Here is a 72,089-nt window from a genome sequence, read left to right as displayed (position 1 = left end):
TTGTGCTTTTTTTAGTTGCTTATAAACATATTAATGGCAAAGGTGTAAATTCACTCTATAAAGCACAAACAGGGCTACCATAATATGTGAGCCACGTGTATGTACATGTTTTCATTTTTGAGAGAATAATGTTTATGCATGGTTATTGAAAAAACTAAAAACTAAAATTTCTGAAATAAGGCCACAAAATATAGTGATATATATAATAGTAAATATGTGTCAATAAGACTTTTGACTAATGGATGTCCTCGCCTAGACTTCAAAATTATGTGAAAATAGTCTTGCTTTATCGTTCACATAAAACCATACATTGATTTAAATTGATGTAAAACAGGTTTTGCTTGGAAAGCCAATATGCGAGGGGGGCGTGAACGAGGAGTGGTTTACACCTTAGAATACAATGTCCCACCCACTCTGAATTAATGACTCTGCATAATTAGGCATTCATTCAGGTGTGAAACTGACTGAGCCACAATGCAAGGACAAAAGATATATTTAGAAGAAGACTTATATTAACCCCCTGAGGTCGGCTGTCGCGCCGGCGCGATAGGCTCGTTTTTTTCCGTATGAGTGCAAAAAAAAAATAAAATAAAAATATTAATTTTTATCTTATATGCTTGTGTTATACATCAATCGATCCTGTTTAGTGTGTATTGTTTTTGTGTATGCTCATAATAAAAACAAAGTGTTGTGCTTTTTGCCAAATAAAGAAAAATAAACATGATGCGAGTTCTGCCTACTCTCCATCAGTGAAGTCAATTCTGAAACGCATCCGAAAATGAACTGTAACTCAGCGAATACTCAGTCAAACAGGCATACAGTCACACAGGCATGAAGCTTGAATTTTCTTCTTTTAAATGAAGTAATTTTTATAAAAAACAAATATTCACAGTTTATGTAATATGTATGCAAAGAGAGAGATGTCAGTCGTTCTCATCTCAGCTAATTAAGTTTTAATGTGCTCCGCCCACGGAGAGCGCGCGCTATTCAAACGCAAATGTGAGGCGATCCAAACAAACCTGTGAAACGCCCACATCAGCTGGATAACACACACCGCGAGTTCACTTTCAGACTTATGTACTTTACGATGCTGTGAGGAATACTACTATCTTGATAATAATCCTGCAAAAATTTACCTCAGAAGTTCTGGAAGTATCATTTCGAGGAGCAAACGGATCCCGCTGAGGAATTAGGTCAGTTCTGTTTGCTTTGTTCTAATCTGAACGAACGAACGCACAGATGCGCGCTGTTGTGGAGCTACTACAGCTGGCAAAAATACTGTTTTAATATGAATTGCGTTTCTGTGTATGAATGAATGAACGAACGAACGAACGCACAGATGCTACTACAGCTGGCAAAAATACTATTTAAATATGAATTGCGTTTCTGTGTATGAATGAATGAATGAACGAACGAACGCACAGATGCGCGCTGTTGTGGAGCTACTACAGCTGGCAAAAATACTGTTTAAATATGAATTGCGTTTCTGTGTATGAATGAATGAATGAACGAACGAACGCACAGATGCGCGCTGTTGTGGAGCTACTACAGCTGGCAAAAATACTGTTTTAATATGAATCGCGTTTCTGTGTATGAATGAATGAACGAACGAACGCACAGATGCGCGCTGTTGTGGAGCTACTACAGCTGGCAAAAATACTGTTTTAATATGAATCGCGAATACAAAGAAAGATTACACTGGAAATATTGTTACAATTTTAAATGTTGTTGTAATTGTATAACGTTAATTGTATAAAAAAAAAAAAAAAAAAAAAAAAAAATATATATATATATATATATATATATATATATATAGGCCTATATATATATATATATAAGGATAGATGTAAACAACATCTTAAAAGGCCTTCTCTTTAAATAATTTTATTATGCTTTATTAGTGACACATTTGGGAAGAGAATATATTCCAAATCTGAAAATACAGTATGAGAACAATTAACTGCACAACTACTAGAAATGTTTACCTTGGATATTGTACAATTTGCAAGCAAAATTTGTGGAAAAAAACAACAAACCAGTTATATATTGTCCTTGCATTTTTGTGGCTCATTCACACACCTGAATGAAAGGCTCATTACGTATGCAGCCTCATTATGCGGGCCCCATTGACTCCACAGGTGTGAATCACGCCCACCCGCATATGGCCTTTCCAAACAAAAAGTGTTTTACAAGATTTAAATCAATGTATTGTGTTATGTGAATGATTAGGCAGGATGATTTTCACATAATTTTGAAGAAAAAATTCTAGGCAACGTCATCCATTAGTCAAAAGTCTTATTTACATATATTTAGAATGTGTTTTATGGCCTTATTTCAGAAACTTTAGTTTTTTGTTTTTGAAAAAAAAAAACATGCATAAACATTATTCTATCAAAAATACAAACATGTACATGCAAGTTGTTCACATATTATGGTAGCCCTGTTTGTGCTAAATAGAGTGAATTTACACCTTTGCCATTAATATGTTTATAAGCAACTGAAAAAAGCACAAATGTCAGGGCATGTCAGAACATCTCAAGGACCCCAAAAACCCCTCAGACCCCAGAGGGTTAACCATTTAAGATTTTGCTTACATCTATCTTGTAAATATGTTTTGCTATTTTATTAAAAAGGTTACAATTACAACAATAATTACAATTTCAACAATATCTCAAGTTTACTCTTTCTTTGTAAAAAAAAAATGATTATAGGCCTACATGTTTTCATGAAATATTAGGGCATATTGTTAATTTGACGTTTAATACGTTGCTTATACAAATAGCCTACATTTTATTTCAACATATTTCAGTCGATTTTTACTCATCTCAGTATAGCAATACAGTTTGCTAAAACATCATCATTCATTCACACACGCGATTTAAATTTAAACTGTCTTTGCCAGCTGTGGTAAACAGCGCGCATCTCTGCCGTTTATTCATTCATAAACAGAAACCCACGTGAAGAAATTCACGTGAGAAGGAAAAAACTTACTAGTATTCCTCAGCTCGCTCCTCGATATACCCGCACTTCTGAGGGACATTTTCCATTATTAATATTCCTCACAGCGCCGCAAGACGGTGTAAACAAGTAATGATCTGAATAAACTTGTGTGTTTTCTCGAGCTGATACGGGGGGCGTTCACAGGATTGCGCTTGGATTGCCTCAGCCATTTGCATTTGAATAGCGTGCGCTCTCTGTGGGTGGAGTCACATTACAATCAGCTGTAATTAGCTCGACTGGAATCGCTCTCTTTTAATACAGATTTCACAAGATGAGAATATTTGTTTTTTATATAAATTACTTCATTTAAAAGAAGAGAATTCAAGCTTCATGCCTGTGTGTCTGTATGTCTGTTTGACTGAGTATTCGCTGAGTTATTGTTCATTTTCCGACGCGTTTCAGAATGGACTACACTGGCAGAGAGAAGGCAGAACTCGCCTCGTGTTTATTTTTCTTTATTTGGCAAAAAGCACAACACTTTGTTTTTATTGTGAGTATACACAAAAATAATACACATTTAACAGAATCGATTGATGTATGAAACTTGTTTTGTAAAATCAAAGTCAAAAGAATATTTCGGGTCTCAATTCAACTCATAAGGAAAAAAGCGAGCAGATCACGCCGGCGTGATCTCTGAGGGTTAAAAACAAACAAAAATGCTGTCGTCACCGGCGCGCAATGACCTATGGGGTAGGATAGGCCGCTAAGGATCCTTTTATGTATCCTTCCTTTCATGGGGAAACGAAGGGTGCATTTGGCGTCGCTTTTGAATCAGGGTAGCCTTCATCGCGCCGCGATGACGCAACCGGCCTTCGAATACGGCCTTCGAAGGATGCAGCCTTCACATTGGGACACAGCTATTGTCTCTGATTACCCTGCCTGCCTTATCGACCACGTCTCTGTCTAGTGTATTGGATTTGCTTGCTGAGATTTGTTGGAAACTTTTACTCCTTCATCGAAGCAAGACCAGGAGACTTGAGATGGATCTTATAAGCAGAAGAGATTTATTCTTCCGAGTCTGTAGTTCATCAAGTCTAATCTAAATACAGTATTCATCGTAGTGATACACATTCAAAGAGGGGAGGGATTACATAGAGGCAGAGACTCTGAATAAAGCATGTTTAGAAAACACACCCTAGACTGAGGGTGTGGCCAATCGGCTCCAGTTCCGAGAGCCATTCAAGACAAAAGGGTGAGAGTCTCACCTACCGAGAGGTGGAGACATTCTAAATCGGCCATTCCCAAACTGTGGTCCGTAAAGGTACTGCAGGTGGTCCGTGGAATGGCAAAATAAAATATAAAATAATATTTTTTTTACCTTCATTTTACCAGGAAATTCCCATAAAAAAATAAAGAGTAAAAAGAATATGTAGGCCTACATTGATATAAAATTGTAATTATATTGTCAAGTTATTGTGATTACCAAAATGACTAAAATAGGCTAGTGGCGCTCGGACGTGACGTTCAAGTTTAGTGCCGTTAGAAGAACCACAACATGGATCGGTGGATAGCAACAGGTTCTCTGAAGAGAAAATAAGGCAGAGGTTACCAATAATGAAGATATTGACAGTGAGTCTGAGGCATCTACGAGCCAGATTCTTCATAAAAAGAAAAGGAGGGTGAAGAGAAAATACTACGAAAGCTACTTAGCATTAGGTTTCAGCTACACCGTCCCCAAAGACGAGCCGTTGCCCATTTGCGTTTAAATGTTTAAATTGCGTTTAAATGCCCAATAAATGTTTATAGGTCAGAGGCAAATATGTTCTCATTATCACATCACACGCAGAGCCTTTATATGCAGTTTATATGAAACGAAATGTTTATAAATGGAATGAATAAGGCCTGTTATTATTTTAATTTCTAGTTAGTTTCTTGATCTCGCGTTTCTGGTTTGCAGATGTGCTGTTAAGTGGACAAACTCAAGCCTACTTTTTGAGGACTTGTAAAACTCTGAAGATTAATAATCCCCTAAAATCGCCAAAGGTTTTGAAATGTTGACAATATCCAAGTGTTGTTATTACTGTATAGATTTCATACTCCCCATTGCTATGGAAATAAGTCTGTTGTTCAAATTAACCTGATTATGCCCTCGGGCGCTTGAGTAACGTTAAATAAATAAATGAAATATGTGGCAGCTGTTGTGTGCAGTAAACTTTCTTTAAACAAGCCTGTTGTACTGATGTGATGACCAGTTATAGTTTTAGTGCTAGTAAGCCTATTTAGAGGTGCAGATTAATTCAGGTAGGACTGTGTGTAGACATATTTTATTATGTGTATTATGAGGTGGTCCGCAATAATTCTTGATTACAAATAGTGGTCCACACACACAAAAAGTTTGAAAACCCCTGCTCTAAACAAAGCGTGTAAATTAGTTATGCAAGTTTAGACTGCCTGAGAATTTGAGAGAGAGAATCAACATAACAGTCATTGCTAATCCAATCAGCCTAACCATTCAACGTCTGGGTCAGGGGCTCCGAGAGCCATTAAAGACTTACAATAGAGAAAAACAGGACTGGCAGAAACTGTTGATACCATTATCCTAACCTAACCTTAAAATGCTAACTTCAATGTACTCAACTTTTATTGTTGCAACCTAAATTAAACATTTAAACATCTAAATTTGTAATACAACATTCTAATAACTCTCACAAAATACAAATTCAGAAACTTGTGATCATTACAGGCACATATAACTTATTCTGTGTTGTGTCCTTGATTTACATGAGTGTCATAGTTCTTCTCAAAACCATAACTGTTGACACATACGACGCAGGGTATAAAATGTCGTATAAACTACATGATTACACAGAAAACCATGTAGCATAAGAGTGGAAGTCTTGAAAGTCCATGGCGCCTGAATAGCTGTGAAGTCTGTTTCCTGTAGAGTCCATTTCCCACGTAGAGTCGCTCTGATGACTCGTCCCTCATGAGGCTTGTTCATGGAAATCTGAGGTGATGCTTTACACCAGGATGCCGCTTGTGAAGACATCATGGCATACACACATACCTGTAACACAAGAAAACAAAGAAACGGCCGACCAGCAGTATTCATGCATAGACTTCATTCTTCCATAAGTCTGTTGATCGTATAGTGGTTTTACGTCTAACATTATCAAAGTAAACTTCTGGTGACCATATAGTTTTTTACATATAACTATATTACAGTAAACATTGTGATCGTATAGTGTTTTTTCTTAACCTAGTCTTAATTGATTCAACACCTATGGACCAGTGAGGTGGGGATAAACTACTGAGGGGGAATCCTATGAGGAAATCTTCACCACATGGATGACCCCCGAGGCCTGTTGCACTTCGGTTCTTCCATGGGCTCCGCACTGGTCTGTGTGTCCTATTCTGTCCCTGTGTTGTGTGCACACTGTACAGTGTGAGAAAATTGACACATTTCCATTCTCCAGTGAAACATCAGTCATAGTAGACATCATAATAGAGGATGGGTGTCTGACTGGAATATTCTGTGGTATAACATTTAAGGCTGTGAATTTACTTAACCAGGGTCCCCCAAAGGAAGGCTGAGACAGTCACTTTCCTTTTGTTCTATTGAACAAAAATCAGTCTTTCATCTTTGTTGTTGTTTCTGGGGAAATTAAGCACTCACAGCCCAAATGGTTAACACCTTATCAAGTTGCCCCACGAATTTAACGAGGAGGGGAGGGGCTGCTTCAGAGTAGCAAGCAGGCTGAGCAGAAGCTGAGTAACTTTGTTAACTTCTTTAAAGTTATTTTTGTTTTTCCTACACTCATTCATCCAATGCCCAGGTTTACCACAGTAATTACAGCTGCCCTCTCTCTTAGGACATTTGCGTTTCTGTTGATTCTCTGTGTTGACCTTAAAGTCAGCTGGATCGATTGCTCCTGTCTGCCTCGCTGCCTGCTGTGAGTGTGTTTGTGTGCTTCGGTGCGGTAAGCTCCATCTTAGCCTTATATTTCTTTGTTTTGAACCATCATTTTACTACCATTTCTAGTTGTTTATACTACTACATTTTACCCAACATCTCAGATTAACCTGACATCGCTAACTTTTGTTATTAGTACTACTAGCACAAAACACTAGTAATTCGCTAGCCTGTTAACGCGCCACCCGTGCGCTCAGCTATTTTTATTTATTTATTTTTCTCTCGCGCGTCCGCGCCTTTGATTTCATAAAAAGCTCAGGTGAGTAAGAATCACTCAACAAACACGGTGAGTATTGTCTTGTCCTGTTATTGTCACTTGCACTTCATGTCACATGTTTAGTATAGCCTTCTCTGTCGACAATATAGGATTTATATGTGATAAATGTAAGGAGACAGTTAGGTTGACAGAGAAGATTTCAGAATTAGAAACACGCATCCAAACTTTAATTGAGGATAGTAAGAGTGCTAGTGCTTTAGATGTTTTGGATGCGCATAGAATAGTGAACACTTTACATGGCGTGGTTCCGGCTGAAGTAGAGCCCGTGCAGCCGGGCAAATGGGTGACAGTGAGGGATCGCTCTAGTCGCGGATCTAAAAACCACTCTTCCGTTCCGATTACCATAACAAATCGATTTGCCCCGCTCAGTGAAACACCCACTGAGAATGATTGTGCCCTAGTTATTGGCGATTCTATTACACGGAACGTGAAAATAGAGACACCAACCACCATAGTCACATGTTTGCTGGAAGCCAGAGCGCCTGACATCAAAGCAAATTTAAAAGTGCTGGCTAATGCTAATCGTAAATTCTCTAAGATCATTATTCATGTCGGCACTAATGATGTTCGACTCCGCCAGTCGGAGATCACCAAAATTAATATTAAAGAGGTGTGAACTTGCAAGTACGATGTCAAGGACTGTAATTTGCTCTGGCCCCCTTCCTATTCGCAGGAGTGATGAGATAGTTAGTAGATTGTGTTCGCTTAACGGTTGGCTGTCTCGGTGGTGTCCGCTTAATAATATAGAATTCATAGACAATTGGAAAAGTTTTTGGGGCAAACCAGACCTGTTGAAAAGAGATGGTATTCATCCCTCCTGGGATGGTGCTGCTCTTCTCTCTAGTAATATGGCTCATAGTCTTAGAGCTCAAACATGACAATCTGGGGCTCAGGTCAGGAAGCAGACAGACTGGCTAAACCGACCGTCTGCTAGCGGCCTCGCGTCACCAAGGTCAGATAAATCCCATCACATAGAGCCTCTTTCACCTAGCTATCATCATATAGAGACTGTGTCTGTTCCCCGAATTTGGAAATCCAAAAAACGTTTAAACCCAACTAAGGTTAAAAATTTAATTGATGTTCAACAAATAAAAAACAGCTATAATACAGATGAGCAAATGCTAAAGCTTGGGTTGCAGAATATTCGATCGCTTACTTCAAAAGCACTCGTTGTTAACGATATGATTTCAGATAATAACCTAGATGTGCTGTGTTTGACAGAAACCTGGCTAAAACCAAACGATTACATTACTTTAAATGAATCAACCCCGCAAGATTACTGTTATAAACATGAGCCTCATCTTAAATGCAAAGGGGGTGGTGTTGCTGTAATTTATAGTAATAGTTTCAAAACCACTAAGAAATCAAGTTTTAAATATAATTCTTTTGAAGCATTGGTGCTTAATGTAAAAATATATAGTGTAAACGATAAATCACGTTTGAGATTTGAGCTGGCTACTGTATACAGGCCACCAGGGCACCATACAGACTTTATCAAAGAATTTGCGGACTTTCTATCAGAATTAATATTGACTGCAGATAAAGTACTAATTGTTGGTGATTTTAATATACACATCGATAATGAAAAAGATGCATTGGGATTGGCATTTAAAGACATTGTAAACTCAATTGGAGTTAGACAACACGTGTCAGGACCTACTCATCGTCGTAATCATACTCTAGATCTAATATTATCACACGGAATAGATGTTGATGCCGTTGAAATTCTGCAGCAGAGCGATGACATCTCAGATCATTACCTAGTCTCGTGTAATTTGCATTTAGCCAAGGCTGCAAAGCCGACTCCGTGTTTCAAATATGTGAGACCTATCACTTCTGCTACTAAAGATTGCTTTATTAATAATCTTCCTAATCAGTTTCATCATCTCAGCATCTCAGATAGCTTAGAAGAACTAGATATTACAACAGAAACGTTTAACTCTCTCTTTTCCAGCACTTTAGACACAGTTGCTCCGTTGCGCTTAACCCTCTGGGGACCAGGCTGTTTTTGGGGTCCTTGAGATGTTCTGACATGCCTTGACATTTGTCCTTTTTTCAGTTATTTATAAAGACGTTAATGGCAAAGGTGTAAATTCACTCTATATAGCACAAACAGGGCTACCATAATATGTGAGCAACGTGTATGTAGATGTTTGTATTTTTAAGAGAATAATGTTTATGCGTGGTTATTGGAAAAAATTAAAATGAAAGTTGCCGAATTAAGACCACAAAACACATATTAAATATGTGTCCACAAGACTTTTGACCAATGGATGTTGTCCCTTTGAGTTCTAGCTTCAAAATTATGTTAAAATAGTCTTGCTTTATCGTTCACAAAAAAATACATTGATTTAAATGGTGTAAAACAGGTTTTGCTTGGAAAGCCAATATGCGAGGGGGAGGAGTAGTTTACACATTAGATTTCAATGTCCCACCCACTCTGCATAATGACTCTGCATAATTAGCCATTCATTCAGGTGTGACACTGACTGAGCAACAATACAAGGACAAAATATGTATTTAGAAGTAGACTTATATTGACCATTTAAGATTTCGCTTACATCTCTATTGTAAATATGTTTTGCTATTTTATTAAAAATGTTACAATTACAAGAATAATTACAATTTCAACAATATTTCAAGTGTACTCTTTCTTTGTAAAAAAGAAAAAGAAAAAAGATTATAGGCCTACATTTTATCATATGTATTCATTAGTTTGAATATAGACAATTGCTAAAAAAAAGCTTATTTGATGTGGCAGTATATTCTACAGTAGCCTAAAAACTGTACCCAAATCTAGTCAACAAGTGACTGACTGTAACGTTGTTTTTATGAAATATTAGGGCATATACATGCTAATTTGCAGTTTAATACGTTGCTTATACAAATACATTTTATTTCATTTTATTTCAACATATTCCAGTCGATTTTTACTCATCTCAGTAGGCTATAGCAAAGCAGTTTATTCTTTCACACACAGACGCGCGATTCATATTTAGGCTAAACAGTCTTTAAAAATATGTCCCCTTCATTCATCTCACAGAAAGGCGAGTCATATTATAGAAATGTGATTCATCTTTTTGCGGTTTACATAGGCCTACACTAACGTTATCAGACATCCCAACCTGCACAAAGTCATTTCCGGGAGTCAAGAAATCTCCAACGGGGGGGGGGGTATTCGGTTCGAGAAATCTCCAACGGGGGGGGGGGGGGATTCGGTTCTAATTAGTTCGGTTCGAGAAATCTCCAACGGGGGGGGGGGGGGGTCTGATTAATTCGGCTCGAAAGTAGAGATAAAATCCCGAGGCACACACGCACACTAGCGCACACACGCAAGGTCTCTCGCTCCCTCTCTCTGCCGTGCGCGCGCTACGCTTGCGCGCTCTTGCTTCCGGGAGATTTTAACTGATTTGGGGGCATCAGGGAGCCGCTATCAATATGCGGGAGACTCCCGAGACTTGGGATGTCTGCGTTATTCCATAACGTTATTTCACACGTGAGAAAAGAAAACAGCCTACCTCTTTCCTCAGCGGAATCTGCTCCTCATATCAGGATATATTGCTCCTCATATCAGCAACATCTTTTCTCCATAAGGTAGGGTAAATTATGCCTCACTCGATCGCGACGCGCTTTGTTTACAGCTGATGTGGGCGTTTCACAGGTGTGAAATGGTTCTCAGAATTTGCGTTTGAATAGCATGCGCTCTCCGGGGAGTGGTCACATTACTGTGGATTAGCTTGTAATGAGCTCGACTGGAGTCGCTCTCTTTTTATACAGGTTACAGAAGCTGAGAATATTTGTTTTTTATATAAATGACTTCATTTAAAAGATGCAATCTCAAGCTTTATGCCCGTGGGTCTGTTTGCCTGTTTGACTGAATTTTCGCGGAGTTATAGATCATTTTCGAACGCGTTTCAAATGGGAGTTTACTGACAGAGAGAAGGCAGAAATCGCATCATGTTAAAGTTTCTTTATTTGTCAAAAAGCAAAACACTTTATTTTTATTATGAGTATACAGAAAAAAAATAGAAACTGAACAGGATCGATTGATGTATTACACGAAAATGAAAGATTAAAATTAACAGAGCATTTAGTGTTTATTTTCATTGCAAAAAAAAAAAAACGAGCAAAACGCGTGGGCGTTTTATCATCCGATCGTGGTTGTATCTCTCTATTAGTGTTACTCGATCTTAGTGCTGCATTTGACACCATCGACCACAACGTTCTTTTAAATAGATTAGAACATTATGTTGGCATTACGGGAAATGCACTAGCATGGTTTAAATCATACTTATCTGACCGTTATCAGTTTGTAGCAGTAAATGATGAGATGTCTCATCGATCACAAGTTCAGTATGGCGTACCACAAGGCTCAGTACTAGGACCGCTGCTGTTCACTCTGTACATGCTACCCTCACACACACACACACACACACACACACACACACACACACACACACACACACACACACACACACACACACACACACACACACTCTCTGTACATGCTACCCTTAGGAGATATCATTAGGAAACATGGCATTAGCTTTCACTGTTATGCCGATGATACTCAGCTCTATATTTCTTCAAAACCTAACGAAACTTATCAATTCACAAAATTAACGGAATGCATAGCGGATATAAAAAATTGGATGACTTGTAATTTCCTACTTCTAAATTCTGAATAAACAGAGTTTCTAATTATTGGACAAAAAACTTCCTCACGTAATAACCTAGAATACTGTCTAACACTTGATGGCTGCTCTGTTAAGTCTTCGTCGTCGGTTAGGAACCTGGGTGTGCTCTTTGATACCAATCTTTCATTTGAAAGTCACGTGTCTAGTATCTGTAAAACTGCATTTTTCCATCTTAAAAATATATCTAAATTACGCCATATGCTCTCATTGACAAATGCGGAACAATTAGTTCATGCGTTCATGACCTCAAGGCTAGATTATTGTAATGCTCTACTGGGTGGTTGCCCTGCACGCTTAATAAACAAACTACAGCTGGTTCAAAACGCAGCAGCTCGAGTTCTTACCAGAACCAGGAAGTATGACCATATTAGCCCAGTTCTGTCAAAACTGCATTGGCTCCCTATTGAACATCGCATCAATTTTAAAATATTGCTGATTACTTACAAAGCACTGAATGGTTTAGCTCCGCAGTACTTGAGCGAGCTCTTAACGCATTATAGTCCGTCACGTCTATTACGATCTCAAAATTCCGGCCAGTTATTAATACCTAGAATATCTAAATCGACTGCTGGCGGTAGATCCTTTTCCTATTTAGCACCAAAACTCTGGAACAGTCTTCCTAACATTGTCCGGGAAGCAGACACACTCTGTCAGTTCAAAGCCAGATTAAAGACACATCTCTTTGACCTAGCTTTCACATAATACATTATAGACTTCTATAATTTAATGTTAGGCTGCATATAGTAGGTCAGCCGGAACCGGGAACACTTCCCAGAAATCCTGATGTACTCATTACATCATGAGAAGAATGGCATCTACGCTAATTTTAGTGTCTGTGTTTATCCCGAGGTTTTCCTGCAGCCTGCCGGATCCAGGCCGTATCCAGATCTGACGAAGGACCTTCGCCTGGACCGATGACAACGCAGTGCTGAAGTGCCAACTAGTCTCTCCCTATGGAGGATCCCACTACCACTCTACAGATAAGGCGTTGTCGGGAAAATTCGTCTCGCGGTCCTACCCCAAAGCAACAAATAAAATAAAATTCCTTATCAAAATTTATAAGGAAAGACAAGTATTTTGTTTAGGCTTGGCTTGTAGGGAATTCCAAACCTGCGTATATTCAAACGCACATAACTATAGAACCCATTCTAAATGCGCTTGTGAACGCCATCAGCGTTTCTCACAGGTTCGCATTTAAAGTCTGTGTAGAGAGAATGGTGTCGTCTTAGCGGCCCCTAATTTAATAACAAATGATCATTGCGACGGAACCAAATCAATTAAAACTAACTTTAGATGGAAATAACTTAACTCTGCTGTAAAGCCGAAACAATCTCTGTTACCTTAAATTATACGCTTATCTCTGTAAAGCTGCTTTGAGACAATCTACATTGTTAAAAGCGCTATATAAATGAAGATGACTTGACTTGACTTAAAGGATGCTGCTGCAATTTTTACTCTTGCCTTGACATTAGAGTCTCTTTCCCAAGTAGCTAACCTGTCTAGGTTACTTCTGAGAGTTCAGTTAGACCATGTAATATCTAGCAATGGCAAGGCTGATCTGTACCCAGCTATAAGACCATCTGCCCAAATACGGATTAGAGCTCCTTTATCATCTAGCACACTTTCAGAATCCTCCACTATTCCACTGTAAGTTACAGCTGACTGACAAAATCTTTCAGTGTATTCACTTATAGTCTCTTCTTTCTGCTGCACACAGTTAGTGATTCTAGACCAGTCTATTTTTGGTCCAACAATGTTCTTTAACACTCTCAGAACTCCCTCTCTCAATTCATCTTTTCTGGCATTTTGAAACTCAGAATTTTTTACAGCACTTTCAAAATCATTGAATTCTGACTCAGTCAAGATCTGTGATACTAGCTGGGTGACTTCAGCTAGAGAAAACTCTCTCCTAAACTCAGAAAAATGTATTTGCACTGATGGCAAACTCTCAGCCAGTCTCTCTATATCTTTAGGACCTAAAGATGTTTTGCCTGCTTGTAGCTGCAGTATGGGGGTTGCAGATGGAACTGTCTCAACACCTTTTCCCTCAGGCTTTTGTCTAGCTCCACACACTTCAACTGCATTTACATCTGCATTGACATTGTTCTCTATACTATAGAAAAAATGTTAAGTCAGGATGTTTCATCTGACTGTTGGTTTTCTGAGTCACATTTGGTTGAGGCCTTGTTATGGCCCACCTTTTTCTTGAGACAGGACACTTGAGTGTGCAATTGTTTGTTCTGTTCTTTTAACTTAGCAATACACTGAGCTTGTTCTTGTGCAATGGATAAGCTAAATTCTCTGTGACAACAGATAATGGCTTTCACATTGTTCTTGTGAATACTTGCCCCTAGTATCTTTTTACAATCTTCAATTGACCATACTTTGTCTGCATCAATACCAATTTTCTTTTTTTTTTTATTTATTTTTTTTTATTATACATAAGGTAAACACATAGCACAACAACAGGACACAAAAACAACAATAAAACAGCAGTAATAACATCAATGAAAAAAAAACAACAACAACAAAAAAAAAACAGCAACGACAAATAATGATAGTAATATGTAGAAGTATTAAATAGTATTTAAATAGTAATAGCATGTATAATAATAATGATAATAATATTTTATGGTGACAGTAACAGTAATATCAGCGATAACAATGACAGTAATAATACAATAATGATACTACGGATGGTGATAAGTTGTGTTAATGGCAATTGTAATATTAATAATAATAATAATAATATATAACATTGATAATAGTGATAATAACAATAACAGTATTGGTACTCATACTAACACAAAAAAAAAAAAAAAGTGATGATATTGATGAGATCAATAATAACAATAATAATAATAACAACAACATTTATATCAATGATAAAAGCAACAGTGATAACAGTAATAATAGTAATACTAAATATGGCGATGATGATATTTTGTATTGAAAGTACAATTGCAATAGTTATATCAATAATAATATAATAACAACAATAGTAATAATAATAATAACAACAATAGTAATAATAAAAAATAAAATTAAAAAAAGTATAATAATAATAATGCTAAAGATGGCGATTATGATAACACTTTGCGTTGACGGCGACAGTGATATCAATAATAGGCTAATTATTGTATTAATAATGATAATAATAATAATAATAATAATAATAACAACAATAATAACAATAATAATAACAATACACACACGTGTGACACACACCCACCACATACCACACCTCTCCTAGTTTCTGTGTCATTGTGCATGTTTTTCCCCCCTCTTTTTTTTTTTTTTTTTTTTTTTTTTTTTTTTTTCTTTTTTTCCTCTTTTTTTTTCCCCTTACCAATTTTCTTGGTCAAATCCAATTTGACCGACTCGGTCACTATGGAGTCCATGCGTTCTCCTAACAATGACTTGAACTTACTGTCTGTCCATAAAGGTGTAGCTAGTCCAGCTTTCTCAGTAGTTGGAATCAGCCTAGCATTCCTTCTAACCATTTTGTGAGTTTCTTTGTTACCACACAAACAAACTCAAAAACTTATCTGTTCAACAGATGGTACACTTGTAAACTTTCCAATTTACCAACACTTCACACTTAACTTCCCTGCCGACAAGAACAGAGGATAAACAGAAATAACTAACACGTAAAGCTAATCCTTCTCTGCCTAAAGCAAAGGATTCAAAATATTAGCACATGCTGCTAACCGTCCCTGATAAAGCAGAGGATAAATCTTCACTAACTTTATAGAGGATAAACCTTCTCTAGCAAGAGGATAAAACAATATTAACATGTAATGCTAATCTTCCCTGCCTGGCAGAGGATATCTTTCATCTCTAAATGCAATATTTTTAGAGGATATCTTTAGTTACCAAACTCTACAGCTGTTTGTTTGAAAACAAATTTGTACTGGTCTGCATCGGTTCTTTGAATAGAGTGAAAACTCACCAAATCTTTTTTGGTTGTCTTGAAGTTTCAAGATTCAGTTTGGAACTCCGTCAGAAAAGTTAATTCTTTGTTTCTTGAAGTTTCAAGTTTCCGTCTGGAAAAGTTCATTCTTTGTTGAGTTTCAGTTTCTCCATCCAGGTCACGGCACCAAATTGTTGGAAACTTTTATTCCTTCATCGAAGCAAGACCAGGAGACTTGAGATGGATCTTATAAGCAGAAGAGATTTATTCTTCCGAGTCTGTAGTTCAAGTCTAATCTAAATACAGTATTCATGGTAGTTATACACATTCAAAGAGGGGAGGGATTACATAGAGGCGGAGACTCTGAATAAAGCATGTTTAGAAAACACACCCTAGACTGAGGGTGTGGCCAATCGGCTCCAGTTCCAAGAGCCATTCAAGACAAAAGGGTGAGAGTCTCACCTACCGAGAGGTGTAGACACTCTAAACAAAGTGTGTAAATTAGGTATGCAAGTTTAGACTGCCTGCCCCAGACTGAGAGAATCAACATAACAGTCATTGCTAATCCAATCAGCCTAACCATTCAACGTCTGGGTCAGGGGCTTCGAGAGCCATTAAAGACTTACAATAGAGAAAAACAGGACAGAAATTTGTAATACAACAGATTTATTAAACTTCCAGCATTTGGATTCTATTTTGCCTCCATGTCGAGTCCCTCACAATAGTTTATGCTAAAATGCTAAAAGGGGGAAATTAATTCACCCTGGTGATCTAAATGCTGTTTGCCCTTCTTTGTTTTATGACTACAAACAGATAATTTTATTTCCTGCTCACGCTCGCCCATTTAATGGCTGTGTATAGCGTCCAGCATACAATTTTACTAAAAGACACAAAGTATCACAATATGAACCTATGCGACAGGCCTAGGGTTGCCAACCATTCCGTATAATACGGAATCGTCCCGTATTTGACACATAAAAGTCTTGTTCCGTATTGAACTGATCCGGAACGTACTTTGTTCCGTATTTTTGAGAATCAATTCAGTGCAAATCCATGACAGACACATAGCTTCTAATATATGTCAGACTATGAACGAAGACATTTGTAGGCTATGATAAGAAAAAAAACAGACGGTGCAGTAAATTTCTCCCCCTGTTTGTCTATGATCAGCGTAGCGTTTTTAACATCTTGGAACATCATCAGAGAATGCCCTTTTAATTGGTCGTTTCAGTCATTGTGAGTCACGTATCGTAGCAACGATGACAACAAGTGACAACAGCGGGAAATGTAAAAACGACTACCTCCGAGCAGCCGGCGAAAAAGAAAAGAGCACAAAAATATACGGTGTTGTATTGCTTGAATGCAGTATTTGAGTGCAATATTTTATATTTTCTTTATTAGCTGTTTTTTTATGTATTGTTTTGCACTGGAAAGAAAGTTAACTATAATGGAAGTATAATTATATAAAGATATTTGCACTACACTTCCTTAAAATGTTGTCTAATTAAATTAAAAATATTATTTTTTGCACTGGAAAGAACATTCTAGAAGTCTAATTCTATTTAATAAGTTTGCCCTAGACAGGCCTGCATGCCGTATATTTGTGTTCTGAGGTATACGATATCAAATTTAATGTATTATTTAACAAAAATCTTGACCTTACCTGATGGTCTGTGTTAAACTAAGCGTTCATGAGTAGGGTTGGGAATCTTAAGAAACATTTCAGTTCCGATTCCGGTTCCGATTCAATACAAATTATTAAACAACTAATAAAAATAGTAGTTATGGGAAAATGCACTATACTCAACTCAAACAATCCTTTTTGTGTTTATTTCTTATACTTGTCAAATTCAACATACTATTTAGCAATTTTTGCAAAAAGAATAAATTTTTCTATAGTAAAATCAAGATTTCTGCATTCTCTGGGAGAATTTGGGACCTCTCCTAGCTTATTGTCAGAAAGGGTAGAATATGCTTGAACACACATGTAAGATCCAGACAAGCAGGGTTTGAAATTCACTTTTTCACTCACCGGCCAATTTGGCTACTAATTTTAAGTTACCGGCCGTTCATATCTTCTACTAGCCAAAAAAAAAATAAAAATAAAAATAAACCAGATTATCTATGTATGTGCATATACATATACATACATACATATATGTGTGTGTGTGTGTGTGTGTGTGTGTTTCCTCCATTCTGTCACCTCTGGCTTCATTAGTTGGGGACAGGCCCTTCGCGACAAGGCAAGCAAACCAAGCAATTGCTTGGGGCCCCGAGCTGGCCTGGAGCCCCAAGACAACGACTGGTTAAGAATAAAATGCAACGACAAACTGTGTGAGCGCCCCTTTGATAGTCAATGCAGTAAAGTGCAATGACACTGTTATCGGGATCCCCCTCAAGGGGGCCCCCCTCAGTAGTTGCTGACCGCAGCCAGCCAACTACGTGATCTCTGCTGCCGCAAAATACAAAACCTCCTCGGCAGTCATCATCATGAAGCGGAATTATGCAAGTAAAACAAGATAGTGGTAAGTGATAAATTACACTGGATAAAATAGCTCTTGTCTTGTACAAATGGTGTAATTTTGCAGCAGGTAGGCTAGCAAAAATATGTTTATGTTAGCTACCTGCCTGACGGCAAACGCTGCTTGTAACGAACAGTTTAGTGCAACTTTTTTTTCGAACGGACGGAATATGGTTACATACTGTAATATGTTTTTTTTAACCGGATAAGGAAGACGCAGATCTGTTCCAGAATCACTGTTTATCGTATTTAATGACATGACATTGCTAGAGCTTTGTAATAGGTTTTGATGAAAGTGGCATAGATAGCATGCTATACTAACTATTCCACCGTGATAATCTATTTACCAAATGGGGGTTAGGAAAACCACACAATAAATTCTGTGCATATCAAACATTAGCTCGGGATGTTTTTAAGCATTGGTAGTTGTGAAAGCAGCTGCATCCCTTCCCTTCTAATATCAAAATATGGAAATGCTAACATATCTTTTCGGTAACACTTTATAATAACCATCATTAATAGATGGTAAATTGTTATTTAATCTTTAGTTAACTGTCATTTAACTGTTAGCAAACAGTCTTTTTACTTAATAAATACTTTGTAACCCATCTATAAACATTATTTAACCAGAAAGAGGCAGAGGAACATGATTTTTTCATAGCTTATCTTAATGTGCTAGTGTCGGGATATACGGTAGTGACAGTTTATGCAAATACAACATTATTTTTATAAGTTACCAATGGATCTTGAACAGTTACTTCAAGGTTACTGCAAATGTTCAATTGTTGAAAATGTTCAAATTTTATGCACAGTATATGCAACAGCAGTATTTGCACTGTAAACATTTTTTATTTATATAAAGTGCGGGTGAACTATATGGCTATGCTGTGGTTCCTGTAGGCTTTGAGTGCGTATGGTGTTTGGGGGGCCTCCATGTCCATTTTGCTTGGGGCCCCCAAATTCCTTCAAACGGCCCTGGTTGGGGACACTTAATATTCAACAGTATTATTGATCTGACTGTACTGACAGTGCTGAGCTGGATGATGACATTATTTTTTTGCAGAACTACTTTATAGATGAAATTGACAAGTTTTCATAATTGATGAACTATACAATAAAATTAAATCAACACTGAACTGACTTCAGCTGAACAACAGCCGAAATGCATACTTTTCCTGTTACCCCTGTAAAGTTGCTTTGAAACAATCTATATAATATAAAGTGTTATATAAATAAAGGTGACTTGACTTAACTTGAGTTTGAAAAAAAAGAAAGAATTTTCGTCTAATTAAAGAATTTTCAATTTTATTATATGGCTTCTCTCAAGAAAGTGTTTTCACAAAAAAAATCTGCACAGATTTTGCAATGATAGCTGAACAAGTAGAGGTTGTGAGGACCCAAGTGCAGCTTTATTTTCTAAAGCAACGTGTAAGAAAACAAGGAACCAAGTTTTACCAATGTGCATACAGGACAAGACGAAACAAGAGATAAAGACACAGGAGGGTTTATGTACACTAGGAGCAAAGATTGCACCAAAACAAAAAGAAAAGAAAAGAAAAGAAAAGAAAAGAAAAGAAAAGAAAAGAAAAGAAAAGAAAAGAAAGGAGGGAACTTTGAGCCAAGAACAAGGAAAGCAAAATAAAGTAAAAGCATAAGACCAATTCAACAGAGAAGTTCAAGATAAATAAAACATGGCAAAAATAATTGCATTGCATCTTCAAATGGTGCTGTTCTGTCGTGCTGGAATATAGTCCCCTCGTTTCTGTGGCTTTTGGCACAAATGATATGCGAAAACACACAACACTAGTATAAAACAGGAGGATGTAGCAGCTACCACCAACCACAACGACTCTGAATCTAGAGCGAGAGAGAGAGAGAGAGAGAGAGAGAGAGAGAGAGAGAGAGAGAGAGAGAGATTTAAACACATCTAAACAGACAGTGTAAAATAAAATAATAGATTTACTATTTACAGGTTCTTTAATGTCTCTTTTTCACCTTAAATTTATACAACTGTTAAAGGTGAACTTAGAACCAATTTGTTGTTCAAATTGTGGTGACGTATGGCAGTCAGCTAGATTAGCAGCATTAATGGAGCCTAAGCATTTACCGTTTACACTAGTAACCTATTAATAGTCAAAAGAATATAGTCATTCTATTAACATAAGAGCGCCACCCTCAGGCTGAATAATGCTTTAGACCTCTGCCAAAATTGTGCCTGCATGTGTTCAGCGATTATAATATGAAGCTTACAAAATGTTTATCATAACTTGCCGCTAAAACAAAGAATCTGCCCTAGCCATATTTATGGTCAGGAGCTGCTACTGCAGTTTATAATTTAAGTTTAACAGTTATAATTAATTTATTTCATCAGAGAACGTCCAATAACAAAGGGGTCACCACAATAATGTGAGTGTAATTTGGCTGGTCATGTGATCAAAGCTGAATGAGGCTTAGTACCTGCTCATGTAGAGTAAAATGCTTTTATTTGGCTACTGATATGATCTCATATGTACGGAGCCCCTAAAGGGACCTTTGCAAAAATAAAAATGTCTATCCCATGCACAGGAGAAAACTATCGGGTGCGAAAAGTTTCTCTTGAGCAACGTGAAAGTCTGTATATTTTTATTTTTGCATAGGTCCCTTTAGGGGCTCCATACATATAAGTGTACATACATTTCAAACAAGCAGTTTAAAAAATAGATGCATACAACTGACCAAAGGGTACTCACCTTCTAGTTTAATCTGAGCGACAACTTCCTGTTTCTGGTCTTGGTTTTGACATATGCACTTCAGTTCTGTCCCATCGTCCTCTGGCTGAAGCTCAAGGATAACCAGCTGCACCTCGAGATGGTTTCCTGTGATACTGAAAACACATAATCTCGGTTTCATGCTAAATTCAGTGTAGTAGTGAGGACTGAATGAAAGTTTCTGTTGAACTGACTTCACTCTTTCTCACTCATCTCAGAGATGACAAACACTGACATTATGACTGACAGTTAAGCAGAGAGGTTAAGATGAAGGGATTGAGTGATTAACAATCAATATCTAACCTGATGAAAAATATTCATCTGCAACAACATTGTGAACTTTTGTACAGATACATTTGGCCATTAACTTTTAAATGCATCATTATGCAAGAACATGAGGAGAGATTCACATGAAAGACAGACCACTGGCACAATAATGTGCCACCTCTTTCTACAGTAGGGTAGCAAGAATGATTAAGCAGTGTAAACTAAAATATAGCTGCGAGCAGCGATTACGGGCCCAAGCCGGTGGCACCGCAACCCTGTTGCCTTTAGTTACCTAAAGGTGCCACCTTTGGCCCTTCATCGCTGTATATATATATAAAAGACAGAAACCTTATTACCTTATTCTGATTTTATGATACACTCAAAATATTCCACAACAAATCTTTTAAATTTAATGTAAAAATAAAAACGAAAGTAAGCACTGTTGGGCTCACGTAACCCTCTCATTAGAATCAAAATGTTTCAGCATTTGCGATGTATTTGGATGCTAAACTATTCTTTATTATAGCCTTTGTTCTTCACTCGTGTTCCAATATCGACGGAAAAAATCATCCTCTTCACACGCGCAAAAATGTGCTTGAAACATCACAGTGGAGCGGTGCTTACTGTGAATGTACGAATTGTACTACTGACTATTTAGAGCAGTGTAATTTTTATATGTTAGGTTAACTATTTTATTATTATATTTTATTAAGGCTATAATGAACAGGCTGCGATGTCAAGATTGCAATGCTGGAATGTGTGTGTGTGTGTGTGTGTGTGTGTGTGTGTGTGTGTGTGTGTGTGTGTGTGTGTGTATATGTGTGTTCATGTTTTTCTATCCCGGTGGGGACTTCAACCTGAATGCACACAGACTCATGGGGACTCATGTCACAGTGGGGACCTAAATAGAGGTCCCCATGGGTAAACAAGATTATAAATCATACAGAATGAGTTTTTTTTTTTAAATGTAAAAATGCAGAAAGTTTTCTGGGATAGGTAGGTTTAGGAGTAGGGTTAGTGTGAGGAGATAGAATATACAGTTTGTACAGTATTAAACCATTAAGTCTATGGAGTGTCCCCACAAAGAACCGTGTGTGGGTGTGTGCGTGGCGTGGGCGCGATTGAACACTGGACACATAAAAACATACTCCGTCATTATACAGGACGACATTCAAACTGCAAAGTGTAAACTTATATTTGTGTACAGTCGCAATAAAACACAACATTGTGCTTTTGTAAAATAATTTCAAGCAATCCACACCCCGAAAGGCGCTCATTTTAAAATTAAACTAAAATGCTCATGGCTGCACGGGCATTCATAACGGTGCGCATCCACGGCGAGGAACGAGCAGAACAGAGTGAACGTTTTTCAGTTAATTCCTACTTCCATAGGAATTCATTTGAAAAGCTCGCTCAACCACTATCAATGTCAGTGCGGACGAGCATATTTTACTTTCGTTTTTAAGTAGGCGATTCAAAAGCCCCCAGCGGTGTCACACATAGATTAACCAGTGGTAAAATATTCTTAACGTCACAAACCTAGTATATTTTTATGTAGATACAATAGGCCTACCTGGAGGACAGTATAGCCCTATGTATGACTTGACTTTTATTGGACTAAATAGTACAATTACTAATTTTAAACTTTTAAATAATTATTAAATTGAAAAAAAAAAAGAATAAAATGGGTTTAGTTGTGATATTTGTATACTTTTATATAGAAATAAATGTTTTTTTAATTACATTTTTAGAAGATGAGGCTTTTAGTTTCCTTTTTGTACATTACTTTAGTCCCTCACAATAGCAAAACCGTTTGAGATGTTTAATATCCGTTCACAATTTAGCATCTTTAATGTATTTTCATCATTTTGAAAAAGTTTGGTGTGAATAAAATAAACCAGTTAGGAAGAGTAGCTAAAAACTCAGAGTCTGAAATATCCAAAAAATCCACATTCAAACAAAAATATCTGACTTCCTTTTGCTCTGAGCTAATAACTGTGTACTTCGCATTCCACAGCAAGCATTTTCCAAACAACCCATAATAGCCGACTTCCTCTTGGGCTGGCGTAAAACTTGACCGGGGAAAAGTTGTTATGCCCGATGAGATCTATATGTGTACCGAGTTTCATATTAATTCATGCAAGCGTGTTTGATCTATGGACCAAGTTTTCAGACCCAGTTCAAGGGGGCGCTGTTGAGCCCCCCTGCCACGCCCGGGTACCAGCTTCAGCCCGGCCCTGAAGCCAGGGGGTTCTGACTTGTGTGCAAAGTTTCAAGAGTTTTTGAGCACGTTAAGGACCCCAAAAGCCCCTGAAACCTTGATTAACAATATAAAAGCAATAGTCAAATCCCCCCCCCCCCTCACACTCACAGAGACACAGAGAGAGGGAGAGAAAATTCTCCAGAAAATCCACATTCAAACCAAAATATCTCTCTTCCTCTTGGTCCGAGCTAGTTACTGTAAATTAGAAAGTTGTCCGTCTTTATGAGAACAATACACATACCAAGTTTTGTTGCTGTTGATAAAACTAACCCCCCCACTTTTGACTAAAGTTGGCGCTACTGAGCCATTTCACCACGCCCGTTTCTGAAACTTTGCACATGTCTACTGTATAATAAATGTGATGTGTCTGTCTAGTTTCATGCATTTTCAAGCATGTGAAGAGTCTCAAAAGCATCCGAAAAGAATATTAAAGTTTGATGCGTTGCCACGGCAACAGTATCTAAGATATCAATAATTCTTTCCCAGGTCTACATCTGCCGTGTGTCTACATTATACACATAAAGTTTTAAGCAAATCGGGTAAAAATAAGAAAGTGATTTCAAAGCATTTTGAAAGTGACACACTTCCTGCTGCCAGTTGGTGGCGCTATAACTTTTACTCACAATAGTCACATCCATGTGATCGGCCTCTTACCATTGAACAGTAAACATGTAAACATACTCCCTTATTTTTTTTGTACAGGACATCATTCAAACTGCAATGTGTTTGCTTATATTTATGTATACTTGTATTAAAATACAACAGTGTGTTTTTAAAAAAAAAACATTCAGGCAATCCTATCCCTGAAATGGCGTTATTTTTCAAATGAAACTAAAATGCTTATGGCTGCACGGGTAATTTACAAAAGTAAAGCTAATTTACAAAAGTAAAGTAAAAGCTCACGGCTAAACAGGCATTCATAACGGTGCGCGTCCACAGCGAGGAACGAACAGAACAGAGCGCACGTTTTTAAAGTTCATTCGTATTTCCATAGGAATTCATTGAAATCGCTCGCTCTCCGCATCTAACCTTTCCTGAATACAATCACAATTGAAACTGTGACATTGATTTCATACAACAGGTTCATAAACAGTTAAACTTAAGTCACTTACATTTCAGATGCAATATTGACTGTTTTTGTTCTGTTTCAGCAGCGAAAATAGTTAAACAAAGATCACAGCAGAACGCATCTCACAGGAACGTGTTTTCTATAATTGAATGATTCAGCATTTTGAACGAATCGGTTGACTCAAAGATTGAATGATCAAACATCTGTCTTAATCATGAACGACTCATTCGAACGAATCGTTTGAACATATGAATCAATGACTCGCTCATTAAGACGGTTGCTTGGCGACACCTATTGGCGGTTTAGTGTTGTTTAAAAGCATCATTCTTTCCAACGTGTGTGTGATTTGTGTGTGCACCATTATAAATGTCCGTGCGGATTTATATATATATATATATAAAAAATAAGGGACAAGACATAGATAATTTAACTTGCCTGACCTGATTAGAACAAGGAAAAAAATTGTTTTTTATGTTTTTGTATTTAGAATAAAATTAGAATAAAATTCTTTATAAAAAGAGAATAAAATAGGTTTAGTTGTGATATTTGTATACTTTTATATAGACATAAATGGTATATAATTACATTTTTAGAAGATTTGAGGCTTTTTGCGTTTCCTTTTTTGACATTACTTTAATCCCTTGCCATAGCAAAACCGTTTGAGATATTTGTTATCCGTTCACAATTTAGCATCTTTAATGTATTTCCATCATGGTGATAAAGTTTGGTTATTGTTAAAATAAATCACTTAAGAGGAGTGGCAAAAAATTCAAAGGCTGATTTTGCAAAAAAAATTAAATTCAAACCAAAATATCTGACTTCCTGATGGTCGCAGCTAATTACTTTAAATTAGAAAGTTGTCCGGCTCGATGAGACCAATGTACGTCATGATTTTTGTTACTGTATATACAACTAACCCCCCCACTTTTGTCAAAGGAATTTTGAAAGTGACACACTTCCTGCTGCCAGTTGGTGGCGCTATAACTTTGACTCACAATAGTTACATACATCTGATCGGCCTCTTACCACGAACACACTGGTGAAGTTTCATCAAGATCAGTTAATGTATGCAGAAGTTATACCGCTTCGTATTTCTCTTTTCTCGCCATAAATTTGTTTCCTCGCCACGGCCAAACCGTTCGAGATATCAAAAATCCTTCCGCAATTTAGCATCCTCAATGACTTGACTTCATGCACACCGAGTTTGGTGGGGATTGGATGAATTCTCTAGGAGGAGTACTTCGCATTCCACAGCAAGCGTTTTCCAAACAACCCATAATAACCGACTTCCTGTTGGGCTGGAGTAAAACTTGACCGGGGAAAAGTTGTTTGGCCCGATGAGATCTATATGTGTACCGAGTTTCATATTAATTCATGCAAGTGTGTTTGATATATGGACCAAGTTTTCAGACCGTGTTCAAGGGGGCGCTGTTGAGCCCCCCTGCCACGCCCGGTTACCAGCTTCAGCCCGGCACTGATGGCCGTGTGTTCTGAACTGTGTGCAAAGTTTCAAGAGTTTTTGAGCATGTTAAGGACCCCAAAAGCCCCTGAAACCTTGAAAAACTAAGATTAAATGGAATAGACAAATCCCCCACCCCCACCCCCCTACACACACACACACAGAGACGTAGGCTAGAGGCAGAGAGAGAGGGAGAAAATCCTCTTTCAAACCAAAATATCTGACTTTCTGTTGGTCAGAGCTAAGGAGTATAAATTAGAAAGTTGTCCGGCTTGATGAGAACAATATACGTACCAAGTTTTGTGATTCTAGGAAAAACTAAGCCCCCATTTTTGACTAAAGGTGGCGCTACTGAGCCATTCCACCACACCCGTTTCTGAAACTTTGCACATGTCTACTGGCTAATAAATGTGATGTGTCTGTCGAGTTTCATCCAATTTCAAGCATGCTAAGAGTCTCAAAAACATCAAAAAATAATATTAAAGTTTGATGTGTTGCCATGGCAACAGTATCTAAGATATCAATAATCCTTTCACAGGTCTACATCTGCCGTGTGTCTACATTATACACATAAATTTTGAAGCAAATCGGGTAAAAATAAGAGAGTGATTTCAAAGCATTTTGAAAGTGACACACTTCCTGCTGCCAGTTGGTGGCGCTATAACTTTGACTCACAATAGTCACATCAATGTGATCGGCCTCTTACAACGAACACACTGCTGAAGTTTAATCAAGATCAGTTAATGTATGCAGAAGTTATAACACACTTCCTGTGTCCCTTATTCGCCATAAATTCGTTTCCTCGCCACGGCCAAACCGTTCGAGATATCAAAAATCCCCTGGCAATTTTTCATCCTCAATGTCTTGACTTCATGCTGACCGAGTTTGGAGGCGATTGGACGAATTTTCTAGGAGGAGTATTTCAAATTCCAGAGGATACGTTTTTCAAACAACCCATAATAGTTGACTTCCTGTTGGGCTTTTGTAAAACTTAGAGCACGAAAGTTGTTCGGCCCGATGAGATCTATATGTGTACTGAGTTTCATATTATTACATGCAAGTGTGTTTGATTTATGGACCAAGTTTTCGGACACCATTCCAGGGGGCGCTGTCGAGCCCCCCTGCCACGCCCGGGTACCAGCTTCAGTCCGGCCCTGATGGCCGCGGGTTCTGACCCGTGTGCAAAAATTCAAGAGTTTTTGAGCATGTTAAGGGCCCCAAAAGTGGCAAAAAGGCGAAAGAAAAATAATAGAAAAAAAAAAATATATAGCTGCGAGCAGCGATTACGGGCCCAAGCCGGTGGCACCGCAACCCTGGTGCCTTTAGTTACCTAAAGGCACCGGGGTGGCGGTGTCACCGGCTTTGGCCCTTCATCGCTGCTCGCAGCTATATATATATATATATATATATATATATATATATATATATATATATTTATATATATTTATATATATATATAAAAGACAGAAACCTTATTACCTTATTCTGATTTTATGATACACTCAAAATATTCCACAACAAATCTTTTCAATTTAATGTAAAAATAAAAATGAAAGTAAGCACTGTTGGGCTCACGTAACCCTCTCATTAGAATCAAAATGTTTCAGCATTTGCTATGTATTTGGATGCTAAACTATTCTTCATTATAGCCTTTGTTCTTCACTCGTGTTCCAATATCGACGGAAAAAATCATCCTTTTCACGCGCAAAAATGTGCTTGAAACATCACAGTGGAGCGGTGCTTACTGTGAATGTACGAATTGTACTACTGACTATTTAGAGCAGTGTAATTTTTATATGTTAGGTTAACTATTTTATTATTATATTTTATTAAAGCTATAATGAACAGGCTGCGATGTCAAGATTGCAATGCTGGAATGTGTGTGTGTGTGTGTGTGTGTGTGTGTGTGTGTGTGTGTGTGTGTGTGTGTGTGTGTGTGTGTGTTCATGTTTTTCTATCCCGGTGGGGACTTCAACCTGAATGCACACAGACTCATGGGGACTTGTGTCACAGTGGGGACCTAAATAGAGGTCCCCATGGGTAAACAAGCTTATAAATCATACAGAATGAGTTTTTTTGGAAATGTAAAAATGCAGAAAGTTTTCTGGGATAGGTAGGTTTAGGGGTAGGGTTAGTGTGAGGAGATAGAATATACAGTTTATACAGTATAAAAACCATTAAGTCTATGGAGAGTCCCCACAAAGATAGTAAACCGTGTTTGTGTGTGTGTGTGGCGTGGGCGCGATTGAAGAGTGGACACATAAAAACATACTCCGTCATTATACAGGACGACATTCAAACTGCAAAGTGTTAACTTATATGTGTGTACAGTCGGAATAAAACACAACATTGTGCTTTTGTAAAATAATTTCAAGCAATCCACCCCCCGAAAGGCGCTAATTGTAAAATGAAACTAAAATGCTCATGGCTGCACGGGTATTCGTAACGGTGCGCATCCACGGCGAGGAACGAGCAGAACAGAGTGAACGTTTTTCAGTTAATTCCTACTTCCATAGGAATTCATTTGAAACGCTCGCTCAACCACTATCAATGTCAGTGCGGACGAGCATATTTTACTTTCGTTTTTAAGTTGGCGATTCAAAAGCCCCCAGCGGTGTCACACATAGATTAACCAGTGGTAAAATATTCTCACCGTCACAAACCTAGTATATTTTTATGTAGATACAATAGGCCTACCTGATTTTGAACACAAGAGGGCAGTATAGCCCTATGTATGACTTGACTTTTATGGGACTAAATAGTACAATTACTATTTTTAAACTTATAAATTATTATTAAATTGAAAAAAAAAAAAAGAATAAAATGGGTTTAGTTGTGATATTTGTATACTTTTATATAGAAATAAATGGTTTTTAATTACATTTTTAGAAGATGAGGCTTTTAGTTTCCTTTTTGTACTTTACTTTAGTCCCTCACTATAGCAAAACCGTTTGAGATATTTATTTTCCATTCACAATTTAGCATATTTAATGTATTTTCATCATGTTGAAAAAGTTTGGTGGGAATAAAATAAATAGTTTAAGAGGAGTGGCTAAAAATTCAGAGGCTGATTTTGCAAAAAAATCCACATTCAGACCAAAATATCTGACTTCCTGATGGATGGAGCTAATGCATGTAAATGAGAAAGTTGTCCGGCTTGATGAGAACAATATACGTACTATTTTTTTTTACTGTAGTTAAAACTAACCCCCCCACTTTTGTCAAAAGCATGTTGAAAGTGACACACTTCCTGCTGCCAGTTGGTGGCGTTATAACTTTGACTCACAATAGTTACATCCATCTGATCGGCCTCTAACCACGAACACACTGCTGAAGTTTCATCAAGATCAGTTAATGTGTGCAGAAGTTATACCACTTCGTGTTTCTCTTTTCTCGCCATAAATTCGTGTCCTCGCCACGGCCAAACCGTTCGAGATATCAAAAATCCGTCTGCAATTTAGCATCCTCAATGTCTTGACTTCATGCACACCGAGTTTGGAGGTGATTGGATGAATTCTCTAGGAGGAGTACATCAAATTCCACAGCATGCGTTTTTTAAACAACCCATAATAGCCGACTTCCTGTTGGGCGGAGCTATTAACTTAGAGTGCGGAAGTTGTTCGGCCTGATGAGATCTATATGTGTACCGAGTTTCATATTAATTCAGGCAAGCGTGTTTGATATATGGACCAAGTTTTCAGACCCCGTTCAAGGGGGCGCTGTCGAGCCCCCCTGCCACGCCCAGGTACCAGCTTCAGCCCGGCCCTGATGGCCGCAGGTTCTGACCTGTGTGCAAAGTTTCAAGAGTTTTTGAGCACGTTAAGGGCCCCAAAAGACCCTGAAACCTTGAAAAACAATTATAAAAGCAACTTTCTCCTAACAGACAAATCCCCCACACCCCACACACACACAGAGACAGATACAGAGAGAGAGAGAGAGAGAGAGAGAGAGAGAGAGAATTCTCCAAAAAATCACATTCAAACCAAAATATCTGACTTCCTTTTGGTCGGAGCTAATAACTCTAAATTAGAAAGTTGTCCGGCTCGATGAGAACAATATACATACCGATTTTTGTGATTCTAGGAAAAACTAAGCCCCCATTTTTGACTAAAGGTGGCGCTACTGAGCCATTCCACCACGCCCGTTTCTGAAACTTTTCACATGTCTACTGGCTAATAAATGTGATGTGTCTGTCGAGTTTCATCCAATTTCAAGCATGCTAAGAGTCTCAAAAACATCCAAAAAGAATATTAAAGTTTGATGCGTTGCCACGGCAACAGTATCTAAGATATCAATAATCCTTTCACAGGTCTACATCTGCCGTGTGTCTACATTATACACATAAAGTTTGAAGCAAATCGGGTAAAAATAAGAGAGTGATTTCAAAGCATTTTGAAAGTGACACACTTCCTGCTGCCAGTTGGTGGCGCTATAACTTTGATTCACAATAGTCACATCCATGTGATTGGCCTCTTACAACGAACACACTGCGGAAGTTTAATAAAGATCAGTTAATGTATGCAGAAGTTATAACACACTTCCTGTTTCCATTATTCGCCATAAATTCGTTTCCTCGCCACGGGCAAACCGTTCGAGATATCAAAAATCCCCTGGCAATTTTTCATCCTCAATGTCTTGACTTCATGCACACCGAGTTTGGTGGCGATCGGATGAATTCTCTAGGAGGAGTATTTCAAATTCCAGAGCATACGTTTTTCAAACAACCCATAATAGCCGACTTCCTGTTGGGCGGAGCTAATAACATAGAGTGCGGAAGTTGTTCGGCCTGATGAGATCTATATGTGTACCGAGTTTCATACTAATACGTTCTTGTATGTGTCCAAGATTTCAGATTGTGTTCTAGGGGGCGCTGTCGAGCCCCCCTGCCACGCCCGGGTACCAGCTTTAGCGCGGCCCTGATGGCCGCGGGTTCTGACCTGTGTGCAAAGTTTCAAGAGTTTTCGAGCATGTTAAGGGCCCCAAAAGTGCCCGAGAAGTAGAAAAAAATAATAATAATAACAAATAATCCTAACGAAAACAATAGGGCCTTCGCCCTTTCAGGGCTTGGGCCCTAATAAATATAGCTGCGAGCAGCGATTACAGGCCCAAGCCGGTGCCACCGCAACCCCGGTGCCTTTAGTTACCTAAAGGCACCGGGGTGGCGGTACCGCCGGCTTTGGCCCTCCATCGCTGCTCGCAGCTATATTTATTTATATATATATATATATATATATATATATATATATATATATATATATATATATATATATATATACGAATACATACATACACACACATACATATATATATATATATATATATATATATATATATATATTATTGTTCAAAAGTTTGGGGTCAGTAAGATTTTTAATGTTTTTAGGAGAAGTCTCTTCTGCTCACCAAGGCTGCATTTATTGATTAAAAATACAAACAAAAACAGTAATATTGTGAAATATTATTCCAATTTAAAACAGCTGTTTTCAATTTTTAAATATTTTAAATAGTTATTCATTTCTGTGATCAAAGTTGAGTTTTCAGCATCATTACTCCAGTCTTCAGTGTCACATGATCCTTCAGAAATCATACTAATATGATGATTGATGCTCAATAAATATTCATTATTATTTTCAATGTTGAAAACAGTTGTGTACAGATTTTTTTTTTTCAAAATGCTTTGATGAATGTAAAGTTCAAAAGAACAGCATATATTTCAAATATATATATTTTTAACATTATAAATGTCTTTACTGTAACTGTTGATCAGTTTAACTCATCCTTCATAAATAAAAGTACTGATTTATTTTATTTATTTCCCCAAAAAATAAAATTTTAATTATTACTAACCCAAAACTTTTGAGCGGTAGTGTTTAACGTTACAAAAGCTTTAGATTTCAGATAAATGCTGTTCTTTTGAACTTTCTATTCATCAAAGACTGTACACAACTGTTTTCGACATTTAAAATAATAATGAATGTTTCTTGAGTATCAATCATCATATTAGAATAATTTCTGAAGGATCATGTGACAGTGACGACTGGAGTAATGATGCTGAAAACTCAGCTTTGATCACAGGAATAAATAACAGTTTAAAATATATTAAAATAGAAAGCAGCTGTTTTAAATTGGAATAATATTTTACAATATTACTGTTTATGTTTGTATTTTTATTCAAATAAATGCAGCCTTGGTGAGCAGAAGAAACTTCTCTGTTATGTGCGCGCCACAGACTGCACGCACGTCCGCTTAGAGTTCCGCCTTTTGCCATATTTTTTTAGAGAATCGATTTTTTGACATTTGTGAATCGATTCAGAATCGTCCACGTCCGCATCGCGATGCATCTAAGAATAATTTTTTTCTCCCACCCCTAGATTTCATACAACAGGTTAATAAACAGTTACAATTAAGTCACTTACATTTTAGATGCAATGTTGACTGTTTTTGTTCTGTTTCAGCAGCGAAAATAGTTAAACAAAGATCACGGAAGAACCATCACGCATCACGTGTTTTCTCATAACTGAACGATTCAGCATTTTTAACGAATCGGTTGACTCAAAGATTGAATGATCAATCCATAAACATCTGTCTTAATCATGATCGACTCATTCGAACGAATCGTTTGAACGAATGAATCAATGACTCGCTTATTAAGATGGATGCCTGGCGACACCTAATGGCGGTTTAGTGTTGTTTAAAAGCATCATTCTTTCCCACATGTGTGTGATTTGTGTGTGCAACATTATCATTATTTTTCTTTCACTATTATATTAGCGATTTAAAAGCACCCACTCGTGTCACACGTCGATTAACCGGTGGGAAAATATCCTCAGACACATACCTAATAAATGTATATTTAAATACAATATTGGCCTACCTGGTAAAAAGTTTTATATACTATTTTGATGTCCTTTTGGACACAAGAGGGCAGTATAGCCCTATGTTTGCTTTTTTGTTGAACCAAATAGCACTAAATAGCCTGTTTTAACTTTTTCATTCTTCTTGAATTGCAAAAACAGAATAAAATGGGTTTAGTTGTGATATTTGTATTCTTTTATATAGAAATAAATGGTATATAATTAAATTTTTAGAAGATTTTTAGTGTTTCCTTTTTGGACATTACTTTAATCCCTCGCCATAGCAAAACCGTTTGAGATATTTATTATCCATTCACAATTTAGCATATTTAATGTAGTTTCATCATGTTGAAAAAGTTTGGTACGAATAAAATAAATAGTTTAAGAGGAGTGGCTAAAAATTCAGAGGCTGATTTTGCAAAAAAATTCACATTCAGACCAAAATATCTGACTTCCTGATGGCCAGAGCTATTGAATGTAAATTAGAAAGTTGTCCGGCTTGATGAGAACAATATACAAACTATTTTTTCTTTACTGTAGTTAAAACTAACCCCCCCACTTTTGTCAAAAGCATGTTGAAAGTGACACACTTCCTGCAGCCAGTTGGTGGCGCTATAACTTTGACTCACAATAGCTACATCCATCTGATCGGCCTCTTACCACGGACACACTGCTGAAGTTTCATCAAGATCAGTTAATGTATGCAGAAGTTATTCCACTTCCGTGTTTCTCTTTTCTCGCCATAAATTCGATTCCTCGCCACAGCCAAACCGTTCGAGATATCAAAAATCCGTCCGCAATTTAGCATCCTCAATGTCTTGACTACATCCACACCGAGTTTGAAGGGGACACGGTGAATTTTCTAGGAGGAGTATTTCACATTCCACAGCAAGCGTTTTCCAAACAACCCATAATAGCCGACTTCCTGTTGGGCTGGCGTAAAACTTGACGGGGGTAAAGTTGTTCGGCCCGATGAGATCTATATGTGTACCGAGTTTCATATTAATTCATGCGAGCGTGTTTGATATATGGATCAAGTTTTAGAACCCCGTTCAAGGGGGCGCTGTTGAGCCCCCCTGCCACGCCCGGGTACCAGCTTCAGCCCGGCCCTGATGGCCGTGGGTTCTGACCTGTGTGCAAAGTTTCAAGAGTTTTTGAGCATGTTAAGGACCCCAAAAGCCCCTGAAACCTTGATTAACAATATAAAAGCAATAGTCAAATCCCCCCTCCCCTCACACACACAGAGACACAGAGAGAGGGAGAGAAAATTCTTCAGAAAATCCACATTCAAACCAAAATATCTCTCTTCCTGTTGGTCGGAGATGGTTCATGTAAATTAGAAAGTTGTCCGTCTTGATGAGAACAATACACATACCAAGTTTTGTTGCTGTTGATAAAACTAACCCCCCCACTTATGACTAAAGGTGGCGCTACTGAGCCCCTCACCACGCCCGTTTCTGAAACTTTGCACATGTCTACTGGATAATAAATGTGATGTGTCTGTCGAGTTTCATGCAATTTCAAGTATGTTAAGAGTCTCAAAAGCATAAAAAAAGAATATTAAAGTTTGATGCGTTGCCACGGCAACAGTATCTAAGATATCAATAATCCTTTCACGGGTTTACATCTGCCGTGTGTCTACATTGTACACATAAAGTTTGAAGCAAATCTGGTAAAAATAAGACAGTGATTTCAAAGCATTTTAATAGTGATGTACTTCCTGCTGCCTGTTGGTGGCGCTATAACTTTGACTCACAATAGTCACATCTGTGCGATCGGCCTCTTACAACGAACACACTGCTGAAGTTTCATCAAGATCAGTTAATGTATGCAGAAGTTATAACACACTTCCTGTTTCATTTTTTCGCCATAAATTCGTTTCCTCGCCACGGCCAAACCGTTCGAGCTATCAAAAATCCGTCCGCAATTTAGCATCCTCAATGTCTTGACTTCATGCACACCGAGTTTGGAGGCGAATCGATGAATTCCCTAGGAGGAGTACATTAAATTCCACAGCATGCGTTTCCAAACAACCCTAAATAGCCGACTTCCTGTTGGGCTGGCGTAAAACTTAGAGCACGAAAGTTGTTCGGCCCGATGAGATCTATATGTGTACCGAGTTTCATATTATTACATGCAAGCGTGTCTGATTTATGGACAAGTGTTCGGATCCCGTTCCAGGGGGCGCTGTCGAGCCCCCCTGCCACGCCCCCCTGCCACGCCCGGGTACCAGCTTCAGTCCGGCCCTGATGGCCGCGGGTTCTGACCTGTGTGCAAAATTTCAAGAGTTTTTGAGCATGTTAAAGGCCCCAAAAGTGGCCGAAAGGTTGACAAAATAATAATAATAATAATAATAATAATAATAATAATAATCCTACCGAAAACAATAGGGCCTTCGCCCTTTCAGGGCTTGGGCCCTAATAATCCTACCGGAGACAATAGGGACCTTCGCCCTTTCAGGGCTTGGGCCCTAATAATCCTTACGAAAACAATAGGGCCTTCGCCCTTTCAGGGCTTGGGCCCTAATTAACTGAAATGTGAAATGTATATATCGGGGCGCTATCTGTGATGAGATAATTGACAGGACTGTTCAGTCTGTTAATGAACCAATTATGATGTGATACACAGCAATACTGCAGTAAAAATTCAAAAGGGATTTCAAATCAATTTACATTGTCTAGTTGCTCAGTAAAGTCACCATCCACAGATGCAAGTCAAGTCAAGTCAAGTCAAGTCAACTTTATTTATATAGCGCTTTTCACAATACAGATTGTATCAAAGCAGCTTCACAGTATTAAATAAAATAGTACATCAGTGTTTGTTTCTAGTGTAAAACGTCCACGTTTGGTAATGCTGATCAATAGTTTTGTTGATTGATTAATTAAATTAAGTATCCCCAACTGAGCAAGCCAAAGGCAACAGTGGCAAGGAACCGAAAAACTCCATCAGGTGACCTAATGGAGAAAAAAAAAACTTGGGAGAACCCGGGCTCAGTCGGGGGCCAAGTCTCCTCTGGCGTTTATGAACTAGAGACCGGATTTAACTGTAAGATTAAAAGAATTATATAAATGCCTGGCTGAAGAGATGCGTCTTTAATCTAGTTTTAAACTGGGAGAGCGAGTCTGAGCAACGAACAGTATCAGGAAGGCTATTCCAGAGTTTTGGAGCTAAATGTGAAAATGATCTCCCTCCTTTGGTTGATCTGGATATCCTAGGTATGACCAAAAGCCTTGAATTTAGTGATCTTAAAGAGCGTGTTGGATTATAGGGCGATAGAAGATCCATTAAATAAACTGGAGCTAAGCCGTTTAGGGCTTTATAAGTCAGTAGCAATACCTTGTAATTAATACGGAACTTTATAGGTAACCAATGTAGTGATGATAAAATTGGTGTTATATGGTCAAATTTTCTTGATCTAGTAAGAACTCTAGCGGCTGCATGTTCTAACTGTAGCTTGTTTATTGAGGATGCAGAACAACCAGCTAATAAAGCATTACAGTAATCTAGTCTCGAGGTCATGAACGCATGAACTAACTTTTCTGTATCAGAAACTGATAGCATATTACGTAGCTTAGCAATGTTTCTAAGGTGGAAAAAGGCTGTTTTTATAACATATGAAATATGATTTTCAAAAGACAGGTTGCAATCTAGTATAACACCCAGGTCTTTTACTGTAGAGGATAAAGTAACAGGGCATCCTACTAGGTTAAAGTTGTATTGTAAGAGGTTTTGTGGGCGGTTTATTGAACCGATAAGTATTACCTCTGTCTTGTCTGGATTTAATAAAAGAAAATTGCGCGTCATCCAATCTTTTATATCTTTAACACACTCTGTCAATTTGGATAATTTAGCGTTTTCATCCGGCCGTGATGAAATATATATTTGAGTATCATCAGCATAACAATGGAAACTAATTCCATGTTTCCTTATAATATTTCCAAGTGGCAGCATATATATTGAGAATAATAGAGGGCCTAACACAGATCCTTGCGGCACTCCATAGTTTACTGGAGTTCTGATCGATTTTTCTCCATTTAAATAGACAAAATGGTATCAGTCAGATAGGTATGATCTGAACCAGCTTAATGCTTGTCCTTGAACACCACTATAATTTTGTAGTCGATCTAAGAGTATAGTGTGATCTATAGTATCGAACGCAGCGCTAAGATCAAGTAAAACTAGTATTGAGATACAGCCTTGGTCAGAAGCTAAGAGTAAATCATTTGTGATTTTAACGAGCGCAGTTTCAGTGCTATGGTGCGGCCTGAAACCAGACTGAAACTTTTCATAGATGTCATTTTCTTGTAAGAAAGAGCCTATGCAAAGAGATGCAAAGCGATGAGTTTCTATCAGCACATTAATAGGAAAGTTTACACTAAAATGAAAACTCAGACACTATTTAGTCACCCTGGTGTTGTTCTGAAGCCGTATGACTTTTGTTTTTTTGGAAAACAAATGGAGAAAACAAATAAAAAATTCCTGCTTGTGCTTGTTGGTATAATGGGAGTAAATCATGACCACCTTTGATTTTTAAAAAGGATGCAATATCTCAAATAAGAAAGTGTTTCTGTTTAAAAGCATCTGCTAAAGGAATAAATGTACATTTAAAATGTGAAACTTTCTAAATATGTTATAATATAAATATTAACAAGTAACAAGCCTCCAAATGTGCAAAACAAACATAGAATTGAAAATAGTGAATAATTATTTTACTGTCAACAGTAATACATTACCACTGAAATGTGATAATATATTTCAATATGTAAATTATATTAAGGAACTGACAAACTAAAAAACTATTACCATACATTTGACTATACAAAGGGCCATCACTAGAGGAGGAAACCGGGTGAAAATGACCTGAGCTTAAGATCCCCTTCAATTATGATTCCTATTAGCTGCATAAAAAGCTGTGTAGAGGCTCCGGCATAGGTCTGATGCGGAAGTAGAAATCAGACTCAAGTTTGATCTCGGGCTCAGCTGTTCTCCCCCTGCCTGCCCCTGGCACTGACCCCTGCCTGCCCCTGGCACTGACCCCTGTCTGCCCCTGGCACTGACCCCTGCCTGCCCCTGGCACTGACTCCTGTCTGCCCCTGGCACTGACCCCTGTCTGCTCCTGGCACTGACCCCTGCCTGCCCCTGGCACTGACCCCTGCCTGCCCCTGGCACTGACCCCTGTCTGCCCCTGGCACTGACCCCTGTCTGCCCCTGGCACTGACCCCTGCCTGCCCCTGGCACTGACCCCTGTCTGCCCCTGGCACTGACCCCTGTCTGCCCCTGGCACTGACCCCTGTCTGCCCCTGGCACTGACTCCTGTCTGCCCCTAGCACTGACCCCTGTCTGCCCCTGGACTCAATTCTGCCTCGCCAAACTTCCTAGTAAACTCGCTCATGTGCTCTGGACTGTTTGCTGTTGTATACATTTGTATTTGTCCTTTTTTCCCCCCAATAAACTGAAATTTTCAGAGTTCTAGAGTTCTAGTCCATTCCAGACACATTTTTCCAAGTGGATCACTGTAGGCATCAATGTTACCTTTTTTCTGTCTGAAATGCACGTCCACCCAGGTAAGAGTTTTCAGCTGGCTGACCATTAACCAGCCATGTCACATCAGTGGACTGAGCGGCCTGGTTTCCAATGGACACCATGCAGTGGATCACCAAACGTGAGCCTGAAAGATAGCAGTACAACTGAAGGTTGGTATGTAGCTGTCTGATAATCACTATATAAAAGTAAGCAAACAAACACTGGGCCTCATTAACTAATTGTGGGAAGGTTTTAAAAAGGTTTTAGAATGAATGATTCATCAAATTTCAATGATTTTAAAATATCAAATTTCTTTCTGGAGAGGGTTTGGGTGTTTTATGCAAAAAGCTACTAAACATACAAACGTACGCTCCCTCATTTAGAATAATCCAGATTTGTCAACAATTGAACTCATGTACATAAATTGCTATTTAGAAATCTTGTGTGACAACTTCTGCACACAAAAATACAGAACTTGTGTATTAGTGAATGAAATCAAATATGAGTAATCAAAATCAATGTTTGCTTTGTCTATTTATTAATAACTAGTAGTAGTCCACCATCATGCCAGACAAACAAAGGGCCTCATTTACAAAACGTGTGTATGAACAGATTTGATCTCAGAGTGTGAGTGCCCTAAAATCCACGCCAACGTTCATATTTATAAAAAACGGTCTTTGAAGTGGAAAAGTGCTTAGAGCCACGTCAGGGACTGAGCAGACGTACACACTTTTCTTTTGAACAGTGATGTTCAGGACCAAGGATAGCTCCAACACAGGTGAACGCAGTGATGTTAGGGTTAGGGTTAGGGTTCAAATCACACTGAATACAGCAGTCACAGAGCTCTGCCGAAGGACTGAGGCTCCCTGTCAGTGGGGAAACACCTGTGTTGGAGCTATCCTTGGTCCTGAACATCACAGTGCACACATGTGTTGGAGCTATCCTTGGTCCTGAACATCACGGTGCACCCTTTTATTAAATACTTTTTGCAACCTCCTTTTGCCAAGATAACAGCTCTGAGTTTTCTCCTATAATGCCTGATGAGTTTGGAGAACACCTGACCAGAGATCAGAGACCATTCCTCCATACAGAATCTCTCCAGATCCTTCAGATTCACAAGTTCATGTTGGCGCTGCTTCTCTTCAGTTCACCCCACTCATCAGGTCAGGGAACTGGGATGGCAAGACAGAAGCTTCATTTTGTGCTCCGTGACACATTTTTGTGTTGATTTTGATGTTTGTTTTGGACCGTTGTCCTGATGGAAGATCCAACCACGGCCCATTATAAGATTTCTAGCACAGGCCGTCAGGTTTTGATTTTTTATATGTTGGTATTTCATAGAATCCATAATACCATGTTTCTGAACAAGATGTCCAGGACCTCCAGCAAACAAAATAGCCCACAACATATAAGATCCAGCAGTGTATTTAACCGTAGGCATGGGGTACTCTTCATCCCTGTGTGCTCCAAACACATCTGGAGGGTTTGCTGCCAAAAAGCCCTTTTTTTAAGTTTCATCTGACCATAGAATCTGGTCCCTTTTGAAGATCCAGTCATGTCTGACAACTGAATATGCTGGAGTTTATTTCTGGAGGAGCAAGGAGGATTTTTCTTGAAACCCTCCCAAACAACATGTGGTGATGTAGGGGTTGTTTGATATATTTTAGGCTTTCTGACCCCAAGACTCCAGTAATCTCTGCAATTCTCCATCTGTGACCCTTGGAGAGTCTTTGGCCACTCAAACTTTCCTCCTCGCCGCATTAAGACAATATAGACACACGTCCTCTTCCTGGCAGATTCGTAACATCTTTAGTTGATTATAACTTCTTAATTATTGTCCTGATGGTCAAAATGGGGATTTTCAATTCTTTAGCTATTTTCTTACAGCCACTCTCTATTTTGTGATGCTCAACAATCTTTTGCTGCACATCAGAACTATATTCTTTGGTTTTATTCATTGTGATAGATGATTAAGGGAATTTGGCCTTTGTGTTTCCTCATATTTAAACTCCTATGAAACAAGAAGTCATAGCTGGACAATTTCATGTTCCTAGTCACACTGGTGTGCTTAAGAAGGTAAATATTAATGGGAATATACTTCAGAGATATTTTACTCGTAAAGAAATTCTACGGGTGCCAATAATTGTTGGCCAATGTGTTTTGGAGAAAAATATGTATTTTATAATGTGATTTCCCCCCCACTTTCAATTATGTTACTTCAATGAAAGGTTTGATTTTTGCAATTTTTTTTTAATGAAAGATCAAAAGGATAAACAATGCAGATTTATTTTTTACAGCCATTTTTGATCATATTTACCAGGGGTGCCATTAATTCTGACCACCACTGTAGATCGCTTTTATTTCTTTGGTTCAGACAGACAGTAAATCATAAATTAACTTATGTGCCTTCTGACTTTGTGTGTTTCCAATCATTGGATTTGTAATAATTTGGTGGAAGATGCAGCTCTACCTCTGCCATGTTAATATATATTCTATGTCAGTGGTTCCCAACCTTTTTTAGATTTAAACTTTCAGTTTTAAACTTTCGATGTTATCAGTGAACAGTTCCTCCGTCAGAACAAGCAATCGTGTCTATGTTTGAAGCATCTGATGTTCATGTGCTCATAAACACCACACTGATCCTCACAAACTTCTCTAAAACACGCTTCTTCGGTGAGCATCCGTTATAAAACACCCACAGAACATTAATTATGACAACTACGCGAATATATTGAACTGTGTTCATGCAGAAATACGATGTTATAGTGATCAGTGAGCCGAGAGCACACATGCATGGTTTGTTTACGCATCAGTAATAACAGGCTAGCGCGTGTCTAATGGACGACTCTGTAATCGTAATCTGTATGTCACTGTAATCGTTTACCTTCATTACAATCGTAATAAAGTGTACCGCAGCCCACAGGTTGAAAACCACTGTTTGTGACTCTCTGGACACACCTCGGTCTCCGTAGTGTTGTGAAACATCATATTCACGTAGCAGCAGTGGTGATGAGAGAAGTATGCGTATGAGAAACAGTTTAGAGAGAAATCAATCTACATATAAAATATTCGTCACAAATGATTGGTCACTTTCTAAATAATAAAAGTTTTTACCGATGCAAATATATTAAAAACAATTTATCACGATACAAATTCCAACTTGTATCCAATGCACACTTTTTTAAATCGATGCATTACATCTTTAACTTTTATACCGATGTGAATCGGTGAATCTTACCATCCCTAATAGACACAAACACCACCAAAGCTTTATATACAATACAGGCCAATCCGCAGATGTTTACATTCTCTTTACAAAACTGTTAAACTTAAGTCAAAACTTAACACAACACAAAAATTAATGACATAAATTTTACAAAAGAAAACACTGTGCAAAATTCTACGTCATGTTAATGTTTTTAGGTCTGTGTTTTATGAGTGACAAAGGGCCCTATCTTGCACCCAGCACAATTGACTTTGACTTTTCGCATGTTTCATTCCTATTTCTCACCCTGCGCACAGCAGAATTGTTATTTATTTTTTATAATTAGGGAATGAACTTGCGCTCCCGGGGGCGGTTCGGCGAAAAGAGGAGGCGTGTTCCGGCACAAACGTTCCCTGGTGCTATTTTGCAGTTTCAGAAAACAATTCGGCCACAGACCAGGAGAAACCTCGTCTAAAGTCAGTGGCGCGTTGCGCATGTTATTTAGATGCTATTTTAAGGGTGCATGCTTGGCCATTATCAATGTAGCGTGTGCACAACACACACACACTTTGCTTCTCTCATCTACACAGACGCAGCAGTTCACATTTTTGCAAATCAAACATTATTACAAGGAACAATATTACCACACGAGGGAAATCATTGTGGTGTCCATGAAGATGTGAAAGAATAGGCATAAATCTAGCTTACACATTTACCCAGATTATCATACGCCTGTTTAACCGAAGCTAATCTGGGTGTGTTTCTCCATCCCCAATGTCACTTCTCTGTGTGTTACGGCCCTGACGAGAACGTCGGTCTCCTCGGCTGTGAACCGCTGCTGGCAAATCCGCCGTTATAATAGCAATCCGCCATGGAACAAGCGCGCCTGCTCTTAAAGGGAATGTGAGATGACGCTCTGATTGGTTTATTTCACGTTACGCCCAAACCACACCTATGAGTAATGAAGCGACTTCAGACCAACACATTTTAGATTTGCGTCGGGCGTAAGTGTCATTTATCCCGCCAGTATAATAGAGACCCGCCCACAAAGTTACTTGCGTTTAGCACTTGATAATTGCGTTTCAGATCGTTAAAATAGGGCCCATAGTGCGTGTTTTGTTTTATGAGTGACAAAGTGTGTTTTTTGGGTGAAACCTCTGCTAGTGTTTTGGAAGAAAGACTTGATCTGAGACATGAATGAAGTGTTTTAGTACTTTTAGTGAATTTTGAATGTGAAATGAACTGCTGTAAAGCTATACAATTGTCAGGAGAACAGTGTGAAGAGTTTAGAAACTGAAGTCTTGAGAAATGTGTCTTAGTGACTGCAAAAAAAAAAAACTGTAAAGCACAATATTTAGTTTTTATTGTGAGTAGGCTATACACAAATAAAAGTAATCACCTTAAAGTTTCGTAATTTAACCATGCAGCAAACGTTTAAAAAATTACTTAAATAACTTTTTTTTATTATGCTGATCCCTCATTATTTTCATTAGTATTATTTGTAGAAGTAGTAGGCTACTAGTAATAGTAATAATAATAGGCTAATCAATGGAAAGTCTACTTGTTCAAAATGAAACATTTACCCATGGTTTTCCAAAACCCTGTTGGCATAATTACACAGCATTAAAGTTCAATTATTTACCTGTGTGGAATTATAATTTTTTTGGCTAATCTGCCAACAGGACCACGATTTTGGCACAGGATTAGGACTTTCACTTGTGCTCTTTTATATGCTAATGATATTAATTAGGCAGCGTTTACAAGGTGGCGATCTCAAACCATTCATCATTTGCGATTTATAGATTTCACATCTGGAAGAGAGGCGTATGCAAGTGTTTTATGTGTACATTCTGTTTTCTTTTTGTTTTGGAATCGCATGTACACACATTTGAGAAATGATCTTAGATCAAATGTGGGGAGGTTTCTATGTAACATTTTATAAATGAGGCCCCAAACCTGTTTACTATAATTTTACTCAAGGATTATATTAACACATGGCCTTGCTTATTACTTTTTGCTAATTTCTTCAGTGCCGTCTTATTACATGTTCCCTGTGTTTGCTCCTGGACTTATGTTGAAGTGTTTCCTGTCCCTTGTGTCATAGTGAAATTCCTTTGTAGTTTTCTTATTTGGTAAGTTCCCTGATTGTGTCCAGTGTGTGTCTTGTTAGTCTATTTCCTTGTGTGTATATCAGCCCGTGTTCCCTGTGCTCATTGTCAGGTATTGTCACTCTACAGCTGTTTGCTGCTGGATTCCTCAGTTCAGTTCCTTGTGGATTTATTCTGTTAGGTTCCTCGTGGACTGTTGTTTGTAATTTTGTTATTTCATTATTAAACCTTATTTGCATTTGGATCCAGTTCACCCTTGTCTCTGAGTTCACCCAGCATTACACTTCTATAATCAGTAACTGCTGTGGATTTATTTGAATGAGTTTTTCATTGTCCGTTCTTATGGTGTAAACGTGTCCCTAAACGGTGTGTACATTTAAATAAAATTGTGTGCTGTCCTTTCGAAGCTTAATTTCGTATTAAGTACAGTACATTTTATTAGAATTATGCAGTGCTGTCATACTATATTATGGACAGTGTCATGCAATGTGTGACCAGAATATAAATTATCTAAAAATCTGACAATAAACACATAAATCAATATTGTTAGCCGTGTGGACTCACCCAAATGACTTTCAATGAAGGATCCATTTACAGGAAAGACAATATAAGGGAATGAATAACCTGATGCTGTGTGAAAACATTGTTAAATTAATAACAATTAAATTAATAATAAATGAATTAGATTAAGTAGAATCAAATTGTTAGATCAGTATGTTGGTGAAATACTGATAATTAAAAAAAGAAACTCTAATACTTGCATGTGAAAGCATTGAGATTGTTAGAGGTGACCGCTTCTGGTGCAAAACTTTCAGATTCTGGAGCTAAAGAAATATTAAACAGAGTCATCATTTGCTTTTAGGTTAAGAAAGAAAGAAAAGCAACATGCTGGTCATAAAACAGTGGCAGTGGCGCAACCATCCATTTGACAAAGGGAATTTATTTACCTGACACTTGAACTCTCCAGGTCCGGCTCACATTGTATTGGGTATTGTTGAAAATTACATTTAGCCTACAGGTGTAGAAGCCCTCATCTTTCACAGAGATGTTTTTGATGGCCAGAGTTATGCCTCTCTCCATTGCATACCGTCCTCTGCCAACAGGAAGAGCTGTGCTCTGAAAATCCTGTCAATTAATCAATTGACAATTGAGAAATACAGCCATTTTTCAAACATTTGTTGTCATTTCAGTTAGTTAGTTTTCCACAATGACCTACCTTGCACCACATAAGATTTTTTTTCCTTTTGAAATAATCCAAATGGGGACAATTTATTTTTGTATCTTCTCCTGCATGTGCGTTGTAGGTCATTACCACGTTTGGCTCCTCTGCCTCACAAATCGTTATGGAAATACTCCCGGTGAAACAGAATGTGTCACTCCTAAGTGAAAAATGCATCACTAATTATATTTCGGCTAACAAAAACTATTGTCATAATACAAACTGTTTTAAAACTGTAATAAAAAAAGTTAATTGCAAACCCATGCAATGACCTACAGCACATCTGCCGATTGTGCTGGAGTTTCTGCTGGATTTAGTGCATAAATCATAGAGTTTTCATATTACAACATTTCATTTATATTTCAAATCCATTTTGGGCACTTTCTAAAAAAGGTCACCTCAAACCTTTTATTTAATGACTAAAGCCTTCCCTCCTAGAGTAACTTCCATACTAGATTGATTTTGAACTTTTGAGTTTTTAGATCAGGGCTATTCAAATACGTTCCTGGAGGGTTTAGTTCCAATCCTAATCAAACACACCTGCCTGTAATCAAGTCATATATTGAAGAAGACCTCGATTAGCTGGTTCTGTGCTTCATCAGGGTTGGAACTAAATTCTGCGGGCCATGGACCTCCAGAAATGGTATTAAAAGTATTAGTACTAATAGTAATGGTATTAGTCTATATTAAATATATTAAATTCATTTAGCATGTTTTCTATCTATATAAATCACATCAAACCTTTTAAGAAAATAAATCGCTCTTATAAATATAATCCATGCTTAAAGCTCAAGAGTGTTGTGAACTACATCAGACTGAGAGTTAGAGTTAGGGAATGCTGGACTCATATTTCACCCCAAAATCAAAAGATAAAAAAAGTTACGGCCATTACAATTTTAGACATTGTGACATTGTTTTTATGAAAACTATTAACATTTATATTTAGCCTTCTGTCAAATTAAATATTATATATTGATGTATCATTTAAATGATAAAGCATGTTTGTAAAGTACTCTTGCAAGTAAACATTATGGTAATATTTTGTTGCACTGTAATTCATTTATGTTGATTTCCTTCCCTGAATTTAAAATGAGAATTGAAGAACTGAAAGGAAATGCATGGCTATAAGATCTGACCTGAAGATGTAGCTGTATGTTCCAGAGTCTGACGGGTGAGATGGAAGGAGCAGGATTTCACGGCCTCTCTGCTTCACCCGATCACGGCAGCGCTTCAGGCTGCTCTGGTTCCTCAGGTTAGTGTGATCAACGTGGAATGTTGAGCTGTTGTCCAGTCGCAATTTCCTGTAATGAATCGCATCTTCAAGAAATGGGAAACTGATGATAACCGCCTCGCCTTGTACTTGATAATCCGGGATCTCTGGACCCACAACCAGACAACTACCTGAACCAATCACAAGAAGTTATTAAACAACATACAATAGTACTGTTATAGTAATTATGCAAGCATAGTATCAACATCATAATTAGGAAATTCAATACTAGCGTATTCAGATGTCTGAGTTTACCAGGGACCTGGATTCACAAGGTCCCAATGTCAGGAAAGTTCTATAAAACAGTGTTTCTAAATCCTGGTCCTGGGGACCACCGCACTGGGCATTTTGTATATCTCCCTTATTTAACACAACCGATTGAGACCATCAGCTAATTAGGTGAGATGAACTGAATCAGATGTGTCAGATTAGACAGACATACAAACTGTACAGACTGGTGGGTCCCCAGGACCAGGATTGAAAACCACTGCTCTAATTTTTTTTTTATATTTTGCAGTTCACACTGGCAGCGACTTGCAGGAACAAAGTGAGCATGTTCATTTTCAGTTAGGTGCTGGCGACTTCAAGCGAAAAACAGTTGAGAACAGTTTTATAAATGAGCAGTGACTTTCTGCAACAAATACCAAGGGGAGTGAAGTAGTGGTAACTAGATTCATCTCTGGTAATATACTGTATTGGTGTTTCAGCAAGAGTGCCCAAGACTGTTCGCCCACTGAAGCTCAGCAGGGTTGAGTCTGGTCAGTGTCTGGATGGGAGACTCCTGGGAAAACTGTGTTTCTGCTGGAAGAGGTGTTAGTGAGGCCAGTAGGGGGCGCTGCTCACCCTGTGGTCTGTGTGGGTCCTAATGCCACAGTATAGTGACGGGGACACTATACTGTCAAACAGCACCGACCTTCGGATGAGAAGTTAAACTGAGGTCCTGACTCTCTGTGGTCATTAAAAATCTTGAGGCACTTCTCGTAAAGAGTAGGTGTCACACCCTCACACCACATGGACTCTTGTTTTCAGTCAGTACCGTTTCCCTTGGTTAGTTTGTTACTTAGTCCTGCACACTCATTAGTTTCAGCTGTGCACTAATCAATCATCACATTATCCTCTCACTATTAAAGTTCAGTTCTGTTTGTGTATCTTTGTCTGGCCTTGTCTCTTCTACGGTTGTGTCAGATTGCTTGTCTCTATGTTGGATTTAACCTGTTTGGATTATTAAAGATGGCCTGTTTACTCTTATCTTCGTGTGGACACAACCTGATTATTACAGTAGGGGTGTAACCCCAGTGTCCTGGCCAAATTCCCTCCATTGGCCTTTATAAATCATGGCCTTCTAATAATCTCCATCCACTAAATTGGCTCTATCACTCTCTCTCCTCTCCACCTATAGCCGTGTGTGGCAAGCGCACTGGCTCCACCTATAGCTGGTGTGTGGTGAGAGCACTGTCTCCACCTATAGCTGGTGTGTGGTGAATGCACTGTCTCCACCTATAGCTGGTGTGTGATGGGAGCACTGGCTCCACCTATAGCTGGTGTGTGGTGAGCGCTCTGTCTCCACCTATAGCTGGTGTGTGGCGAGCGCTCTGTCTCCACCTATAGCTGGTGTGTGATGAGAGCACTGTCTCCACCTATAGCTGGTGTGTGGTGAGAGCACTGCATGTTTGTTTCTGTGTCAGCATGCAATTACAGATGAACAACACAGAGCAAGTTATATGTGCCTGTAACTTACACCAGTTACAAGAATTAACTTTTAAGTGTATAAATTTGTATTTTTGTGAGAGTTATTAGAACTCTCAAAGGGGGAAGTGTTGGATTACATTTTTATTAAAAGTTTAATTTAGTTTTTCCACTGCAATAGTATATAAACTGATAAAGTTTAGTAGACTGATTTCAGATGATTATTGAGTCTCCAGCAAAGAGTCTCCTTTCCTGCCAGACTTGTTTTCCCTATTGTGTTTTAAATAAGTCAGATCACTTGATTCTCACCTTTCGGAGCCCAGACGTTGAGTCGTTAGGTTGATTGACTTTCACCTATTGTCTTTAATGGCTCTGGAATGGCTTTTGGAATTGGAGTTCCTGGCCAGTATCAGCATGTGAATAGTTATGCTGATTCAATTGGACTCAGAGTAGGGTGTGTTCCCACTTCATTTGCATGCTTTATTCAGAGTTCCCGCCTCTATGTAATCCCTCCCCCTTGGAATGTATATAGCTACAATGTATAATGTTTTAGTTAGATCATGTTGGAAGTTTCTACAGCCGTGTACAGAGGAGTTCTCAATAAAGAATAACTTCCGTTGAACGCGATCCCAACTGTCTCCTGGTCTCTGCTTTGAAGAAAGAAAAACTTTACAACAGATGGTGCCTTGTGACCCGGATGGAGAAAAAGGAAACTCAAAGAACTGCATCTTGAAACTTCAAGCTCAAAGATCTCAACGAAGCTGACTGAGTTCCAGACTGAATCTTCTGAATCCAGATTGAAAACTTCAAGCTCCAAAAAGATCTCAAAGACTGAATTTTTCCAGACGGAATCTTTCTCTACAAATGAAAGACTCGGTGAGTTTCACTCCATTAAAAGAACCAATGCAGACCAGTACAAATGTTTTCCTCTGCGCCGTTCAGAGAAGTAGTTAACAAACAGCTGTAGAGTTTGGTTAACTAAAGATGAGCCTCTAAAAAAGTTTTTCTTTTAGAGATGAAATTTACCCCCTGTTGTTGGCAGGGAAGATTAACAGTTACATGTTAATATTGTGTGTATGCTCTTGCTAGAGAAGACCTATCTGTAAGCTAGAGAATTAGCTTTAGAATTAGATTTAGCTTCTTGTGCTAATAAGATTGTACCCTATGTTTGCAAGACAGTAGAGAGTTTTTTTAGTGTTTGTTTGTGGTAACAAAAAAATTCACAAAATGTTTAGGAAAAGTACTAGACAGATTACACCTTTTTGGACAGATAGTGAATTCAAGTCTTTGTTATCAGAGCACATGGACTCCATCGTGACTAAGCCAGTCAGATTGAATTTAACCAAGAAATTTGGCATTGATCCAGAGAAAGTGTGGTCAATTGAAGATTGCAAGAAAGTGTTGAGTGCATGTATCAGGAAGAAAAATCTGAAAGGCATCATCGGTTGTCACCGAGAATTTAGCTTATCCATTGCACAAGAACAAGCGCAGTGTATTGCTAAGTTGAAAGAACAGATCAAACAATTGCAGACTCAGGTGTCCTGTCTCAAGACAAACGTGGGCCATAACAAAGCCTCAACCAAATGTGATTTAGAAGACCAACAGTCAGAGGAAAGCTATCCTGATTTACAGTCTTTTGATAGTATAGAGGACAATGTCAATACAGATGTAAATGCAGTTGAAGTGTGCGTAGCTAGACAAAAGCCTCAGGGAAAAGGTGTTGATACAGTTCCATTTGCAACCCCCATATTGCAGCCACAAGCAATCAAAACATCTTTAGGTCCTAAAGAGATTGAGAGAATTGCTGAAAGTTTGCCATCAGTGCAAAGAAATTATTCTAAGTTTAGAAGAGCATTGATCAGCAAAATGCGGCTCTATGATATGACTCTAGCTGAAGTCACCCAGCTAATATCACAGATCTTGACTGAGTCAGAATTCAATGATTTTGAAAGTGCTGTAAATAATTCTGAACTGCAACAGGCCAGTAAAGATGAATTAAGAGAGGAAGTTGTTAAAGTGTTAAAGAACATTGTTGGACCGAAAGTGGACTGGTCAAAGCTCACTAATTGTGTACAGAAGAAGGATGAAACTGTTTGTGAGTACACAGAACGATTCTGTCAGATCGCTGCCATTTACAGCGGAATTGCCGACACTCCAGAGAAAGTGTTAGGTCATAATGGTCCTCTAGTTCGCACATGGTCCGATGGTCTTTTGTCAGAACATAGAAATGCATTGCCTTTCTTAGATCTTACATGGTCAAATAGAACCCTGCAAGACAACTTGGACAGTTTAGCTATTTGGGAAAGAGACTTTGATGTCAAGGCAAGAGTAAAAATTGCAGCAGCATCCTTTAAGGTTAACTCAGAGAAGCCAAAGAAACGCAAAAGTCCTAGAGAAGCCAGTTGTTCTTACTGTGGCAAGCACGGACATTTTGGAAAAGAATGTCGAAAAAATAAAAATAACTTAAGACAAGTTAACAATGTTATGCAGCTCTTGCTACATTTGTTTGCTACTTTGAAGCAACCCCTCCCCTCGTCACTGGACTCGTGGGTAAGCTTTTTGAGGTGTTAACAATTTGGGCTGTGATTGCTTAATCTCCCCAGTAACTTACAACAAAGATGAAAGACTTATTTTTTTTTGTTTAATAGAACAAAAGGAAAGTGACTGTCACAGCCTTTGTTTGGGGGACATTCAGAAAACTCACAGCCATAAATGTTACACTGCAGAACACTACAATCAGACCTCCATGCTCTATATGATGTCTATTAAGACTGATGTTTCACTGGAGAATGAAAATGTGCCAATTTTCTCACACACTGTACAGTGTGTGCACAACACAGGGACAGAATAGGACACGGTTCAGTGAGGGCCCTGGAAAGAACTGACGCAACAGGCGTCGGGGGCCAATCCAGGGTGAAGACACTACCTCATAGGCCTTTCCTCATTTAGTCCATCCTTACCTCACTGGTCCATAGGTGTCAAATCAATTAAGAAATAGGGAAAGAATGAAACGACAACAGTACACTCTGAAAACGATAGAACCATTGTGTTTAAACTGCTACAACCGTAGTGTTTTGAAGAAATACTGCTCTCTGTTTTTCTGTTTTCTGTCTTACAGTGTGCAGATAAAACTTGATGGCTTTTTCAAGATCCATATGCAGCGACCGTCTCATCTGCATATGAAGCCCCAACCTCAAGAAGACAACCAGACCCACTGCTGAACGAACTATCACAAAAGAAAATGAAAAATACACAACGCAGAAAATTCACGGACCCTAAATTGCATGTTTGTTTCTGTGTCAGCATGCAATTACAGATGAACAACACAGAGCAAGTTATATGTGCCTGTAACTTACACCAGTTACAAGAATGAACTTTATGTGTCTAAATTTGTATTTTTGTGAGAGTTATTAGAACTCTCAAAGGGGGAAGTGTTGGATTACATATTTTATTAAATGTTTAATTTAGTTTTTCCACTGCAATAGTATATAAACTGATAAAGTTTAGTAGACTGATTTCAGGTGATTATGGAGTCTCCAGCAAAGAATCACTTTTCTTGCCAGACCTGTTTTCTCTATTGTGTTTTAAATAAGTCAGATCACTTGATTCTCACCTTTCGGAGCCCAGACGTTGAATCGTTAGGTTGATTGACTTTCACCTTTTGTCTTTAATGGCTCTGGGATGGCTCTTGGAATTGGAGTTCCTGGCTAGTATCAGCATGTGAATAGTTATGCTGATTCAATTGGACTCAGAGTAGGGTGTGTTCCCACTTCATTTGCATGCTTTATTCAGAGTTCCCGCCTCTATGTAATCCCTCCCCCTTGGAATGTATATAGCTACTATGTATAATGTTTCAGTCAGATCATGTTGGAAGTTTCTACAGCCGTGTACAGAGGAGTTCTCAATAAAGAATAACTTCCGTTGAACGCGATCCCAACTGTCTCCTGGTCTCTGCTTTGAAGAAAGAAAAACTTTACAACAACTGGCTCCACCTATAGCTGGTGTGTGGTGAGAGCACTGTCTCCACCTATAGCTGGTGTGTGGTGAGCGCACTGGCTCCACCTATAGCTGGTGTGTGGTGAGAGCACTGGCTCCACCTATAGCTGGTGTGTGGTGAGAGCACTGTCTCCACCTATAGCTGGTGTGTGGTGAGCGCTGGCTCCACCTATAGCTGGTGTGTGGTGAGTGCACTGGCTCCACCTATAGCTGGTGTGTGGCGAGCACACTGGCTCCACCTATAGCTGGTGTGTGGCGAGCGCACTGGCTCCACCTATAGTCGTGTGTGGAGAGCACTGGCTCCACCTATAGCTGGTGTGTGGCGAGCGCACTGGCTCCACCTATAGCTGGTGTGTGGCGAGCGCACTGGCTCCACCTATAGCTGTTGTGTGGTGAGTGCACTGGCTCTACCTATAGCTGGTGTGTGGCGAGCGCACTGTCTCCACCTATAGCTGGTGTGTGCCGAGCGCACTGGCTCCACCTATAGCTGGTGTGTGCCGAGCGCACTGGCTCCACCTATAGCCGTGTGTGGAGAGCGCAGTCTCCACCTATAGCTGGTGTGTGATGAGTGCACTGTCTCCACCTATAGCTGGTGTGTGGCGAGCGCACTGGCTCCACCTATAGCTGGTGTGTGGCGAGCGCACTGGCTCCACCTATAGCTGGTGTGTGGAGAGCGCTGTCTCCACCTATAGCTGGTGTGTGGTGAGTGCACTGTCTCCACCTATAGCTGGTGTGTGATGGGAGCGCTGGCTCTACCTATAGCTGGTGTGTGTTGAGCGCTGGCTCCACCTATAGCTGGTGTGTGGCGAGCCCACTGGCTCCACCTATAGCTGGTGTGTGGCGAGCGCACTGGCTCCACCTATAGCTGGTGTGTGGCGAGCGCACTGGCTCCACCTATAGCTGGTGTGTGGCGAGCGCACTGGCTCCACCTATAGCTGGTGTTTGGTGAGCGCACTGGCTCCACCTATAGCTGGTGTGTGGCGAGCGCACTGGCTCCACCTATAGCTGGTGTGTGGCGAGAGCACTGTCTCCACCTATAGCTGGTGTGTGGCGAGCGCTCTGTCTCCACCTATAGCTGGTGTGTGGCGAGCGCTCTGGCTCCACCTATAGCTGGTTTTGTGGCGAGCGCACTGGCTCCACCTATAGCTGGTGTTTGGTGAGAGCACTGGCTCCACCTATAGCTGGTGTGTGGTGAATGCACTGTCTCCACCTATAGCTGGTGTGTGATGAGAGCACTGGCTCCACCTATAGCTGGTGTGTGGTGAGAGCACTGGCTCCACCTATAGCTGGTGTGTGGTGAGCGCTGGCTCCACCTATAGCTGGTGTGTGGCGAGCGCAATGGCTCCACCTATAGCTGGTGTGTGGCGAGAGCACTGGCCCCACCTATAGCTGGTGTGTGGTGAGCGCTGGCTCCACCCATAGCTGGTGTGTGGAGAGCGCAGTCTCCACCTATAGCTGGTGTGTGGAGAGCGCAGTCTCCACCTATAGCTGGTGTGTGGCGAGCGCACTGGCTCCACCTATAGCTGGTGTGTGGTGAGCGCTGGCTCCACCTATAGCTGGTGTGTGGCGAGAGCACTGGCTCCACCTATAGCTGTCTCGGTGGTGTCCGCTTAATAATATAGAATTCATAGACAATTGGAAAAGTTTTTGGGGCAAACCTGACCTGTTGAAAAGAGATGGTATTCATCCCTCCTGGGATGGTGCTGCTCTTCTCTCTTGTAATATGGCTCATAGTCTTAGAGCTCAAACATGACAATCTGGGGCTCAGGTCAGGAAGCAGACAGACTGGCTAAACCGACCGTCTGCTAGCGGCCTCGCGTCACCCAGGTCAGATAAATCCCATCACATAGAGCCTCTTTCACTTAGCTATCATCATATAGAGACTGTGTCTGTTCCCCGAATTTGGAAATCCAAAAAACGTTTAAACCCAACTAAGGTTAAAAATTTAATTGATGTTCAACAAATAAAAAACAGCTATAATACAGATGAGCAAATGCTACAGCTTGGGTTGCTGAATATTCGATCGCTTACTTCAAAAGCACTCGTTGTTAACGATATGATTTCAGATAATAACCTAGATGTGCTGTGTTTGACAGAAACCTGGCTAAAACCAAACGATTACATTACTTTAAATGAGTCCACCCCGCAAGATTACTGTTATAAACATGAGCCTCGTCTTATACGCAAAGGGGGTGGTGTTGCTGTAATTTATAGTAATAGTTTCAAAACCACTAAGAAATCAAGTTTTAAATATAATTCTTTTGAAGCATTGGTGCTTAATGTAAAAATATATAGTGTAAACGATAAATCACGTTTGAGATTTGTGCTGGCTACTGTATACAGGCCACCAGGGCACCATACAGACTTTATCAAAGAATTTGCGGACTTTCTATCAGAATTAATATTGACTGCAGATAAAGTACTAATTGTTGGTGATTTTAATATACACATCGATAATGAAAAAGATGCATTGGGATTGGCATTTAAAGACATTGTAAATTCAATTGGAGTTAGACAACACGTGTCAGGACCTACTCATCATCGTAATCATACTCTAGATCTAATATTATCACACGGAATAGATGTGGATGCCGTTGAAATTCTGCAGCAGAGCGATGACATCTCAGATCATTACCTAGTCTCGTGTAATTTGCATTTAGCCAAGGCTGCAAAGCCGACTCCGTGTTTCAAATATGTGAGACCTATCACTTCTGCCACTAAAGATTGCTTTATCAATAATCTTCCTAATCAGTTTCATCATCTCAGCATCTCAGATAGCTTAGAAGAACTAGATATTACAACAGAAATGTTTAACTCTCTCTTTTCCAGCACTTTAGACACAGTTGCTCCGTTGCGCTTAAAGAAGATTAAAGAAAATAGTCCAAAGCCGTGGTACAACGAGCACACTCGGGCCCTTAAGAGAGCAGCCAGAAAAATGGAGCGCAACTGGAAGAAAACAAAACTAGAGGTATTTCGCATTTCATGGAAGGAGAGCTCAATTACTTACAGAGAGGCTTTAAAAGCTGCTAGATCTGCTTATTTTTCAACCCTATTAGAAGAAAATAAACATAATCCTAGGTATTTATTTGAAACGGTGGCTAAACTAACGAAAAATAAAGCTTCAAGCACCGAAGTTTCCAAGCAACACAGCAGTAATGATTTTATGAACTTCTTCACTTATAAGATTGATAATATCAGGGACAAAATTATAACTATGCAACCGTCTACTACAGTATCGCATCAGGCAGTGCATTGTAGTCTCCCTGAGGAAAAATTTGATTCATTCGTTGCAATAGGAGAGGAAGAATTTACTAAACTCATTAAATCATCTAAATCTACAACATGTATGTTAGACCCTATACCGACTAAGCTACTGAAAGAAATACTTCCAGAGGTCATAGATCCTCTTCTTAATATCATTAATTCGTCTTTGTCTCTAGGATACGTACCAAAAAACTTTAAGCTGGCTATGATTAAACCGCTTGTTAAAAAAACGCAACTTGATCCTTCAGAATTAGTCAATTACAGGCCGATCTCGAATCTACCTTTTCTGTCAAAGATATTAGAAAAGGCAGTATCTTCACAACTGTGTTCCGTTCTTGAAAGAAATGATATCTGCGAGGATTTCCTGTCAGGATTTAGACCGTACCATAGTACTGAAACAGCTCTCGTTAGAGTCACAAATGATTTGCTCTTATCATCCGATCGTGGTTGTATCTCTCTATTAGTGTTACTCGATCTTAGTGCTGCATTTGACACCATCGACCACAACGTTCTTTTAAATAGATTAGAACATTATGTTGGCATTACGTGAAATGCACTAGCATGGTTTAAATCATACTTATCTGACCGTTATCAGTTTGTAGCAGTAAATGATGAGATGTCTCATCGATCACAAGTTCAGTATGGCGTACCACAAGGCTCAGTACTAGGACCGCTGCTGTTCACTCTGTACATGCTACCCTTAGGAGATATCATTAGGAAACATGGCATTAGCTTTCACTGTTATGCCGATGATACTCAGCTCTATATTTCTTCAAAACCTAACGAAACTTATCAATTCACAAAATTAACGGAATGCATAGCGGATATAAAAAATTGGATGACTTGTAATTTCCTACATCTAAATTCTGAAAAAACAGAGTTTCTAATTATTGGACAAAAAACTTCCTCACGTAATAATCTAGAATACTGTCTAACACTTGATGGCTGCTCTGTTAAGTCTTCGTCGTCGGTTATGAACCTGGGTGTGCTCTTTGATACCAATCTTTCATTTGAAAGTCACGTGTCTAGTATCTGTAAAACTGCATTTTTCCATCTTAAAAATATATCTAAATTACGCCATATGCTCTCATTGACAAATGCGGAACAATTAGTTCATGCGTTCATGACCTCAAGGCTAGATTATTGTAATGCTCTACTGGGTGGTTGCCCTGCACGCTTAATAAACAAACTACAGCTAGTTCAAAACGCAGCAGCTCGAGTTCTTACCAGAACCAGGAAGTATGACCATATTAGCCCAGTTCTGTCAAAACTGCATTGGCTCCCTATTAAACATCGCATAAATTTTAAAATATTGCTGATTACTTACAAAGCACTGAATGGTTTAGCTCCGCAGTACTTGAGCGAGCTCTTAACGCATTATAGTCCGTCACGTCTATTACGATCTCAAAATTCCGGCCAGTTGATTATACCTAGAATATCAAAATCCACTGCTGGCGGTAGATCCTTTTCCTATTTAGCACCAAAACTCTGGAACAGTCTTCCTACCATTGTCCGGGAAGCAGACACACTCTGTCAGTTCAAAGCCAGATTAAAGACACATCTCTTTGACCTAGCTTTCACATAATACATTATAGACTTCTATAATTTAATGTTATGCTGCATAGATTAGGTCAGCCGGAACCAGGAACACTTCCCATAAATCCTGATGTACTCGTTACATCATGAGAAGAATGGCATCTACGCTAATTTTAGTGTCTGTGTTTATCCCAAGGTTTTTCCTGCAGCCTGCCGGATCCAGGCCGTATCCAGATCTGACGAAGGACCTTCACCTGGACCGATGACAACGCAGTGCTGAAGTGCCAACTAGTCTCTCCCTATGGAGGATCCCACTACCACTCTACAGATAAGGCGTTGTCGGGAAAATTCGTCTCGCGGTCCTACCCCAAAGCAACAAATAAAATAAAATTCCTTATCAAAATTTATAAGGAAAGACAAGTATTTTGTTTAGTCTTGGCTTGTAGGGATTTCCAAACCTACGTATATTCTAACGCACATAACTGTAGAACCCATTGCGCATGTGACCGCCATCAGCGTTTCTCACAGGTTCGCGTTTAAAGTCTGTGTAGAGAGAATGGTGTCGTCTTAGCGGCCCCTAATTTAATAACAAATGATCATTGCGACGGAACCAAATCAATTAAAACTAACTTTAGATGGAAATAACTTAACTCTGCTGTAAAGCCGAAACAATCTCTGTTACCTTAAATTATACGCTTATCTCTGTAAAGCTGCTTTGAGACAATCTACATTGTTAAAAGCGCTATATAAATGAAGATGACTTGACTTGACTTGACGTGTGTGACGAGAGCGCTGGCTCCACCTATAGCTGGTGTGTGGCGAGAGCACTGTCTCCACCTATAGCTGGTGTGTGATGAGAGCACTGGCTCCACCTATAGCTGGTGTGTGGTGAGAGCACTGTCTCCACCTATAGCTGGTGTGTGCCGAGCGCACTGGCTCCACCTATAGCTGGTGTGTGGCGAGAGCACTGGCTCCACCTATAGCTGGTGTGTGGAGAGCTCTGGCTCCACCTATAGCCGTGTGTGGAGAGCGCTGGCTCCACCTATAGCTGGTGTGTGGTGAGCGCACTGGCTCCACCTATAGCTGGTGTGTGGCGAGAGCACTGTCTCCACCTATAGCTGGTGTGTGGCGAGAGCACTGTCTCCACCTATAGCTGGTGTGTGGCGAGAGCACTGTCTCCACCTATAGCTGGTGTGTGATGAGAGCACTGTCTCCACCTATAGCTGGTGTGTGGCGAGAGCACTGGCTCCACCTATAGCTGCCGTGTGTGGAGAGCGCTGGCTCCACCTATAGCCGTGTGTGGCGAGAGCACTGGCTCCACCTATAGCTGGTGTGTGGCGAGAGCACTGTCTCCACCTATAGCTGGTGTGTGGCGAGAGCACTGTCTCCACCTATAGCTGGTGTGTGATGAGAGCACTGGCTCCACCTATAGCTGGTGTGTGGCGAGAGCACTGGCTCCACCTATAGCTGGTGTGTGGCGAGAGCACTGGCTCCACCTATAGCTGGTGTGTGGCGAGAGCACTGTCTCCACCTATAGCTGGTGTGTGGCGAGAGCACTGTCTCCACCTATAGCTGGTGTGTGGCGAGAGCACTGGCTCCACCTATAGCTGGTGTGTGGCGAGCGCTGGCTCCACCTATAGCTGGTGTGTGATGAGAGCACTCTCTCCACCTATAGCTGGTGTGTGGCGAGAGCACTGTCTCCACCTATAGCTGGTGTGTGGCGAGAGCAGTCTCCACCTATAGCTGGTGTGTGATGAGAGCACTCTCTCCACCTATAGCTGGTGTGTGGCGAGAGCACTGTCTCCACCTATAGCTGGTGTGTGGCGAGAGCACTGGCTCCACCTATAGCTGGTGTGTGGCGAGAGCACTGTCTCCACCTATAGCTGGTGTGTGGCGAGAGCACTGGCTCCACCTATAGCTGGTGTGTGGCGAGAGCACTGTCTCCACCTATAGCTGGTGTGTGGCGAGAGCACTGGCTCCACCTATAGCTGGTGTGTGGCAAGCGCACTGGCTCCACCTATAGCTGGTGTGTGGCGAGCGCACTGGCTCCACCTATAGCTGCTGTGTGGTGAGCGCACTGGCTCCACCTATAGCTGGTGTGTGGCGAGCGCACTGGCTCCACCTATAGCTGGTGTGTGGCGAGCGCACTGAATCAAATTCAGAGAATATTCAGCTGATTGCAATCCCAAAAAAGCTAATCCAAACATCAATTGTTCACACAGGTGGAGATATTTGCTATGCAACTCCACTCGTCCCTGATAAGCATAAATGGATTCACTCACTGGATCATTGGACTTTCCTGGAGCATTTTAAAATGATCTGATCGCAAAACAGAGACGTGAAATTGGGTTAAAGGGGTTGAAGAATATAAGTCTCCGCCTACCAGAGGGTACAGGTGATCGCGCTATTGAAGATGCTTTGTGTGATAAACTCCTGACATCTAAGATCATCTAACTGTGTGACGTAAATTACGTTAATGACGCAATTTCACTTGCTTCTGTAATTTATTTGTGTTCAATTATTTTAATGCATTAAAAGGATAGTTCACCCAAAAACTGAAATTCTGTCTTCATTTACACAAATGGGCAAATTGAACACAAAAGCAGATATTTTGAAGAATTTGGTAACCAGACAGTTAACAGCAGCCATTGAGTTGCATAGTGGGAAAAAATACTACGGAAGTCAATTGCTACCATCAACTGTTTGATTACCGACATCCTTCAAAATATCTTCTTTTGTGTTCAGCAGAAGAAAGAAAAATATACACGTTTGGAACAACTTTGAGGGTAAGTAAATGATGACAGAATTTTCATTTTTGGGTGAACTATCCCTTTAAGGATTTTACATTTATTGTATGCGTTGATATCGACAGCCCTAATATATATCAGTGGGGTGTGGTGGTCTTCAGAAATGAGGCAAAGTCCTCAGTTTTATATATAAATCAATTGTAAATTCATGTCCCAGTTACACTTAATGTGTAATGTTAAATAAACATTACATAAAAAAGTTTCAAACCAAATACAATTTAATTTTGTATTTTTACAGTAACTATGTAATTAATATTCTATTCACTAAACCCAAGTATAAATCTCATCAATTTAGTGCTTTTACACATTTTTACATTTAATCCAAAATAATAACTTAAGGTACAATTTAACAATTTAATAGTCAACTTATTTTCATCAGTTATCAAGCTCGGCAAACACTGAGATGTACCTTTAATTTCACCAAGCAGATTGCTCACTAAAAACCCTCACAGTCATCACGTTTTCAGTCCATTTCAAGTTTGATTTTGATATGATAAAGCGGAGATATCTAAATGGCTGAGTTGTTTATTTACTTTTTAATTTGTCCTCCCATTAACAGCATCATTTTGCTCATTTGGAGCGAATCCACACGAAAACAAGAGGCAGGATTTATCGCACGATCCAATCATATCCAACCATAACCAACTATATCCAATCACAGCAGGATGGAGGCGTTTCCTCCTCTCACGTGACTTTCCCCCGTTTATTCTCAATTACCCCCCACTAAACCCAGCACACGCTTCGGGGGGTCAGAGGCACGAGAGACACGGACTCACTGCACCTTCACCTGCGGGTGTCGCTGTTGGACACGTGTAACTTTTACTTTTTTTAATGTCACATTTTCTAATCCAATTTTTTTAGGCACTGCCTCCCTTGGAAAACGCCCCTGATATATTCATACATACATATATTCTATAGTGTTGTATAAACTCATATTTACCTTTCAGAGCCAGTGCAGAGTTAAGGATTAATCTCATGGAAAGTATGACAATGCACATGCCAAAATCAAAGAGACGCTATCAGGAAAGATCATACATCAGAACACACAACATGACAATGAATACAAAAAGACATACAAGAAAAAACAGTTTAAAAACATACCAACATAACACATCCATTAACATGAATACATGTTGATCTCCAGAATCTAAATGATCTATAAATTCTGTAAACTCCAATAAATGATAATAGTGATTTTAGACAAGTGAAATCAAAGAACTCTGTATTCATAAAATGTGTATCTTTGAACTCAACACATCTCTGCACTTTTTGATGTTGTCCCACAAAAATATATGTTATAAACATGTTACTAATCAAGTATCCATCCATTCATATTTTCTATGCTCGAATGAAAACATTCAGTATGGAATTTCTGCTCTCACCTGCCTATGGATGATCATGATGATGATGATGAGGATGGTGAAAGAATATATTAAATGTGAAGAGCTAATCTGACAGAAGTAGAGAAAGAGGGATAGGCAGTCGACAGTTGTCTGTGTTTCTGTTTTATGGACAGGTTATGGGGGAAACCCTAATCCCATTCAGACTTCCTCATCAATAAGAGGAAATTCCACATTTCCAAATCAGCGTGCAGATCACACTCACCTCTCCACAGAAGACGTGATGAAGACGAAGACCTACACACACACACACACACACACACACACACACTCACCTCTCCACAGAAGACGTGATGAAGACGAAGACCTACACACACACACACACACACACACACACACACACACTCACCTCTCCACAGAAGACGTGATGAAGACGAAGACCTACACACACACACTCACCTCTCCACAGAAGACATGATGAAGACCTACACACACACACACACTGCCACGAGTTAGTGGGCGATGACATGGGAAAGTGTCAATCCTGCTTCAAAAGCATAACCAGGCATATATTGTTATGACACATGACAAGTTGTATGAATCAAACATACAAAACAGACAACGCTGTTAGACAGCGAATGCATTGTGTATTTTATCATATAGTAAGCTAGATTTATAAATAGTACACTAGACATTTAAATCTCGGGTGGTTTGATCACAAGCACAGCTGTTATCATGTTTATGTGTACTTCGTGCGCTCTGTCTGATGCAATCGCGATGTTCTTAAACAAATGCCAGTGTTTGTACATTTTGGGGAAAAAGAGGAAACTGATGAAATATTTGCACTTCCCCTACAGATATCTATTATATGTATATATATATATATATATATATATATATATGTGTGTGTGTGTGTGTGTGTGTGTGTGTGTGTGTGTGTGTGTGTGTGTGTGTATGTGTATGTGTGTATGTGTGTGTATGTGTGTACCTACTTAACTATATTTTGGGGACAAATTTGTACCCAGTAGTGACCAAAACCTGATAAAATCTCCAAAAACCTCCTTTAGGGACGTCCTCATTTATAAATCTGGTATAAAAATAAAGTAATTAAAGTTTTTTTTTTTATGTAAAAATGCAGAAAGTTTTGTGTGATGGGTATGTTTAGGGGTCGTGTTAGTCTGTGTGTGTGTGTGTGTGTGTGTGATGGGTATGTTTAGGGGTCGTGTTAGTCTGTGTGTGTGTGTGTGTGTGTGTGTGTGTGTGTGTGTGTGTGATGGGTATGTTTAGGGGTCGTGTTAGTCTGTGTGTGTGTGTGTGTGATGGGTATGTTTAGGGGTCGTGTTAGTGTGTGTGTGTGTGTGTGTGTGTGTGTGTGTGTGTGTTGGTTATGTTTAGGGGTCGTGTTAGTCTGTGTGTGTGTGTGTGTGTGTGATGGGTATGTTTAGGGGTCGTGTTAGTGTGTGTGTGTGTGTGTGTGTGTGTGTGTGTGTGTGTGATGGGTAGGTTTAGGGGTCGGGTGTGTGTGTGTGTGTGTGTGTGTGTGTGTGTGTGTGTGTGTGTGTGTGTGTATGTGTGATGGGTAGGTTTAGGGGTCGGGTGTGTGTGTGTGTGTGTGTGTGTGTGTGTGTGTGTGTGTGTGTGTGATGGGTAGGTTTAGGGGTCGGGTGTGTGTGTGTGTGTGTGTGTGTGTGTGTGTGTGTGTGTGTGTGTGTGTGTGTATGTGTATGTGTGTGTGTGTGTGTGTGTGTGTGTGTGTGTGTGTGTGTGTGTGTGATGGGTAGGTTTCGGGGTCGGGTGTGTGTGTGTGTGTGTGTGTGTGTGTGTGTTAATAACTGGTAATAACTCCAGATTTGGCACATACCAGTCAAAACCAAATATCTATAGGAAAAATATAAATTCAACCAGTTCTCCCCATGATACCATGATTGTTTGATTAACATTAATAGAACATGCAGCCTTTATATTAAGACCTACTGAACCACACAGTCGCCGAGAAGCGAGCCAAGAAAACAACATGGACGTACATGAAACGCATTCTCAGAAAACATACAAATAAAGACACTTTTAGATGTTTAATTGCGATTGACAAACAATTTCCTGTGTTTTGCCAGTAGCTCGTAATGAACCCGAGCATTCTGATGCATTTTTCCAGCATGGGTCACGTGTATATATAAATGTGTGTGTGTATACAAGTTTTTTATATATAATTACAGAATTACATTACATTATATTTTTGGATTTATTAATGTATGTTTTTTGTTTGTTTTTGTTTTCATTTTAGAAGAGGAAACTGATGACATTTGAAGGTACAGACAATTAAATGATGACTTCTCATGACTCACACTCAGGCAACACAACTTAGAGGACCTCAGTGGTTTCACTCTCTCAGCTGTGTCATGTTCCCTTTATATAGCAGTGACATGAAGCTGTCACGTTCAGCATATTTTTATGACAACAACACTCCCTATTAATGATTATTCATTAACACACCTCATGAATCTCTTGTTCTGTCATCATTTCTTCAGGTGTTGTAACTTCATGTATCAGAGTAATATACTCTTCTTCATGTATCAGTGTAGTATACTCTTCTGTCCTCACAGAGACAAGATTGCATAGCGTTTTCTTCCAGAAGAAAGGTTACTGTGTTCTTGCCCCACATGTGTGGTTAGTTCTGACACGAAATGGTCATGTTTATTTTGCTCCTTCCTTTCTCTATCTCTAAACTTTTCAGTTTGGTTTATCTTTTGTTTGTTCTCATTTCTGTGCTTTTGTCAAGTTCAGTTTTAGGTTTTGATTGAACTTCTTTTATTTAGTATAATACTCACAGTCGTGGTTCCTGTGTGTGATGTGTTGTCCTTGCTCCTCGTGTTAGGGTTAGGGTCATGGCTCCATGTCACAGCCAGGTGGATTGCCCAGGCCTCTGATCCAACTGTGTGGTTTCCACTTCCACTGGCCCCACCATGACCACCTGATCCTCCATGGTGTGCCCCTTCATCCAGTGCTTCTGCTTCTGCTCCAGGATCCTGGCCATGTTCTAGGCCAGAGGTCTTCAGTCCTGCTCCTGGAGGGCCACTGTCCTACAGAGTTGAGTTCCTGCTTCAGCACACCTGCCTTTGAATATTCAAGCGATTCTGAAGAGCTTGATGAGCTGATTCAGGTGTGTTTGATTAGGGTTTGTAAGAAAAAATGATGTGGACGTCGAAGATCTCAAAAATGAAGTTTATTACAGCATAGCAGTGGCAAGGTACACAAAGCACCTTGGGTTCACCGGCGTCAGAATGAACCCCGAACATACCCAATCCTAAACCTTTTATCCTCTATTTCGTTTGTCTTCCCCCTCTACATGTAAATGAAGCTCTGTTTTTAAGTGTAATTTAAGAATAACAGATTCGTCTTCCCTCTCAGCATGAGGCTGAAACACTGTCTTAAATGTAAATTGAGGATCTTTCCTCTGTGCCCACATCTTTGATGTTCTGTGAAATCAGAACAGCAAAAGGTTAAGGTGATAAAATCTATCTGAAGTGGATCTTCTGTTAAAACAAGTTTAAGGTGACAAGCTATTTGAAGTCCCTGTAATCAAGATGGTTGTTGGTTGCCCTCTGTGATACTATTTACATATTACTGAGATTGGATGTAATTTTCTCCATATGATAATTAAACTCTTTTAAGTGAAGGAACATTTTGATATATATATATATATATATTGGAGTGGAAGTTTTTGGCAACAGAACATAATTTCTTACAGGTTGGAACTAAACTTTGCAGGACAGTGGCCCTCCAGGAGCAGGATTGAAGACCTCTGTTCTAGGCCCTCATCCTCTTCAAGGGCCTGGCCCTCCATCCCTACCCCCCTCGACCTCCGTGGCCTTGGAAGGATGCAGCCTCTGAATTGGGACACAGCCCTCGAGCCACAGAGTGTTGCAGTTTTGTAGGGCAAAACCCGGAAACAAGTTGCATTTTTAGCACTTCCGGTTCCATCGTCCTGAAGTCAATGGTTTTTTTGAATGGGGTTTTGGTTAAATGGCTGAAATAAGGTCTGTGGTAAACACAAGCTCAAGACACTTTCACATTTTATTCTACAACATAAAATACATCAGTATTACCCACTCGTGATTTCTTTGAAGCTTTTACAGCAGCCTTATGTTTATAATCGTGCTGTTATACACTTTTCTAACTCAAAATTGTGTTTAGATAAAGACTGAAAGAGTTGTCGGAAGCTCAGAGATGTAGACGTTAAAGTCACGTGACCATAGTGTAGTTCGTTCATAGCCTACCTTTAGCTTTTTACTTCTGGCGATTGTTTTTAGGCTTCAAAATTCATAAAAGTTGTGTTCATTAGTGAAAATGATCTTGGTTGACAAAGCGTGTAAGTATCATAATCTTTCGTTGATCACAGAGCTTGTTTTTAGCGATAATCCATAATTCTATTGGGTTTTTGTGGAGGGAACCAGCTCGATGCGAACTGCCGGGTTAGTCTGTGAGTTTAGTGTTCCCTGAACCCCTCTGTGCCGAGAGTGCTGCCCTCAACACAAGTCCGACTGAATAAACACCTTTAATACAGACCTCTTATTAACCAGCTGTCCTTGCGCTTTTCTGCATCTTTACCTCGCAGTTCCAGCTGTAACGCACACTTTCTTACTCTTTTAATTAAATATATATGATGAAATATTAAGATCTACACCGGTTTACAATTTCATCTTAACACGGTTACAAGGCCTCCAGGAGTGTGTGATTTTTGCACACGAGTAGTTTCACCTGTTCCTAAATTTTGTACTTTTAGAAAACATTTTAGAATGGAAGTTATTGATGAATCATGATTTGTTTGTGAAAATGCTCATAAACAGATTCAGATTGTGAATGAGACCCATTGTTTTCACTTGAAGTGAAAGATTAGCATTAAGTGAAAGGCTCTCGGGGTGAACTGCCCGAGACATGTACTGTACGCAGATATAGGGATTGGTTCAGGCTTTCAGAAGCATTTTCTCCAAGCCTAGACCATTATCAGAAGTCATGTCCTGACATTATGTTAGGAATTCTCTATGAAGGGGAAAAATGAAATGGACATCACTCCTTTAAGTAAACCGATTTTATTTTCAAAGAAAAACAAAAGGACCATCAGGAAAAGACAGGACTTCCTGTCGTATACAGAGAGGACGTACGATACAGTGCCACGACTGAAAACAGACAACCAGTCAGCCAAGAACATATTCAGAAAGTCAAAGCAGCGCTGAGGAAACACCATCTGTATTATTATTATTATTAATAACAAGAATTATGGTTGAAATATATAAAACAATATCTTAAAATAAAACACAACAATGAACATTAGATTTACAAAATCTTTGCTTTCTTATTTATTTTTTTTTTTTTTGGTTCCAGGTGAATTTATTCCAGGTCACTGTATATGGGCAATAACTGAACCCCACAGTCTCTCGCTGTGTCCTAACTGTGTGAAGGACTGAGGGATCTTCAAAGTTACTGTATATGGGCAATAACTGAACCCCCACAGTCTCTCGCTGTGTCTAACTGTGTGAAGGACTGAGGGATCTTCAAAGTTACTGTATATGGGCAATAACTGAAACCCCACAGTCGTTTGCTGTGTCCTAACTGTGTGAAGGACTGAGGGATCTTCAAAGTTACTGTATATGGGCAATAACTGAACCCCACAGTCTCTCGCTGTGTCCTAACTGTGTGAAGTACTGAGGGATCTTCAAAGTTACTGTATATGGGCAATAACTGAACCCCCACAGTCTCTCGCTGTGTCCTAACTGTGTGAAGGACTGAGGGATCTTCAAAGTTACTGCATATGGGCAATAACTGAAACCCCACAGTATCTCGCTGTGTCCTAACTGTGTGAAGGACTGAGGGATCTTCAAAGTTACTGTATATGGGCAATAACTGAAACCCCACAGTCTCTCGCTGTGTCCTAACTGTGTGAAGGACTGAGGGATCTTCAAAGTTACTGTATATGGGCAATAACTGAACCCCCACAGTCTCTCGCTGTGTCCTAACTGTGTGAAGGACTGAGGGATCTTCAAAGTTACTGTATATGGGCAATAACTGAACCCCCACAGTCGTTCGCTGTGTCCTAACTGTGTGAAGGACTGAGGGATCTTCAAAGTTACTGTATATGGGCAATAACTGAACCCCCACAGTCGTTCGCTGTGTCCTAACTGTGTGAAGGACTGAGGGATCTTCAAAGTTACTGTATATGGGCAATAACTGAACCCCCACAGTCTCTCGCTGTGTCCTAACTGTGTGAAGGACTGAGGGATCTTCAAAGTTACTGTATATGGGCAATAACTGAAACCCCACAGTCGTTTGCTGTGTCCTAACTGTGTGAAGGACTGAGGGATCTTCAAAGTTACTGTATATGGGCAATAACTGAACCCCCACAGTCTCTCGCTGTGTCCTAACTGTGTGAAGGACTGAGGGATCTTCAAAGTTACTGTATATGGGCAATAACTGAACCCCCACAGTCTCTCGCTGTGTCCTAACTGTGTGAAGGACTGAGGGATCTTCAAAGTTACTGTATATGGGCAATAACTGAACCCCCACAGTCGTTCGCTGTGTCCTAACTGTGTGAAGGACTGAGGGATCTTCAAAGTTACTGTATATGGGCAATAACTGAACCCCCACAGTCTCTCGCTGTGTCCTAACTGTGTGAAGGACTGAGGGATCTTCAAAGTTACTGTATATGGGCAATAACTGAACCCCCACAGTCGTTCGCTGTGTCCTAACTGTGTGAAGGACTGAGGGATCTTCAAAGTTACTGTATATGGGCAATAACTGAACCCCCACAGTCTCTCGCTGTGTCCTAACTGTGTGAAGGACTGAGGGATCTTCAAAGTTACTGTATATGGGCAATAACTGAACCCCCACAGTCTCTCGCTGTGTCCTAACTGTGTGAAGGACTGAGGGATCTTCAAAGTTACTGTATATGGGCAATAACTGAACCCCCACAGTCGTTCGCTGTGTCTAACTGTGTGAAGGACTGAGGGATCTTCAAAGTTACTGTATATGGGCAATAACTGAACCCCCACAGTATCTCGCTGTGTCCTAACTGTGTGAAGGACTGAGGGATCTTCAAAGTTACTGTATATGGGCAATAACTGAACCCCCACAGTCGTTCGCTGTGTCTAACTGTGTGAAGGACTGAGGGATCTTCAAAGTTACTGTATATGGGCAATAACTGAACCCCCACAGTCTCTCGCTGTGTCCTAACTGTGTGAAGGACTGAGGGATCTTCAAAGTTACTGTATATGGGCAATAACTGAACCCCCACAGTATCTCGCTGTGTCCTAACTGTGTGAAGGACTGAGGGATCTTCAAAGTTAAAGCTTAGGAAAAAGGGGAAAAGAGCGCCAGTCCAGTTTCTAAACATGTATGCTTCACTTTTAGTTTTTGCCACTGGCACAATTCACGTTCTTCTTTTAACTCACTGAAAGTTTAACAGCTTTGTTAAAATACTAAAATCAAATCTAATACTAATTATCACAAGAAACAGAAATGTAAAAATTATAGAACATATAAATCTATAAATACTGTGTGTGGGGAGAGCAGAAGTGAGGCCTGAACTAAAGAGAGAAAATAACTCCAGAAATCATAATAGACATAATCATACAGATTCACTAAGTTTGTGTGTGAAAACTTTGAGAAAGAAAAGATATAAAACTAAAACAATAATAATATTAAAAACCCTAGAATCACCGAAAAGCTTTCTGTGGAGAGCGTCTCTCGACTCATGCATGCTCATCCCTTCCTTTTCATGTGGTTCAATTACTTAACAGCACAGTCCTGCCTTTTATTAAATATATACAGTTCAGTTACAAATGATAATAATAATAATAATAATAATAGTCCATGACCAAGACAGTCTTTCTCACTGAAGGTAATGTTTCCATAACTGAGATTAAGTTATTACGGGGATGTCTAAACTTGTATTCTCAGATTAACATTGTCGCTGCCTGATGAAAAACGCATATCTTGGAACAAAGGGCATCATAAACAATCATACGTTAAATGAATCAAACGTCAGTTTTAAAACTACGGTTTCTGGTCTGGATGAGTGGACCGTTCGGTTCAGTTTCAGGACAACTTTTTCAAGTCCAGTGCATAAAATGCCAGAACTAGCTTTCACTCGCGGTTTCTAGCATACGCTCTTCAAAACATTAGGATAGGGCACAAGGTTTGGATGCACACTTCTCAGGGCCAGTGGAGATACTTCTTAAACAGATCCGGATTAAACCTCTTTCATTGGTCAATTCAATGTAGGAATGAGGCCACTGTCATCAGACAAGTGGCAGAAGAAAACGAGGGAAACGAGAGAAGACAAGAAAAGATGTGGCACAGGACAGTCCACGTTAAATTGACATTAATCCAAATCCATGTTTTTGATGTGCCAAAAGCAAACCCGAGGCTAACACAGCTGTCCGCTTCCTGTTGACATCACATGACCATTAGCTGACTTCATAAGATGGTCCATAAAGACCTCTCAGACACCTTCCACATTACTGTAACTACTCTGCTTAGTAAAAACAAACCAATAAAAAAAACCTAGAAATAAATAACCCATAAATAAAAATACAGGACAAAAAGCCATTTTGTGTTTCACCATTGTAATGACACTATTTGTGACTGAGAGACACATTAGCAGAATTTCACCATTCCTCTCAGCTGAGTCAGATTGTATTAAACTCTAGAGAAAGACATTTACACAGACTAGCAATAATACTGTAGAATACTCAAGCCAGTTCCTCATGCAGCACGCTGCACAAGGACGCAGATTCGATTTGTGTTTGTCAGTCGTTCAGCAGGCTCTGGGCGTTAGTGTGGCCTGGCCTCAGCCGATCACGTGGAGAACTTCAGTGGTGGATCAGGGGTGGATGCTGTCGGTTACCAGCTGAGCAGAGAGGTCCGACCCAGAGTCATGAAGTAGACCTGACTAGATCCTCCAGAACGCACAGATGCAAAGAATACCTGCAGGACACAAACCAACAGCATCTTACTACTCACACACCGTTCAGACTGAATCTAGCAGAGCTTTCTTTCACAGGTTACACACTCAACAGATAATCACAGCTCGAGTTATCACTGTCAATTTACACTCAACTTATCAACTCATTTAGTATATCAGGGTGAATCTCACTGAACCAGTCCAGAGCATGTGCTGTAGTGAAGCGAGGATCCACGGACAACAATAATGAGAGATAAATCATTAATGTGTTGATCTGAATAAATAATCATCATTAGACTGTAAAACACAACGAACACGCATCACTCTTTTTACGTCTTTCAACAACAGCGTATATCTCCTCAAAACTTTATTTTCCCAGGAAAGAAAGCACAACATATGCTCAGTGGCTGCGGTTTAATAGTTAACCAGGACTAATCAAACGCTGGGTGTGTGATATGTAACGGCTGCTGTATATGACCAACTCATAAAGCCAATATCCAGCCTTTGCTGTGTTTATGCTATTAAGGAAACTAAATTTTGCCAAAGAAGAACTTTTACTTTAAATAAATGTTTCATTTTAAAGCAGCCTACTTCAGTGTAATATGATACCGTTTCATAATAATAATTCATTACATTTATATAGTGCTTTTCTCAGCACTCAAGCGATTTACATGGAAGGGGGAATCTCCTCAACCACCACCACCAATGTGCAGCTCCACCTGGATGATGCGACGGCAGCCATACTGCACCAGAACACACACACACCAGCTTACTGGTGGAGAGGAGACAGTGATGAAGACAATGAGTATATATATATATATATATATATATATATATATATATATATATATATATATATATATATATATATATATATATATATATATATATATATATATATATATATATATATATAGGGATGATTAGGAGGCCATGATGGACAGAGGCCAATGGGGAAGTTTGTCCAGGACGTTACACCCCTACTTGTTTCCGAAGGACATCCTGGGATTTTTAATGACCACAGAGAGTCAGGACCTCGGTTTAACGTCTGATCTGAAGGACAGTGCTCTTTGACAGTATAGTGTCCACGTCACTACACTGGGGCATTAGGACCCACACAGACCACAGGGTGAGCAGCGCCCCCTACTGGCCTCACTAACACCTCTTCCAGCAGAGACACAGTTTTCCCAGGAGTCTCCCATCCAGGTATTGACCAGACTCAGCCCTGCTGAGCTTCAGTGGGCGACCAGTCTTGGGCTACAGGGTGAGATGGCTTCTGGCTCTAATCATGCTTAACACTGAGAATTAGAATAACTGTAATGTGTCGATCGGATGCGGATATCTAAATCAGAGAAAATCATAGGTGTGGGTGGATGGTTTATATTTAGCAGCGGATTCGGGTGATGTTACACCTGATCCTCGCATCTCTAATGTCCTGTCAGGAACCGGTCACATTTTACCCCCAGATCAGTGATATTTTGCAGAAAGAAAAAATAACCATTTAATCCAAAATACAAATTCCAAAAATAGACTTAACTTGTATAAAAAAAACAAGGTATAGCCCAGTAATGGATTTTACAGCAAAAACACAAAAAGATGATGTAAAGACTCACCTTGTCATTTCTCTCACACAGAAACTTGAGTCTTTGTGCTCTTTTGTGCATGAAAACTCCATCCAAGTGGCCTGTTTCTACAGAGCGGATCTCTATAGCCTTCTCTCCCCAGCCCATGATCTGGTTAGAGCGAATATAAGCTGCAAGACAAACAAAACAATATAGGTAAGAAATAAAAACAAATTAACAAATACACACTAACTGGTACCGTATGATAGGCTAAACTCAGTCTCTCTCTTGAGCTGTATTGCAGAGGTCCTGCTCCTGGAGACCCACTATCCTGCAAACGTTTAATTCCAACCTGCTTTAGCTCACCTGCACGTTCAAGTGATCCTAAAGAGCTTGATTAGCTGCTTCAGGTGTGTTTGATTAAGGGCAGTGGGTTCCCAGGAGCAGGGTTGACCTCTAAACTCTGCTATTTTGTAATTAGACACTGCATAAGAGCGTTGATTAGCATTGACAACACACAACAGTGACTACATTTACAATACCGAATGGTCACGAGTGCCCTTAGCTCTGAGCAGGTTGAGCACAGTATAGACAACATCGCTTTCATCCTTCAGACTCAGTCTTCAGTGCAGGAGTC

At 39.5% G+C, this 72,089-nt stretch overlaps 2 protein-coding genes across 4 annotated transcripts in view; both read right to left on the bottom strand.

Annotated features, from left to right (window-relative positions):
• Positions 1-20,038: 20,038 nt before the first annotated feature.
• On the bottom strand, positions 20,039-47,318 carry LOC308691877 (interleukin-1 receptor type 2-like; the record flags this gene model as incomplete). The annotated part of the gene is made up of 9 exons (XM_081367438.1): positions 20,039-20,178; positions 21,051-21,184; positions 38,513-38,648; positions 44,381-44,440; positions 44,572-44,640; positions 44,764-44,941; positions 45,033-45,195; positions 46,172-46,436; positions 47,219-47,318. The coding sequence occupies 9 exons, from the start codon at positions 47,316-47,318 to the stop codon at positions 20,039-20,041; spliced, it is 1,245 nt and encodes a 414-aa protein (XP_081223564.1).
• Positions 47,319-66,518: 19,200 nt separating this feature from the next.
• Positions 66,519-72,089, bottom strand: part of LOC308692078 (mitogen-activated protein kinase kinase kinase kinase 4-like) — a 114,063-nt gene continuing 108,492 nt past the window's right edge. For 2 of the 3 annotated variants that reach the window (XM_081367785.1, XM_081367786.1), the window contains 2 exons: positions 71,504-71,643; positions 66,519-69,913 (listed from right to left, as the gene is read on the bottom strand). In XM_081367785.1, coding sequence (XP_081223911.1) covers positions 69,830-69,913; positions 71,504-71,643 — 224 coding nt within the window. In that variant the 3' untranslated portion in view covers positions 66,519-69,829. The remainder of the gene's footprint in view (positions 69,914-71,503; positions 71,644-72,089) is intronic. The other variant, XR_014030297.1, reaches the window with a different exon arrangement.

The sequence above is a fragment of the Scardinius erythrophthalmus genome, assembly GCF_964197995.2.
Source record: "Scardinius erythrophthalmus genome assembly, chromosome: 6".
NCBI lineage: Eukaryota > Metazoa > Chordata > Actinopteri > Cypriniformes > Leuciscidae > Scardinius > Scardinius erythrophthalmus.
This window is presented reverse-complemented; position numbering and strand designations above follow the sequence as displayed.